At 34.6% G+C, this 72,089-nt stretch overlaps 1 protein-coding gene across 1 annotated transcript; it reads left to right on the top strand.

The window, feature by feature from the left end:
* Positions 1–12,875: 12,875 nt before the first annotated feature.
* On the top strand, positions 12,876–51,373 carry LOC141680006 (uncharacterized). The gene is made up of 7 exons (XM_074486344.1): positions 12,876–12,965; positions 13,071–13,260; positions 48,046–49,041; positions 49,138–49,340; positions 49,646–49,935; positions 50,313–50,579; positions 50,719–51,373. Exons 1-7 carry the CDS (start codon positions 12,876–12,878, stop codon positions 51,371–51,373), a joined length of 2,691 nt encoding a protein of 896 aa, XP_074342445.1.
* Positions 51,374–72,089: the final 20,716 nt, after the last annotated feature.

Below are 72,089 nucleotides of genomic sequence, written 5' to 3'. Positions count from 1 at the left end.
CTGTAGCACGACAAACTCAATATTCTAAGTCAAGTCTAACCCAACATTTCGTACAATTGAATCAGTCTCCAACGGCCCACGGCTGTAGCACGTAACGACCTTTAGATTCTAATTCAATGTACACATCTCTATTTAATAGACAATATTTCTTATTTCGAAATCAAAGCCCTCGGCTGTAGCACGAAACGACAATGATTTAAAAATAAGAACCACTTTCTATCATGTTGGAAGGCTATGACCGACACAAGCCCGTTGTGTCATTGGCCAATTACTACTTGATATTATTTAATTTTAGAGGGATTATATTACGTTACAATCATAATCATATTATAAAGAGATTCTTCCTTTTAAATTAAATATTTCAAATCAATAATCGATAATCAGATGATTCCCAGATCGGGTGGAGCATTGTCAAGAGGCGTCACTTAATAACCCTTTCTTACAGATAGAAATCTGTTGTTGACAGAATCATCCTTTTCTCAATATTGAAAATTCATATTCAATTACGTGTTTCATAAACACAAGAATCTCATGATCGTATTCATAATATTTATATTAAGGTCATGAAACAATTTCACTATACTAGATTGTCTAACAAACGCCTTATGTTAATTAAGTTCACCTAAATCTATCATCGCATGATAAACTAAGCATATATCACATATATAAGCATGAATAAACATAAAGGTAGGCATGCTCAATCATGTAGCATATTACTCTAAGCATTATATATCTCTATGTATCACATGAGGCATTTAAAAGCAATTAAAACAGTCAAAAACAGCTTTAAAACACTACTGTTAGCTATAAATAGTCCGAAACAATTTCAGAAAATATCATATAATATACCATTAGATGCGTCTCGAAAAGACGAATCCAACGGCACCAAGCACGCCTCATTCTGACACTCCACGCGCCCTCACGCGCCCCGAGAAGGTAAACCACGCGCCGCCACGCGCACACGCGTTGTCAGGCGCGTGTCTGACTGTCTTCCACGCGCCCCAAGCGCCCCAAACCCTGAGCTGACGTCAGCATGACGTCATCTGATGACATCAGCACAGCTCTGACTGTTGACCCGCGCGTGTCTGACACGCGCCGCGCGTGACAAACGAGCGCGTGAGCCCCACGCGCGCACGTCAAACGCGCGGTCCTCCCCTGATTCCTGATAGTTGCCGCCGCCTTTGCTTTGCACAGAAAAACGTGTCGCCGTACATTTTCCGTGCCACCATCAATACACAGCAGGTGACTTTAAACATATATTTATATATACTAACAGATTATATATATATATATTTATTTAATTACGAATTTAATTAAAACAACTTCAAAAATTCATAATAATTAATCCATTCATCATAAAATTATGAAAAAAATACCCAGACGATCTAAAACACTTGTAGAACCCAGATCTACAATCAAAATAATTCTGAGAAACAATTTCTAATCAGTCATAATTAATCCATGATATAACTTGTAAAAATCATAATTAATTCATACAAGCACATAAAATTTTGAAATTTTTATCACGGATCTATATGCATACAACCTGGCTCTGATAGCATTGTAGGATTTTATCTATCACAGAAGTATGGTAAAACAATTTTTCATGATAGATTTTATCTATCACAGAAGTATGGTAAAACAATTTTTCATGATATAAAATCCATATAATACGCATACAGATTGTGAATTAAATTGAGGGATCGTTTCTAACCTTTAAAAGCGATCCAAGAACCACGAGCGGAGGTCCCTAGCAGCTGCTCCTCAACTGTGAAGCACTCCGCCGGTGTCCACCAAAAAATCGATGTAATGAAGGAGGAGCAGGTGGAGAGAATTAGGGTTTTGTAAATTTTTAGGTTGAGGCAAAAATAGGGTTTATAATAGTATATTTATAGGCAAAATTTTCAGCTGAAAATTTTCCCATAAAATATTATTATTATTAATCCTTTATTATTCTCACTAATAATTAAAACACCTTTTAATTATTAATTCTTTTTTATAAACACTTTAGAAATAATTCTCTCACTTGATTTAATTTCCAAAAATTAAATTCTTAATTAATAATATTAAGAACTTTTCTTAATTAATTTATAATCAATTAAATCTTTTTTAATCAATTATTAAATTTTCCAATTAATTATTTATTTCATAAATAAATAATTATCAGCCATTATTAATTAATTCATCCACCATTAAATCATTCTCTTTTATGGTGTGACCCTGTAGGTTCAATATTAAGTCGGTATTAGAAATAAATAATAATAAAATTATTTTATCATTATTTATATAAATTCTCTAATTCATTAAATATGATTAATTACTTAATCATATTTATTCTACATCGTGAGGGATACTTCTCAGCATATCGTGACTATCCGGATAATACGAATTCACTGCTTTGAATACCAAGAACCTATTCAGTGAGTAGTTACCGTACAATCAATTCCTTCTACCCTGCAATGTCACGATTAAATACAAGGCATGGAATTTGTGTCAAGCCTATCTTATTTAATCACTTGCTTTCCCATTCACTATGCTTAGTTCTATTTAATGTAAATTAGAAACTCCTTTCTAATTTCATTTACTCTGGCCAGAGATTCCTGAACTAGCATAAGTGGATCAGCATTGAACATTCTCTTCCTCCACTGGAAGGGGTAGATCCTTTATTGATCATACACTATCTTCGTGTACAAATTCCTATACCCAGTAGAGTCCTTATAATTGCCCATAGAGACTAAGAACTAAACCAAAGCATAGTTCAGTGTACACAAGATGACTATGATGACATCGAGTCTAAGGATACTTATACAACTATCACTATGTGAACAACTACTAACACGTGAGTGAACTCCATTAGTTGTTCAGCTGTGTGAGTCATGTTCAGTGAACTTATTCTATAATAATTACCTACATACTAGCTATAGTGTCACCACACAAATGTCTATGAGAATAGACATCCTTCATAATGAAGCAAGCATAGTATGTACCGATCTTTGTGGATTATTAATTAACAGTAAGTAATCCTACGACCAGGAACTATTTAAGTTTAGAGTTATCATCTTTTAGATCTCATTATTATGATCTCATCACAATCCATAAAAAGCTTTACTCTAAACTGTGGTATATCGTATTTAAACACTTAAAATAGATAGAGCCCGCAATAAAAACAAAACAAGTCTTTTATTAATATCAATGAAATCAAAACAAATTACATAAAAGTTATTCCTAAATCCTCATACATGATTGGACTTAGGACATATCTCTTTAATAATAGTCTCATATCGACTGTGGATTTGAGTGTTTTTAGTTTCTTCAGTTTTGGTGGACTTTATTGGAGTTTGTGCTTCTTCAGACATGATTGTTTGGATCTTTACTGTATGCGTGTTAACAGATAAGCTCTGATACCAATTGTTAGGTCACACAACATTGCAGAAGGGGGTTGAATACAGTGTTATTATAATCAAATCGATCTTGAACACAAATAACAGTAAACAGATATATTCAATATAATAAACTCTGTTATAATGTAACTATTCTCTCTCAGTGATGAACAAATATCACTAAGAGCTGCTAGGTTACAATGAATAATGTTTCTCGATAATGATAACACCTATAGTGTAAACCTATGTCTGTGTTTATATAGTACACAGTTACAAGATAACTTCTAATTGATATGGAATATAATTTTCTCTCTTAAAATATATCAATCAGATATCTTATTCAATTCTTCCAGTCTTCTAATTCTTTCCATACATATCTTCTTTTGTTTTAATATCGATCTTCTACTGTTAATCAGCTTCCTTCCTTAACTGAAAGTCCTCCCGTACTTAAGTTCTGACATGACCTTAAGTCCTGATATTATGTTCTGACTTCCAGTAAGTACTGATTCCAGTCAGTCCTGATATTTTCTGTTTGTTAAGATCTGGAAACTAAACATGAAATATATTAGACATGACATCTCAAATATATCTAACAAAGTAGCCTCCAAGCAACCTAAATTCAGAAGGAAAACTAATTCCTGCTTTCTAGGACTTCAAAGTCCAACCAAAGAAGGAGACTTGCCCACCAAGTCACCCAATTCTACCCTAATTCCTAGACTCTCGACGTCTATATAAAGGGTCTTACCCCTTCAACTTCAGGGGGACGTTTATTGGACAAGAGCTCCACACATCACAAAGCCGTGAATGCATCCTACAAGCCACGAGGCCAATACCTGGAACGGCATTTTAGACTTAGTCCTTGAAGGACATGAATATCACTGCGTCCTTAGTGAGCTCTCGCTGCCATAGCCCCGAGGGCAAGCATCACCAAGAAATATATTTTGGCTTGATCATTGGCATACGCCAAGGTACGTAGGAAACTTGTAAGGGCAGATTCAAGCCACGAAAACATAAGCGCAACCATTAAAGCTCGAAGTTTATCAAACCCCAACATTAAATACACACAATAAATAAATACAGATTTTTTACCCATGACATTTGGCGCCTTTTGTGGGAAAAAGATGACAACCATGAAAGCACGAAGAAGTACCGAGAAACCACCTGCTGAGATGCCCAATGTCGCATCCAACGTTAAGATTCCACCACAGTCAAACCTCAATGTCTGAAGGACTAATCTCTCAGGGATGAAGATCCCCATTACCCAACCATTGATTAAAAAATAATGGTCTCCAACTTTAGGGGATGCATAATTAAGAAAAGAGTGCCACCAAACTATAGATGATGTTCTCACTAATGAACATCCGAATTTCAGATGTTAATAATTGTGCTTCCCTCAAGGGTGAATGATCGCCCACCATATGGGATGTGAAACTCTAAGGAGGAACGCATAATCGAGTACATGAGGAATACGAACCTCGCTATTTGTAAAGGCCAAACCTCACTGAAGGGAGAAATTACAATTTTAATGATCCCCGTATTGAGGATAGTGATTATTCATATGAAGAGGAGATCGCCCCGAGATGGGTGCGGATGAATAAGGAACCTATTGTCAAAGGGCATTTTTAGCCCCGATGACGTGAAATGATGAATCCCCAAATAATAAAGAAGAGGATCCGTGCTCATAAAGTACACATCCGGGAACCCCAAAAAATCTTGAATCATAGAGAAATCATGATCTACCAGCCACAACTCAAGTTATTGCTTCCACCATATAGCAACATTCAATCATAAAATTAAGAAGCTAGTCCCGTAATTATGGGATTCCTTGTGACCCGAACGCTTATTCAAGGGACCGATACCCAATCTCAAGGAGTGGAAGACCAAAGGGTGAATCCCCAATCATATTTCAGAAGTTAACAAATTATGTTTTCATCTAGGAGGAGTGCTAACCTACCTGATTAAAGTAAACTTCAGAGTCGATCGCAATAGAAGTATGAATTCCGGTATTTGCAAGGGCTGATCCCCATTCATAAAAGAGTCTGAGATTTTTTTATCCCAATACCTCGGAAAGTCATAGTCCATCTGGTAAGGAGACCGAGCTAAGAAGGAGACGACCAAACACATAGCCCATTGTCAGAATACGTTCACAGTCTCGAAGGCACGAAGGGATGATTTCTCAAATCATTGCGAAAAATAATTTGAGCTCATGAGGAGCACATCAACAAGATTTAACAAGTTTGGAAATGCGTTAGGAAAAAACCCAATCTTAACCTGAAGGGAGGATTTAAGATCCCCAAATTTAAAAGATAGAATCCTCAAGTTTAAGGGTCGAATCCCCAATTTCAGATGGTTGTTAAGATCTTAGCTTTACCAATATTCTTCCTTCCCAAACCATGAATGATCCGGAATATGGATTTAAAGATTATAATCAAGAAGTGGAATTCGACATCAACCATGCAAAGGCTATACACCCCCTTATATTCAAGGATTGAAATACATCAATGACCAAATTTATGATTATTCCAGTCCCTATACGGAGGATGATAAAATCTGAATTAATAAGGTAGCAACTCCAAGAAGGTGACATCCAGGAAGTGACCAACCGAAGGAGGATGTCCCAAGCCTTGAGGGCCTCATGGACTGGAAGCTTATGATGAGGAAGAGAGAATTTTAATCTCATCAAACTCGTGATTTATGGAGTAAAAGAAACCTGAAAAGGGAGCAAAAAACTCGACTACGTGTAAAATTTGGAAAGCCTGGAGCCTTGTGGGTCGATTTCTCGGTGTAGTTCGTTCGAACAGCCTTTCATGAAGGAGGAAGATGGAAATTCCAGGGGTTAATCCCAAAGATTTGATGCCCCTTAAAGGTCTGAATGATCTAACGTATCTCTATACTAGAGAAACTATGAATACCTATATTTCAATGAAGCTGAAGGTACCCCTCTGGGTGCATGATGGATTCAGTAATCCGGATAGCCATGTAAGAAAGTTTTCAATCTCTCTACTACAACAGTTAATGCACAATTGATAAGGAGCATGACATTTTCTTAAACCCTGGTGGCATGACTTGATTATGGTGCGCATAGCCAATGCCCAAAAGCAGTTCCTGATAATAATCATAAGTTACTTCATAAGGTGGATTGAGTTACGTCATAAGGTGGATTGAGGCTAAGCATTTATCTATGATAACCACCAATCAAGTGACACAATTTCCGTGAGAAAGTGTGATACACGAATATGGACTTCCGTAAATCCCAGTGGTGGATGATGAACATCAGCTCAACAAGATGGATTTTAAAAAAATAAATACAAACAAACAATTATAACGAGAAGAGCCGTGATTCCTACTTCAGGCTAGTCCAAAATACAAGAACAAGCCAAGACAGCCATATATTCTACTTCACATACTACGGGTGAATGGTGCCACATACAAAGTAAATGCAGGAGTTACGTCATTCTTGTTAACCTACAAAGCTGAGGTCGGGATGCCTTTTGGAATCATTCCATCCCAAGGATTGAGGCCTTTGAGTCCGGAAAGAATGAAGAAGATATGACACATTCTCTAAATTGATTAAGCCAACACTGGGATTTCTAAGGATCAGAAATGAGTTTCTTATAATGCAGGAAGTAAAAGAATGATTTTATTGATAATGGGCATTACTCCCTAGAAAGATTAATGCACTCTGAGTTGGGAAGAAAGGAAAGATGAATCCCATATTTCGAAGGGCCACATCTAGTCAAGAACAGAATTCGGATGAGGCTCCTACAAGCTTGAAAACGTTTAAAGAAAAAAAGGTATTTAGACTTGACACACTTTAAACTTGAGTGTTTAATTAAATCGAGCATCCAAATAGGATAACACACTTAGTCATATGAACTAAGGGAAAAGAAGTTGGGGGCTCGTAGAGGCCACGTTCCATCCGGTTGAAGGCAAGGAGAAGGCACGTATCATCCACGCAAACGCTCGTAGAACCATGATTTTATCTGATTAAAAGATCAAGAATTGCAAGTGGCTAGAGGAGAATGCTATTATAAGTTAGAGCCCGGAATAAGCTTCGATTTGATATATTATAAGCTCAAATCGGGAAAGTTAGTAAAAAGTTAAGGCTGTTGAAAGGCTTACAGCACGTAATTGGAGATTCCTGATCCAAGGGATCAAGATTCCTAATCCAAATTGAGAATCGTTCGACCAGGGGTCAGAATCCCCGTCCAAGAGGTTAGGATTCCTGATCTAAATTGTGAATTGTTCAACCAGGGGTCAGGATTCCTGATCTAAATCGTGAATTGTTCAACTAGGGGTCAGAGTCCTGGTCTAAGGGGTCAGGATTCCTGATTTAAAGGTACGAAATTCGGGTTATAGGGGGTCAGAATCCTGGTCCAAGGGGTTTGGATTCCTGACCTAATTTGTTAAGTGTTCGACCACGATCCCAACTGAATTTCCTGGTCGAAAATCCCAAGACCAGGACAAATGAGTCCATAATTCGGTCAGAATCCCAGTCAAAAGGGGATTTCTGCAAAAAAAAAATATATTATAAAAAAAAATTATGAAATTTTATTCGAGATTTTTTAACCCGGTTTGGGCTATTATTCGAAAAATTTAATCCGAGTTAAATTTTATTCGAGATTTTTTGACCCGGTTTGGGCTATTATTCGGAAAATTTAATCCGAGTTAAATATTATTCGAGATTTTTTAACCCGGTTTGGGCTATTATTCGTAAAATTTAATCTGAGTTAAATTTTATTCGAGATTTTTTAACCCGGTTTGGGCTATTATTCGAAAATTTTAATCTGAGTAAGATTTCATTCTAGAATTTTTAAACCCGGTTTGGGCTATTATTCGGAAAATTTAATTCGAGTTAAATTTTATTCTAGATTTTTTTAAACCGGTGTGGGCTATTATTCGAAAAATATTTTATTCAAAAGGACCTTAAAATTTTTGTTATCCGGGTTAGACACTCCTGACATGGGGTTATCCGGGTTAGACACTCCTGACATGGGGCTCATATTATTTAATATATTGAATAAAATTATTATTATTATTTTTTAATAGTATTATTGTTTTAAAAAAAGATTAAAAGTAAAATTTCAAAAAAAAATAAAAAAAATCGGTTGACCAAAACCTGGTCGTGGGTCCTGACCGAATCAACCTGGTCGAAAAACCCCACGACCAGGTGAAATAAGAAGGTAATTCGACCAGGGGGTGTTAAGGTGGAAAAGTGCAACTTGGTACCCCAAGTTGCACTACCTTTATAAAACGCCCCCTGAAATTTCTAAAAATACGATTTTAATCCTAAAGTTTGAGAATTCATAAATTTGATCCTGAAATTTCAGAATTTAAAAATAAGTCCCCACAAATTTATAAAAAAAAATTCTAAAATACAATGAAATATTATGAAAAATACCCGGAGGTATTGAAAAATTCCTAAAATATTAGGAAAAATTACCAAAAATACTCGGAGGTATAAAATAAATTCCTAAAATATTAGGAAAAATCACGAAAAATACACGGAGGCATGAAAAATTCCTAAAATATTAGAAAAAATCACAAAAAATACTTGGAAGTGGTGAAATATTCCTAAAATATTAGGAAAAATATGAAAGATAAGAAACAATTCCTAAAATATTGGGAACAATTACAAAAAAATACCTAGAAGTGGTAAAAAATTCCTAAAATATTAGGAAAAAATATGAAAGGTATAATTTTTTTAAAAAAATATTAGGAAAAATCACGAAAAATACCCGGAGGTACAGAAAAATTCCTAAAATATTCAGAAAAATTATGGAAAATACCCAGATGTACAGAATAATTCCTAAAATATTAGGAAAAATACTTGGAGGTACGAAAAATTCTTGATAATTTTGGAAAAATACTTGTGAATACGAGATAATCCCCGAAAATTTAGGGAAAAATACCATAAAAATCCTAAAAATAGGAATAAGGTAAAAAAATGAGTATAGAAAATTATGAAAATTCCTGAAAATATCAAGAAGCCTCAGATAAGGTAAATCATTGTAAATGTGTAGGTCGCTCCACACTTTACGCTAAACACGATACGCCAGATAGGGTTATTGATAACTTAACTTCTACGAAATATCGAATGTGTTTCCCAGAAGTTGGGAGGCAATGATAGGGTATAAAAATAACCCTAATTGTGGAATTAATGTCGCATTAATTAGACATGATTTGGACAAAGGGAAAAGCCCAATTAATGAGGCCCAAAACCCTAATTATTTATTATTTTCGTAATTAATAAAGGGGTTGTTTAAACAACCCAATAAATTTGTTCAAATAAGTAACTACTTCTACAAGAAGTAGCCTCCAATAAACCTAAATTCACAGGGAAACTAATTCCTGCTTTTTAGGACTCTAAAGTCCAATCAAAGAAGGAGACTTGCCCACTAAGTCACCCAATTCTACCCTAATTCCTAGACTTTTGACGTCTATATGAAAGGTCTTACCCCTTCAACTTCAGAGGGACGTTTCTGGACAAGAGCTTCACACGTCACAAAGCCGTCAAGGCATCCTACAAGCCACGAGGCCAATATCTGGAATGACATTTTAGACTTAGTCCTTGAAGGACATGAATGTCACTACGTCCTTGGTGAGCTTTTGCTGTCGTATCCCCGAGGGCAAACATCACTAAGAACTACGTTTTGGCTTGTTCATGTAACGCAGATTCAAGCCACGAAATACAAGCATAATCATTAAAGCTCGAAGCTTATCAAACCCCAACATTAAATACACGCAATAAATAAATACAGATTTTTTACCCATAACAATTAGTTAGGTGTTAGGGGTTTTATTGTACATCTTATAAGCTTTGATTTGAGATATAGAACGTGTAATTTCGTGTACAAATTTGCATGAGCGATGTTTTGGCCGGAATTGAGTTCGACTGATCGGAGAACGTGATCTAGGGGTTATCCGATTGTTTGTAGCCTGAATCAGAAGGGTGATGTGATTTGCAATGGCTTGGGACCTAAAACAATGCCAAACGATTCATTTTTTTTTACCCTAAATGGGACTCACCGGAGTCCGTTGAAGTCGCCGGATTCTGGGTTTCATCCCAGATTCCGGTGGTGTTCTTCACCGTCCCAAATTGTGACCCGTTTGACTCATTTTTAAAACCCGGTTTTGATGCAATTAAACCCAAAATCCATTTCTGAAAACTGATTTTGGATTTTATTTTTTATTTTTATAAATTCTAAAAATCAATTTTATTTATTTAAATAAATTGATTAATTAATTTAATTAATTTATTTTATAAATAAATCTGAAATATTTTCGAAAATTCAAAATTATTTATTTATTTATTTATTATTTATTTAAACTTGATTATTTTTTTGTTAATTAATCAATTAATTTGGATAATTGTTTTTATTTAATTTTAATTCCAAACATTATGGAAAAAAGCATTTTTAATTCAGATTTTTCCTAAATAATTATTTAGAAATATATTTGAGGTTCAATTATTTTGAATAATTAATTATTTTGAATAATTATTGATTTATTCTTATTTATTGATTACTAATTGAACTGTTTATCCATTTTAAACGAAACGAAAGCCCTTAGACTCAGAAAAATGATCTGTTTCCAATAATTAGAAGTACGAGGCTAATAAATTCTAAAAATTAGGAAACGAGTCAGATATCGTTCGAGAATGCGAATACTGATTCGATTTTAATTCTAAAAATGTTTTAAGAACTAGAGTGAGTATCTGACTTCTGTGCTATGTGATTTATGTCGTTAGTCGAGTCTTAATTGCTAGATAATTATTATATGAGTCAGTTGTATATGTACAGTTAGACGATAAGAGCTACGTGAATTCAAATTAATATACGACTAAAGTATAAGTCAACTAAATGAGTATCTTTCCATGATAGATACGAATCCAATGAGGTAGATCAAGCCAGTGTTAGAGAATTACGATAAACTTGAGATATATCATGTATCAGGCTAGTTTTTCCCCTATTCTAAACCTAGAATAGTGAATTGCTTTATTTTATTCAAATTCCTGATTCAATGAATATTGATAGTTCCTATCCACAAACACTGATACACAACTACTGTTCTTTTGATCACACTTTCATTTGAATTCCTGACTGCTCTTGATATATTGAATACTCTATTCATATTCCAATAGACTATGCAATATCTTTTTCCTGGTGTATATCTTGATGTTGAAATAACATCAAAGCATGTCGATTATTTCGGATGCTTATCCGATGGACTGGATGGTTACGACTAGGACTAGGAACAAACTGGACCCTTGAATTAATTACGGAGGCCAGAAATGAGTGTGGTTACCTTGTTATGACGTGGGTCTATGTGAATGACATAGATTTATGCTGTATCTGACTGATCAACAGATTACAGTACTGTGATTGTTATGTCCAGTCTAGTTTATTGATAATCATCGATAACGGCCTACATTATCCTTTGTAGAGATGCATAGTTACACATATAATAAGATTACCGGTTTATTTAACTTTCTTTTAATATTGTATATATATTGTGAACTTGCTAAGCAATTATGGCTCACCCCTTTTGTGATTACTCACTTTATATTCAGTTAAGGCGGAGAATGAAACTCATTCATACCCGAGTGATAAAGAAGCGAGTCAAGAAGTAGGACCCTCTGGCACCAAGGGTGCTAATCCTAATTCAAGAAGAGAGATTTTAACTTCCTGAGCAGCTGTAGTGTAGATATATGTAGTAAGTGTTTGAATAAAAGGAATTTAGTTTTAAAATATGTTTAGATAGCTGGTTTGTAGTAAAGAGAACTTTGTAAGACTTTTAATTTGGGATTGTAATAAATGTAGTGTTTGTTCGTGTCTTCATACCTTAATCTTAAAGATCCTGGATAGAATATTGAAGGGGTTAGATATATGGTTGTATAATTATTGTACAGGTTTATATTATATTGGTAATTGGAAAGCAACCCCCAAGTCTAGACCCCGAATTTGGAGGGCGTTACATTTTGACATCAGAGCTGTAGGTTTTGGTCCCTGAACAAGAACACTAGGATTAAGATAGGATATGAAGATCACATAAGTTAGGAATATGATTGTTAAGGTTTTATTTGATTCTAGTATTAGAAAATTGTAAGTCCTAGGAATGCGAAGTTGACCCTTTTTCTTATATCTTGGTTATGTTAATAGATGGAGACTTCGTCTGAGAGGAGACGCTGGGAGATGGAAGTTGCGGGACCGTCAGCACCAGTAGTTCTACCAGTATCTGTAGTGCCTTTAGTGTAGTTATCACATGATCAGATACCACCAGAACAGGTATTTCCATCCCCAGTTCGGTTACCAGAGCCAGTGGATTTGTTTGACATATATGCAGTTCTTTGAGCCTTCATTGCCATCATCGCTACCACCACAGTACCAGTATCCTCAGGAGGTTGAGCCAGAGTTTTAGCATGTTTTAGCTCTAGTTCCTTTAGCCATGTTTGCCCCCACCCCATAGGTTTTCCAGATGGCACCAATAGACGGTATGGTAGATCATGAGATAGATCCACATATGGGTCTACAACAGGGTATTGCTGGGATTGACAGGGTACCATCCCGAGAGTCGATAGGAGAGGTCAGGCAGCCCCGCATAATACCATGTCATCAGTTTAGCAGTATGTAGGATTAGATACAGTACTGGAGAGCCTAGTGTCATGATATATTGGGATTGTTTGAGCAGAGAGAGACATGGCCATTGGTAGCACTTCAGTCAGACTACCTTCTGAGGGACAGACTTCAGCAGACATACTATAGAGCTTCTTACGAGCTGGGGGAGTTAATTCATGAGGGTAGAAATACATATGCAGAGTTCCACAGGGCTATCCGACTTATTCAGTCTGTTCTAGAGACACTCCGACAGGATGTGGATCGTATTCCACCAGGCTTCTGAGACAGGATAGTTAGACAGAGATCTTGTATGATATGTGATATATGTACATAGATGAAGATATAGCAGTACTGACACTAGATATGGTAGCTCACCATTTTAGCTTGTATCGACAGTAGTTTGTGTTAGAAGTTTGTAGCAAGCAGTCACACCTGATGTTGGTGTTGTTTTATAAATAAACTTTTTCAACCTCTTTTCTTTTATTTATTTATTTGAATTTCAGTCTTTACGTCATTTATATTTACTTTACTATTTTACAGTCTTTTTCATATTTTTAAATTATGTCTGATCTTTGAAAAGATAAATGAGTTATTTGAAAAAAAAGATATTATGTGGAACAAAGCTATTTATATATAAAAAAGGAGTCTTATTTGTTTACATTTTCTGCTCCAATATGAGCTAAATTGTTTCTTTAATTATTTTTAACTGTTTATTGAATTATTAAAAGAATTGTTTGTCTCAGAACAATGGCACCTAAGAGAAAGACTTGGACTGAGACTTTCAATGATAACACTGAGGAACAAAACAATAACCACCATATGGACCAGATGTTTCATCTGATGCAACAACAAATGTTCATGATACAGAAACAAATACAGCAACAACAGTTTCAACAACAGATGTTACAGCAGCCACCTCGTCCTGAGCCACAAGTACCACCAGCTGTGTTTGCCGTTACTTTTAAAAAAATTCAGTCGGTAAAGCCTCCAAAATTTGAAGGTACGACATATCCTACTAAGGCTAGATCATGGTTAAAAGAAATGAAAAAAGTGTTGTGCAAGTGAAAGTAGAAATGGACCAGAACCCTAATTTCGCTAGGTATTTTCTGAAGGGAGAGGATAACTACTGGTGGGAATCAAAGAAGGTATTAGAAGATGATGATGTCGTGACTTGAGATAGGTTTACTGAGCTGCTTCTGGAAATCTACTTTCTCGTTATATGAAGAATCAAATGACAATCAAGTTTTTGGAATTGAAACAGGGAAATATGCCAGTGACTGAATATGAAGCCAAGTTTACTGAGTTGGCTAGGTTTGTTCCAGAACAAGTGGACACTGAGGAAAAGCGAGCCAAGAGATTCCAGCAAGGACTAAAACCATGGATTCGCAGTGGAGTGACAGTATTTGAGCTGCCAATGTATACGGTCGTGGTTCAAAAGAACATGATTATTGAAGGGGAAAGTGAAATGTCCCAGAAGGAGAAGGGACAAGGAAATATTCAAAACCGTTTCAACAGGAAGTCGGGATTCCAAGCCCGGATAAGTGTGAACTTCAGGAAGCCAGATCAAGGCAATCCGAGGATGGGCAATTATTCCCAAGCTCCGAACCAGCAAAGGATTACAAGGCCACCATTGCCAGACTGCAAGACATATGGGCGAAAACATACAGGAGTTTGTAACAAGCCTAACATCACATGCTTCCGATGCAACCAGAAGGGACACTATTCTAGTGAGTGTCATGTTACTTATTTCAAATATGGAAGAAAATGACATTTTTCTAAGGATTGTAAAGGTGCAGTTATGGCAGCCAGTGTTCCGAGAATTATGGAACTACCTCCTCCACCACAATAAAATCATCCTAGGGCAAGAACTTTCAATATGATAATGAAGGACGCTGGGCAGAATCTGAGCATGATTGCAGGTACGCATTTTATGAACTCCGTAGACGTAAAAATATTGATTGATTCTGGAGCAACAAGATCTTTTATTTTTGAAGAATTTATCAATAAGTTATGTTGTGAAATTCAATAGTTGGGCGAGACATTAAGTATAAAGTTAGCGAATGATGACCAAGTTCCTGTAGATCATGTATGTCCAGAGTGTAACATCGTAATAGCGGGACATCACTTTTCTATTAACTTGGTACCTTTCAAGTTAGGAGAATTTGAAGTTATATTAGGAATGGATTGGTTAGCCAGTTATAATGCTCAAACTGACTGTGTGAATAAGAAAGTAAATTTCCAAATTGCGGGAAATGCAACGATAATATTTAGGGGTGAGAAACAGAAGAAAAGATTCCTTATGATTATGCCGACTAAATGATTGCTACGTCAAGGATGTAAAACTTATCTAGCATATTTACTGGATGTTAGCAAGGAAGGTCCGAGATTCAAAGACATTTCGGTTGTATGTGAGTATGCAGATGTATTTCTTGATGAACTTCCGAGCTTACCTCTGGATCGAGAAATCGAGTTTACCATTGATCTAACACCAGCAACCGAACCAGTCGAAAGCTCCATATCGAATGGAACCAGTTGAGATCAAAGAATTGGCAACACAATTACAAGATCTTTTGGATCGAGGGATTATAAGACATAGTGTATCCCCGTTGGTTACACCAATATTGTTTGTCAAGAAGAAGGACGATAGCATGCGACTATGTATCGATTATCGTGAGCAGAATAAGTTAACCATCAAGAATAAGTATCCTTTACCAAGGATCGTTGGTTTGTTTGATCAATTGAGAGGAGCGCCATGTTTTATAAGTTTGATTTGAGGTCGGGTTACCATTAATTGAAGATCAAGGCCGAAGATATTCCCAAAATTGCTTTTCGTACCAGATATGGATACTATGAGTTCCTCGTAATGGCATTCGGTTTGACCAATGCACTAGCAGCATTCATGGATTTAATGAACAGAGTTTTCAAGAAGTACCTGAACAAATTCGTGATTGTTTTTATTGACGACATCTTGATTTACTCAAAGACTGAAGAGGAACATGCAGAGCACCTAAGAACTACTTTGGAAATCTTAATAAGAGAACAGCTTTATGCAAAATTTTTGAAATGTGAATTCTGGTTAAGAGAAGTACAATTTCTGGGCGATGTAATTAGTATTGAAGGAATAAAAGTTGATCCAGCAAAGACTGAAGCTGTTTTGAACTGGGAAAGACTAAAGACACCTACAGAAGTTTCATGGGATTAGCTGGTTATTATCGAAGATTCGTCAAAGATTTTGCCAACATAGCTACGCCATTACCAAGTTGACTCGAAAGAATGAAAAGTTCGTATGGAATGAGAAATGTGAGGAAAATTTTCAAGAGTTGAAGAATCGACTGATAACTGCACATTTATTGGTATTACCAGATGATCAAGGAAATTTTGTTATTTACAGTGACCCTTCCTACCGAGGACTTGGGTGTGCATTAATGCATCACAGTAACGTGATTGCATGCGCTTTTAGATAATTAAAACCTCACAAACAGAAATATCCGACGCATGACTTGGAGTTAGGTGCAATCGTGTTAGCGCTAAAACTTTGGAGAAATTATCTCTATGTTGAGAAGTGTGAACTTTACACCGATCACAAAAGTTTGAAGTATATCTTCACGTAGAAGGAGCTCAACATGAGACAACGGTGATGACTACAATTAATCAAGGACTATGATTTGTCAATCAACTATCATCCGGGAAAGGAAAATGTAGTAGCAGATGCGCTCAACTGAAAAGAAAGATTGAATGTGCTAACTTCTTCAGAAGAGTTTATCAGAGAATTTAAGAAATTAGAGATTAAGGTTCGTATTCCAAGAAGCGTCCACTGAGATGAACTATACAATGACATTTCAGCCAGAGCTGTTGGAAGAGATTTGAATATGTCAAGAGGAGATAATGAGTCATGAAAGCGACGAATTAACAGGAGAGGAAATTACTAGCCAGAGGGACGACAAAGGAATTTTACGGTTTTTCTCGATAATCTGGGTACCTAACATAAAAGAATTAAAAGAACAAATATTATGATACGCTCATAACTCAAGATACACAATTCATCCAGGGAGCACAAAGATGTATAGAGATCTGAAAGAAAATTTTGGTGGCCAAATAAGAAAAAGGAAATAGCAGAATGGGTAAGTAAATATTATACATGCCAATGAGTTAAAGCAGAGCATCAATATTCAAGCGGATTACTACAACCCTTAGATATTCCAGAATGGAAATGGGAACATCTTGCGATAGATTTCGTAGTTGAACTTCCAAGAACCAGGGCAAATCATGATGCGATTTGGGTTATTATCGACAGACTAACGAATTCAACACATTTTCTTCCAATCAATGAAAGATTTTTGCTCGACAAGTTAGTGCACTTATATCTCAAAGATATTGTGATGCGACATGGAGTTCCTGTATCAATCATATCTAATCAAGATCCACGTTTCAATTCAAGATTCTGGAGATAATTTTAGGAATTCTTGGGCACTAAATTGAATATGAGCAACACATATCATCCCTAGACGGACGGGCAACGCGAAAGAACAATCTAGACAATTGAAGATATGCTACGAGTATGTGCATTAGATTTTGAAGGCAGTTGGGATGAACATTTACCGCTAGTGGAATTTTCTTACAACAACAACTATCATGCAAGCATTGGAATGCCTCCTTATGAAGACTTATATGGAAGAAATCGCGGATCTCCAGTGTATTGGGACGAAGTTGGTGAAAGTAAGATCCTAGGTTCAGAATTGATTCAACAAACTAAAGAAAAAGTGGAACTTATTCAGAAATGACTAGAAGCAGCACATAATCGACAATGAAAATATGTAGATCAGACCAGAAAATATATGGAATATAAAAAAGGAGAACCTGTGTTACAAAAGGTATCATCATGGAAAGGACTGGCCAGATTTGGCAAGAAGGGTAAACTAAAGCCGTGATACGTTGGCCCATTTGAGATATTAAAGAAAGTAGAAAAAGTTGCATATAAGTTAGCCCTACCGCCACATATACAGCATGTTCATAACGTGTTTCATGTGTCCATGCTCAAACGATATAATCTTGATTCGAAGCATGTGATAGAGTATGAGCCGATAGAGATTCAAGCTGATTTGTCTTATATAGAGCAGCCAATAAGAATTCTAGATCGGCATGAGAGAGTATTGAGAAATAAGTATGTACCATTAGTACGAGTTTTTTGGAGAAACACGATGGTTGAAGATTCAACCTGGGAACTTGAGAGTGAAATGTTAGAAAAGTATCCCCATTTATTTTCTTAGCGAGATTCTGAGGACAAAATCCTATAAAGGGGGGAAGGATGTAACGACTGAGAAATTACGACTGTTTTATATCATAATAAAGGTGTATTATGTGTTTTATTATATTATTAAGTTCGTTTGGTCGTAAAGTATCAACTGTTATGTGATGTATGTGTTTTGGGTAGTTTGAGATATTTTTCGGGTATTTATAGGGAATTTTATTGGGAGTTAAATACTTTATATCAAAATTTATACGGCCCAAACTTCTTTTTTATAGATTATATCTCATATAAAATAATTGGCCTTATTTTTCCTAGTATGGCTTATACCATATCAATATTATGAACATCCAGTTAATTTAGAAAATTTCTCGTTTCGCGAAAAATGACTTTTCCGGGCTCCAACGGGTGCTAATAAACCCACAAAAATTATATTTTTATTTTCATAGAGTTATGGGACTTTCAAATATTTCATTTCTTTGCATTTTTGAGTTATTCATAATTTTTGGAAAATTTTGGCATATATTTTATAATTATTTGATATTAAAAATTTAAAATTATTACCAAAAAATTATTAAGTAAGGGCCAATTAATTTATTAAGAGATATATTTAGGGCCTTAATTTTAATTAGGGGTATTATTTTACTACTAAAAATAGCCTAATTTTTATTAAGTAATTATAAATAAATCATTAAAAGTTCAGAAAAAATCAGACAATTTCTCTGTTTTCGGGTTAGGGTTTCGAATTCGGGTCAGAAATTTAAGCTGTGATTTTTATCGATACTGAACATCAATTTATATCATGTAAGTAATAAAAATAAAGCTCTTGATCTGTTCTTTCAGTTTATAACATCAATTTCATGTTTTAATTCGTAGATTTTTTATTTCGATTTCTAGGGTTCTTGAAGGAATTAGGGCTTTTTGATTCTAGGGTTATTAGACTGATTTGTTGATTGATATAGCTTTGTTTGAATGTGTACAGTCGATTTATGCTATCAATTTCATCAAACGATTCATGTTTATGTGAATTCGATTACTAGGGTTTTTACCCAATTTTTGATTAGTTCATTTTTTATTTAGAATAATCTGAGGTTAGTTATGTGTTAGGGGTTTTATTGTACAGGTTATGTTAGGTAATGAATTACACCCAGGGGGGTTCAATGTGTTTTTGGTGTTTTATGCTTTTCTTGAACTGTTTATGATTGTGAACAAAGTAAATCAAATCGTGTAGTGAAATGTATTACTGCAGAAACTAAACATGCAATAATAAAGAACACAGATCTTTCAAAATTATAAAATTTCTAGGTTCTTTGTTAATAAAGAGCTTAGCTTCTTCTTGAGAAAATTATAAGATTTCTATCTAAATTGTTACTTCTAACAAATGACCAGTGTGAACTTTATAATTCAGTTAACTGTTGGTTTACACAATGTACAATAAGACATGCTATTAAAATTTAGTAAACTGTCACTTGTCATTTCCATTTTAGGAAAAGTGTATATTCTATTTTTGGCTTAGCATATCTTAGCACCCTGTGTTAACCTTGATCTTCCTTTGTCAGTTAATCTTCACCATTGATCTTGCACATCCTTCAAGCTGCTTTTTGTAAACTAGTTTGAACCTGTCTTCCCTTGGATAACCACTGTCTAGTAAATCAATTCTAAATCTTTAGAATTGGCCAGCTTTGATGTTAAGAAACTTCCCATCTTTAGATATTCTGCTCCTTCCTTTTACTTTCAGTTCTTCTTATCTTTTTATGAACATTTCTATCTCCTCATCATACTTTCTCTTTCTTTCCTCATATTCAGCTTTATTCCTTTTTCTTCTTTCTTCTCTCATAATCAACCATTCAGCCAGAATTGATCTTCATGCTCTAGTAGCAGAATCCTTATCCTTTAGCAGGCTTATCACTCTCTTGATTTCTGTGGGAGAGAGTGAATCCATTAAAGTGTAGCCAAAGAAGGTGAAGGACCCATCTTCATAGAAAATTCTAAATTCCCTTAGAGATATAACCCAAACTCTGACTATTTCCTCATCAAGTTGTTAAAAATAATCTTCATCTAAGATGCACCAATTCAAAGGTAGAAATTCAGATTGCTTGAAACAATTCCAGATGGCCCTTTCAGTGACTTCCCCTTTATCTGTAGGCTTGGATTTCTTAGGCTTTCTCCCATCAGATTTGAGATTGACTTTTAGTGAAGGCTTGGCTAAAGGTAAGGTTGTGATTTTCTTGAGACTCATTTGGCTTGTGGTGATTGGAATTTTTAGGAAAGAGTTAGGTGTTTCTTTGTATAGAAATTTTGGTTTGGAGGTTAGAAGTGGTTTTTTTATTGAGGTTGTTGGTATAGAAGGTTTAGCTAGAGGTTGAGCTAGGGCTTTTTGGATTTTTAGGGTTTGCTGTGGTTCTGAGCCATCATGTCTCCTTTTACTTCTTCTCTCATTAGCTCTCTTCTTCTCATCATTTTTATTATCATCCTCCTTCTTCTTCTCTCCACCCTTGCTGCTAGATGGCTTAGTGGATTGACTTGGATTTGAGCCAGAAGGGTTTTGATCATCTTTCTTCTGCTCATCATCATCGAAATCATCCTTGTTGATTTGACTTTTGGGCAAGTTGGCTTCAGCATCACTCAGGTATCTCCCCAATAGCTTTATCATCTCTACATAATCAAAGTTCTAATTCTTCTTAGATTTTAAGCCAGATTCCATAATTATGATAAGCTTCTTGTTGGCCATGACACATTATTTAGGGATTTGGAAGTGTTTGAAGTGTTTGGTGTTTGGACAGATGTATGTTATTCCCTTGCTTGGCTGTAGGTATGCTTTAGGAAAAGCAACTACTTGTGCATTCTTCAATTCAGTTAGCAACAAGGTGTCTTCATGAGTCACAACTCAGACTTTGTTGATCAGAATGTCCAACTCAGATGCCCTCCTTGAGACAAGATATTTGAGGGACACCTGCATACATTTGTCTATCCCAGAGTCATTGCATTGATCACTATCTTCTTTTGTAGAAAATTGTCTTGATTTACCATGATCACCCTTATGAAATTTATTTTCTTGTACAGGGCCTTTTTGTATGTGAAGTGATTATTGTTGAGAGAAGCTTTTAGGGCCTTAAGCAATTCATCAAATTCTCTACTCAGACTAGGTCCTTCAGCAACCCTAATAAGTCTCTCCATGTAAAGATCTACTTCTTAATTTAAGCTCTTTTCAGCACCCTGGACTTGTTGAGATGATCTAGATTTTGCCATCCTAGCCTCCATCTCCCACTTAGTCTTGTTGGCAGGCATGAAGAGGGGAGCATGAATTTCAGGCCTTATCTGTTCTAAAAGTGATGGTAGTGGAATGTTAAGATTTCCCATGATGGCTCCCAAAGCAACAGAGTTTTGCATTTGAAGGTGCTTGTGAAAGTCCACCAGGGTCTTTATGTCTGTCTGTTGACTTTTGACTAAAGAAGTCAAATCCTAGACCTGAGTGTTGAGAGAATTATTGGAGTTTTCCAAAGAAGTCACTTGAGTCTTGAGTTCGTGGATGTCTTGAGAAGAAGAGCTTGTAGTGGAGATATTAGTAGATTGGCCAAAAGTAGCTTGCACAAATTTCTGAATTTCATCCATGACCAAAGGTGAAAGAGTGTATCTTGCAGTGTGCATTTGATCCAACTTCACCCCTGAGTCATTGGATTTAATGATATGATCTTTAACAACTTTGTGCAGGGCTACAAATGAATCTTTGAGCTGATTTACACTTTTATCAATCCCACTGAGATCATACCTAGACATTTGGTCTGAGAAGGTTTTAAATTGGTTTTTGATCTCAATTTGTGAAGGGATGATTTGGTCCATCTTTTCCATGACCATCTTCATTACTTTGTCTTGATGTCCATTCAATGTTATTTGTAGAGCTTTTCCAAAGTTGTGGAAAGCCTTGATTTGAGCCTTGTAGACCTCATTGATGGCATCATATACCTCCTGTAAAGTGAGGGATCTGGCATTACTTCCCAAGATTGTAATGTACTCCTCTCTGAATTTTGCTAGCATACCATCCATTTCAATTGTGAATTCTTCATCCAACCAAGCATCACAGTTGGCATCTTGACCATCTTCATCAAAAATCTTTGCTTGATTATCTTCCACATCAGCCTGGTAGGAGAATATGATAGCTTGGTAATCTTGGTTCGATATATTGGATATAAGTAGCTGCTGTGAGATTTGAGCCAGGCCTCCAAGTTGATCAACTCTAAGATCTTCAATAGTAGATGGTTGATTCTCAGTGTCTTAGAGCCATTGAGAGATGATGTGTGATTGAGAGGTTGAGGGATGTGAATCAAAACCACCTGTGACTGAAGTCAGAGTTTTACTCATAGATTGCTCTGTGGTTTTAACAAGATGTTGTTCCTCACATAAAGTGGGAACCTCCAATTGAATTGGATGGAATTTGACTGGGTTACTGTCATGTGCACCGGTCTTAAACCCTTGTGCTTCTTGCAAAGCACTGTCACTTGAAAGTGATAAACTTGCCTCTCCCATGGCAGGGTCATTGGCAATTATACTCCCAGTTGCAATTGTCAAGGCAATTTCAGCTAGGGTTTTGAGGGGAGTTGTCCCTTCATGAAGAACCTCCAATTGAATTGGAGAGGATTTAGATAGCTCCCCATCAGAAGTACTACCCTCAAACCTTATAGTCTGTGAAGACTGATTTGCACATAAAGGTGCATTTGTGATATACATGGGGTCTTCCGTAAAAACTGATGAATCCCCATGGTTTTGATGGTGTCATCAAGGTCTACCCCAACTAGTAGCATTTAACCATCTAAATGTGGTGTTTGGGTTGTGAGAAAGGCTTCTTGAACCAAGTCACTTGATTTAGTTTGCACTTGAGAATTAAATTCAAGTGTTTTTGGTAAATAAGAAATTTTAGATACTATAGATTGTTGCTCAGATGTGAGTGTTGGAAGCTCCCCCTGACTGGACGAGGGAGCTTCAAAAGATGTGCCCTCACTGTGTGTGCCATCCTTTTTCCTGCTACCATACACTTGAATTGCTTGAGGTGCAGGCTGTGTAGACTCTGTACAAGGTGCATTGGGGTGAATGCTCTTTTCAATAGACACACCCTGTTGAGAGGATGTATCTAGAATCTGTTTAGTCCCCATTTTTATAACTGCATCCTGTTGGGAGTATACAGAGGTGGCTTGAGTGGTCAGCTCAGATTTCTTACTCTTCTTTGATCTCTTGACCAGGGGTGACTCAGCTTCAGTTTGTTCCTCACCACTCTCTTGTAAAACTGTTAAGGTTACCCCCTTTCTCTTTTTTTTACTCACCTCATCCTTTTGAGAAGATGAGGTGGTTGGTTTCCTAGCTACTACAGGATTTGAAGAAATGTTTTCAGCTAGGGAAGGTCCATGTGGGTGTTCCCGTGTTTGTACTTCCACAGGTTCAGGGACCATGGATGTGCTAGGTTGTGCTTAGATCTCATGTCTGGCATTGGGTAAAGGTAAGTCCTAAATCTCTCCATCATAAATGGAGTGATTTTCAGACTTATATTTACCTTATTCTTTGTTGTAAGTGAGCCAAAAATTATTTTGGACACTTACTTACAATTGCCAATTTTAGTGCTATCAATACCATTTAACAAGTGTATGTATGTTACTATATTATTTAAAGTAGACATAATGAATCTAGGAAAGAATATTTCCTTACTTCTAGCAGATAGGGGCATTGTTAGCCTGGTTGCAAGTTCTTCCAGTATCAATAGACCAACATTTAAGTGTCTGTTGTGGGCAATTGAGTACACTAGCTTTTGCATCACACTTGAAATGTTGTCATATCCTGTCTTCCTGTATGTGAAGGTCCTCACCACAGTATCAAAGATAAAGGACCACTCTTTCCTTAGATTGGTCATGTTCAAACTTGACAGTTTAATTCTTCCACCATAATTGATGAAGTCCATAAACTCAGCCAGTTCATCAGGAGTTGGCACCTCCACCAGAATTTTCAGTTGGCAGCCCCAAAGCTCTATACACATCTTGTTCATTGAAGTTTATTTGTTGGCCTCCAATTGTGCAGGTCACCACCATAGAGAGAGAGTTGTCATTCATATCAGTCATCACTATTGCTGTAGTCCAGAATTCACGCAGAACATCCAAATACAGAACAGGGTTTGCAGTCAAAACTCATGCAAGATAAGATTCAGCCAAAAGTTTCATAAACCCCTTAAAACTGTCAGGAGCTTGGTTAACATCGGTAAAAGCGAGGTAGTTTGTTCGTTTCTCTGGAATAGTAGCTCTAACAATATTGAGTGTCATTGTTGATTGATTAGAGTGAATGGGTAAGAAATGTTTTTGAGAAATGAGTAAAAATGAGAGAGAAATCGGTTTTGGATTGAAAGCCTGGGTCACTTGAGTTCTCGAAAATGTAAGTATGTATACATATCGAGAAGTCTGGGTATTTATAGTAAAAGCTAATGACTTGTCGAGAAGTCAAAAATAGACGTTTGAAGTATACTTATCGAGAAGTCATTTTGAAATGAGAGACATCTCGATAAGTCATTTTATTTATTTTTGTAGAAAATAAATAAAGATTGACTTATTGATATGTAAAATAAATACCCAGTTTGTACAAATTGGACTAAAAAGTTTCTAATTTTTATTTGAACAAATTCAAAATAAAATCATAATATTTTTGCCAATAGTATTTTACCAGAATAATTTATTAGATTAAATTATTTCAGTTTTGAGTTATTGATAAGTCTAAAAATAATACTTGTAAAGAACTCTATAAGTTAACACTTGTAGAGAACTCAACAATGACTTATCGATAAGTCATAATAATGCTTGTCGAGGAGTCACTCGAGAAGTCAGTAAATTGACTTGTCGAGGACTCATTCGAGAAGTCTTAAAATCATTTGTCGATAAGTTAATTAGACTTATCGAGAACTCTGTTCTTTATATACTCCTAATCAATTTAATTCTGCCTTGTGATAATTTTACATATTAAGAATGTAAATTAACAATTGAGCGGTTTACTTAGAATTTGAAAAATTCCAAGTTGAATTTTCATTTTTGAAGAATAAATATGTAGAGATTTCTGAAATATTTATACTTCATATTTCAGTTAATTTCTAATAAAATCAAATTAATTTTGATTTACTGGAAATTAATCTGTTGCAACATATTAGCTGAGTTCTTGCCTTAGAATGAAGAATTTAGCATTCCAATTTCACCTATAAGTCTAGTGAAAGTAGCTTCATCCAAAGGTTTAGTAAAAAAGTCATCTAATTATTTTTCTGTTGGAACAAAAATAAGCTCAATGGTACCATTTGCAGCATGTTCTCTAATAAAATGGTATCTTACATCAATGTGCTTTGTCCTAGAATGATTAACTGGATTAGCCACAATAGATATAGCACTAGTATTGTCACACATAATAGGAAATTTGTGTAACACTAGGCCATAGTCCATTAGCTGATTTCTAATCCAAAGTACTTGAGCACAACAACTTCCTGCAGCTATGCATTCAACTTCACCTATGGAAGTTGACACAGATTGTTGTTTCTTGCTATGCCAGGATACAAGTCTTTGTCCAAGAAACTGACAACTCCCACTTGTACTCTTTCTGTCCACCCTGCATCCAGCAAAATCTGCATCTGTGTAACCAACAACTTCAAACCACTTTCCTTAGGGTACTATAATCCTAAGTTGGAGTCCCCTTCAAGTATCTGAAAATTCTTTTAACAGCCATCAAATGTGATTCTTTTGGATTGTCTTGGAATCATGTACAAAGACATGTTGCAAACATTATGTCTGGTCTACTTGCAGTCAAGTAAAGCAATGATCCAATCATTCGTCTATAGCTTGAAATATCTACACTTTTGTCTAATATGTCTTCATCCAACTTTGTTGCTGTAGACATAGGTGTAGAAGCAGGTGAATAATCAACCATGCCAAACTTCTTTAATAAATTCTTGACATGCTTAGTTTGGCTGATGAATATTCCATCATTTCTTTGACTAACTTGAAGTCCAAGAAAGTAACTTAATTACCCCATCATGCTCAATTCATATTCACTCTGCATAAGCTTAGAAAATCTTTGGCACAACTTTTCATTTGTATAGCCAAAGATAATGTGATCTACATAGATCTGGACTAGAATCATGTCATTACCATGGTTTTTTTAGAAGAAGTCTTATCTATGGTACCTCTAGTAAAACCATGTTTAAGCAAGAATTCTGACAATGTATCATACTAAGCTCTAGGTGCCTTCTTTAATCCATATAGAGCCTTGAGTAGTTTGTACACAAAATTTAGAAATTCTGGATCTTCAAAGCCAGGTGGCTGTTGCACATACACTTCTTCTTCTAACTCACCATTTAAGAAGGCACTTTTCACATCCATTTGATACACTTTGAAATTTGAGTGTGCAGCAAATGCTAAAAAAATTCTTATTGCTTGAAGTCTTGAAACTAGAACAAAAGTTTCATCATAATCAATTCCTTCTTCCTCTAAGTAGCCTTGTGTAACCAACTTTCTTTGTTTCTGGTAACCACACCATTTTCAGTCCATCTTATTCCTGAACACCCAATTTGTTCCAATTACACTTCTATTCTTTGGTGCAGGAACTAACTCCCAAACTTTGTTTCTTTCAAACTGATTGAGCTCCTCTTGCAGAGCAGATATCCATTCAGGGTCCATTAGAAGCTTCTTCAGTTTTCTTGGGCTCAACTTGAGCTAGAAAGCATGCATGTAGGCACTCATTAGCAGTTGCACTCCTAGTCCTTACACCAGCATTTGGATCACCAATTATTGCATTTGGGTTGTGACTTCTATCCCATTTTCTGATGTGAGTTTGTTGACTGGTACCTTCATCATTTTCTTCATTATTGTTATGATTTGTAGATTCTTCTTCTCTTTCCTAGTCCTTACACCAGCATTTGGATCACCAATTATTGCATTTGGGTTGTGACTTCTATCCCATTTTCTGATGTGAGTTTGTTGACCGGTACCTTCATCATTTTCTTCATTATTGGTATGATTTGTAGATTCTTCTTCTCTTTCTCCCCCTGTGTTTGTGCTATCAAAATCAGGTATTTGAGGTGAGCTTCCATTTCCATGATTCTCTTGTCCTGTAGATTCTTCATTTATTATTTATCATTCATTGTCTTCACCATCTTCATCAGAATCACTGTTGATGTTAAGATATTCAAATACAAGGGCTTCAGCTTCATTTTCATCAAGGCATTCCAAGCCTGGACATTTGTCATCATCAAAAGTCACATATATGCTTTCAATGATTTTATTTTGATCAATCACATAAACCTTGTAGGCAGTTCTCTTAAATGAATATTCCAGAAAAATTGCTTCAAAAACTTTTAAGTAAAATTTTCCCACATATTCAGAGTTGTCTTTTAGAATGTAACACTTGCTTCCAAACACATGAAGATGCTTTTCTGTAGGCTTCCTTTTAGACATGATTGAGTAGGGTGACTTGCCATGCATTTTGTTGATGAGATATCTGTTTTGAGTGTAGCATGCAGTGTTAACAGCTTCTTCCCAAAAACTAGTTGGCAAGTTGGCATCTTGCAGCATTGTCCTTGCAGCTTCTACTAATGTTCTATTCTTTCTCTCAACTACACCATTTTGTTGAGGTGTTCTAGCTATAAAAAATTCTTGGACAATGCCTTTTCCTTTACAGAATTCACTCAATGTTACATTTCTAAATTCTGTACCATTATCACTTCTCAATCTTTTCATAAAATTATGATCTTCAGCCTGTTTTTCTATCTTCTTTATGTGCTCAATAATGATGTGTGGATTTTCATCCTTAGAATGCATAAATTCTACCCAGGTGTATCTTGAGAAATCATCCACGATCATCACAAGAGCATATTTATTCCTTGAAATTGATAAGACATTTACTGGCCCAAACAAGTCCATGTGAATAAGTTGTAAAGGTGCACTTAGGGAATTCACACTTTTTGACTTGTGACTTGATCTTTTCATTTTTCCTTTATGGAAGGCCTCACAAACTTCAATTTGGCAAAACTCCAGCTTTGGCATGTCTCTCAACAACTCTTTCTTGACCATAGTGTTGCTTGCCTTGTAGTTTAGATGTGAGAGTCTCTTGTGCCATAGTTTGTTCTGCTATGTGGATGCCTTGGTGTAGAAGCAACAAATTCCACCCTCATTTGTTGAGTCCAAGTCTACAACAAACAAGTGTCCTTTCCTTGCTCCTTTCAAAGCAACTTCACCAGTTTTCTTGCTGATAAAAGTGCATTCTTCTTTATTGAATAAAACTTCAAAACCTTTGTCTACAAATTCGCTGACACTGAGAAGATTCACTTCAAGACCAGCTAACAGTGCTACATCATCAATGACAATATTTTCAGAAACAATCTTGCCATATCCCATTGTGAATCCTTTATTGTTGTCTCCAAAGGTCACCAAAGGGCCAGCCTTCTCCTCAAATTGTGATAGCAGGGCTTTATCACCTGTCATATGCCTGGAACATCCAATGTCAATGATCCCTATGACCTTCTTCATTTTTCCCTGCACACAATGAGTTTTAAGTGTTTTTAGCAACCCAAGCAGTGTTGGGTACTTTCTTTTTATTAACTGATCTAGCAGAAGTAGAGTGAGTTGTTTCAGAAAAAATAGAATCCAGTGACTATTGTGCATTTTCCCTATTTGCTGTAGACCCAATTATTGTTTTTTTGAGGTCTACTATCAACTTATGGCAGCTCTTCATTACTTTCAAATTGCAGAAAATGTAGTCAAACTTGTCACATAATTAGTAAGGATCATTTGCATTTGCTTCATTGTATTTGCAGGCTCCTTCAACTGGCTTACTAACATCCTTTTTACATAGGTGAGTTAGGTGATTTACAGAGCCACATTTCTCACATTTCTTTCTTGGAGTATCTATAACATAAGCAAAATTAATTCTTTTGTTTATCCCAATTTTCCCATTTCAATTTCTCTTCTTCTTTCTTGTGTCTTTAGTTTCGACTTCTTTGACAGGTGTCTTGGTGCTTTAATTGTCCATGACATTTTCTTCAGCTTTAGAAGATTGAGTTGCATTTGCAATTTTCTTCTCATTGTCCTCATCTGTAATTTCTTGCTTGATAATCAACTTTTCTTCACCGAAGTTTACTTCACATGCCTTGAACATAGGTGAACCAACCTTTTTCAGCATTGCTGGAATATTTTCATTTTATGTTGCTTTTGCTTTGTCACCTATATTTTTCTTCATACTGTTCAAGGTATCATAATCAAGACCAATAGCAATATTTGCACATGGTTTGTTTTTCTCATGGTATTGACCAACCAACTCAGATGCATTCCTGAAGGACTTCAACTTCACTTCATTTTTCTCTAGCTTTTCCCTTAACACAGCTTCAATCTCATTTTCACACTTGAGCTTGTTCTTCAGATAAACATTTTCTTGTTTTACAGCTTCAAGCTCTACTATCAACAATTCAATTTCTTGTTTCTTATTCTCAAGCTTCTCATTTATCTTTGTCAGTCTGCTCACTTCTTCATTAGTAGCCACCATACTTGTGTTAATGTGAAACATTTATGTGCTCGTCTTTTTAATAGTTTCCTTATATTGATTTACATTTAAATCAATGGTGGTAAAAGTTGGTACCTGTGTTTTTGATGAAGAGGACTCTCCTTGCTTCAAGGCCATTAGTGCATAATTTCCAACTTCCTCATCTTCATCATTGTCAGAGTCATCCCAACTTTTACCTTCTACAATATAGGCTTTGCATTGATGTTTCTTTAGAAGAGCTTTAAACTTTGCTTCCAATTCAAGATAAGCTTTGTCTTTCTTTGCTTTCTTGGGTTTCCTGCATTCTGTAGAAAAATGGCCCAACTCATCACAGTTGAAGCACCTTATCTTTGATCTGTCCACAGATCCAGTTTTATCACCATTTTTTCTATCAGATGTGTACTTCCCCTTTCCTTTCCAGCTGCTATCTTTGTTGAATGACTGCCCTTTACCCTTGAAGAACCTTGGCTTCTTAACTCTAATATTAGAGAACTTTCTTGCAAGATAGGCCATTGATTGATCTAGCTCATCAAGTTCATCCAGGGTGTAGAACTCATCTTCTTCCAGTTCTAGTATAACTTGTTCCTGTGAATCATTGATTCTTTTCTCACTTGTTGAGGCAACTAAAGTCTGTGATCTTGGCTCATCATTAGAGGTCTGGCTTTCATTGACAATTAGGGCACTTGAACCATCTACAATATGCCTGTTGAATATAGTGTTTATACAATCAAATCAATTTCAACACAAGTATGTAACAAAGAACAAGTATATTCAAATAAACTCTGTTACAATAGATCTGCTGTTCTCTCTCAGTGATGAACAATATCACTAAGAGCTTCTAGGTTACAATGTATAATCTTCTCGATAATTATAACACATATAGTGTCAACCCAAAGCTGTGTTTATATAGTACACAATTACAAGATATATTCTAATTGATATGGAATATAATTCTATCTCCTAAAATATATCAATTAAATATCTTTGACAAGTCTTCTAGTTCTTTAACTCTTCATGCATATCTTCTTTTGTTTTAGTCCAGATCTTCTCTTGTAAATCAGCTGCATTCCTTATCTGAAGTCTTCCCGCACTTAAGTCCTGATATATATCTTCTGACACCGTAAGTTCTGATATTAAGTTCTGACTTCAATAAGTCCTGATTTTAGTAAGTCCTGATATGTCCTGTTGTTGAGTTCTGAAAACTAAACACAAATCAGATTAGACATGACATCTCAAATATATCTAACAATCTCCCCCAACTTGTAAATTATATAAAATATACAAGTTAATAGATTTGATGATGTCAAAAACATTTAAGTACAAATACAATGAGAGTTTAAATAGACAATTAACTACAACTTACAGTCCTTGTAGCTTTTACCAATCTCACTGAGTCAATCTAAATCCAAAGTAATTCTTGACAAAGTTTGATATCATCTTTTCTTCTTTATTCCTCAAGACTTGAGATAGTGTAGCTTTAACTTGCTTCAATTCTTCATTCTGACTTCTAATCTGGTAGATTACAGTCCTTAGTGCTGAGATGTGATTTCTTTCTAAACCATCAACAAGTCTGATCACCCTGGGATGAAAAGAGTCTTCATTGTAGCACAGACATTTCTCTTTCAGAATCACTTCAAGTTTAGCAGAATCCTTCTTCATTGGAATTTCACTTCCATCATCTTCAACTATGTTTGGAATGAATTCTGTAACCCTTGAACCAGAAATTCTTGCTTTATCTCTTATGGTCTTAATAATGAAATTTGACCATCTCCTAGTAATCTCAGACTTTATCTCTAAAAGATAATGAAAGAATTGAAGTTCTTTCAGAGATTTGTTCAGCACATCTGATTCTGACATTTGATATGTTCTTCTATCTTCAAGAAATAGAATCATATTTTCTTTGACATTATGCTTATCATGAGCATCCAGTACCACTTAAACAGAGATAACCTTATCAAGGTGTTTCTGTGTAACATCTTTAAGAGGTTTGTCAGTCAATAAGAATGGATCTCTTGTAAGCACTTCAACTCCTATCATGATCTTGGCTTCATCAGAACCTAGTCCAGATCTGTCTCTTGCTTCTCTGGATTTCAATCCAACAGTCATGAAATCAGATAACAATTGGCTTTTCTTTGGATCTGATGGTTTGACATTCTTCCATAGCAGTTTCCTTTTCTCAGCAACTTTCATCTTGTCTAAATCAACTTGAGCACTATCAGAGGTTGATTTCTTGATAACTTGATCAGAATTTTCTGTTTCTTCTGTTGCTTGCTGTTCTTCATTCTGAACAACTTGAGCTTTGTCAGAGGTTGTCTTGGATTCTTCAGTTATCTTCCTTCTTTTCAGAATTTGAACATTTTCATCTTCAACAGCAGTATCATCATAAACTTGAACCATTTTGCACACAGGTTTCATCAGGATTTGAGGAATCTTTATCTCCAGTGGCTTTGTTGGTTCATCAACTTTTCCTTTCCCTTTATCTTTGGGATCAATCTGTGATCTTGTCTTGGGCTTTGAAGCCTTAGAATTTGACTTTTCCTTGATCACAATTCCTTTTTCCTTAGGCCTTGGAGGTTTCTTAGCATCAGAAGCTTTAGACTTTAGATTTGTCTTCTCAGCTGCAAATCTAGCTTCTTCCTCCTTGAGATTCTCTAAATCCATACCAGGATTATGCTTGAGAAATAGTCTTCTAGCAATCTTTCATCAAGTGTCTGAATTTTAGGATCTTTGTAGTAGACAGTAGTCTGCTTTCCTTTGAGCTTCAGAGTTTGCAAAAACTTCTGTGAGTCTTTACTTCCTCCTTGAATCATAACATCAGAACTTGATATCATATTTTGATTATCAGAACTTGCTACCAGAGCTTGAGAATTTATAGCATCAGAATTTGTCTTCTTTTAAGTAGAAGTAGAAGATTTTCTAACATCAGTAATTAGTTTCCATAAAGAAACTTTGCTGCTTTGCCCTTGACCTTGACCCTTGCTTGGGTTTCCCTGGTCATCACCTTTGTCATCCTTTTTCTTCAGTACTTAAGTATTAGAGCATTTGGACTTAACTACCTTCTCCCACTTTTTGGCATCATCTGGTAGTAGGAGTGAGAGAAGAAGTTCTACTGAAGATTGAATTTCATTAAGTTGAGCTTGTTGAGAAGCTTGATTCTGCGGGACCTCGGAAATTTGGGCTTGTTGTTGTTCTTGAATCTTCTCAATAGCTTCAACTTTCTTAGAATAGGTCTGATAAACCTCTTTTTGTCCAGCTTGATCTCCATATCCAGTTTATCAGATTTTTCCAAAAGTTTGTCAACTTTTTCATGAGTGATGGAGTGTTGACCTTGAAGAGACTTGATACTTAGAGTTGTGAGTTTGAGTTGTGTCTTGAAATTAGAGTTTGTCAGCAACTCATTAGCTTTTGCAATATGCTCTGTCAGAACTTTGGAGCTTGGAATGAAATTAGATTCATTCCACTTCTTGGTCCACTTCACTCCTCTGTGAGTTTCTTCCCAAGGAATAGGAGCAGCTTGTTCAACAAATTTTTCAATCAGTGCCTCCTTTCCAAGAATGGGAGCATTTACTGGAGCACTGTCTCCAGAACTTGCTATCATCTCATCATCTTCTGACAACAAAAAAGTGTGTGTAATAGAAGGAGATTCTGCAGTAACTTCATCTATATTCTGAGCATCATAATTTATCTCCAGAATTGGAGTTGTTGGTATCTCAGCCTGTAAGATAGGAGAATTAACAGTAGATGGCTGAGCTGCAGTAGGAGCTTCCAGATAGAGCACAGTTGGAATGATCAGCCTGTGAAGGTTAATTTCAGGACTTAATTCTGAATCTTCAACTGTTGTTGCTTTGACTGGAGAGACCGGAGGTGTGATCATTGTTTCCTGAACAGTGTCTTCAGCCTGAGTTGAAGGTGGAAAAGATTCAATTACTATTGGTTGTGAGATCAGAGATTCCTGATCCCTTTCCTCAGCTTCATCAGTATCCTCAGATGGAGGTTGTGCCAGATACCTTCCTGCTTTCTATTTTTTTGATCTCCTGGATGGTGTAGGAGTTGCTTGATTAACATCAGCACTTGAGGTTCTTTTTCTCTTCAACTTATCTGAACCCTCGGCTTCAGTTTCTTTCTGAGAAGTTTCCTTTTCAGCTGCTACTTCCTTTTCAAAAATGACATTTTCAGCTTCCAGTGTCACAGGTTCTGATGCTTGAACCTGGACTTGCTCCTCTTCATTATCAGATTCCTCCCTAAGAATCATCCTTCTTCTCCTTAGTGGAGATTTAGGAACTGATTTTGCTCTTTTAGGCCTGGAGGATGAAGTTCTGATGGTAGGTACTGATGGTTGGGGTTGAGATGAGTGAGCTGGCTGGAAATATGTTCAGATGGTAGGTTGAGTTGGTTGAGGTTGAGAAGTGGTAGGTGGTTGATTGGTTGTAGGAGCTGATGGAGGCTGGGATGGTTGTACATCAGGATATATAGCAGCATAGGTGGCTAGATCAGAATTTACTAAGACTTGTTTGACTGACTGTGGAATTTGGAGGGGTCTTAGTACAACCTTCTTATTATCAGTAGAAAATAAGTCAGTGAAGGCCCTTTTAGCAAGTTTAAAGGGTTCAATCAACTCACTAGCTAGTTAGGCCTTATCAGAACTACATAAACTGCAAATAAGTTGGCAAAATCTAGCAAAATATACAGTGTTTCTGTCCTCTTGCATCCTATCCCCAATAAATCCTAGCACAGCACTAGCATAATCAAAATGAGTTTGATTGATGAGAACATACCGGTTTGCTAACTTAGGATTGGGATTGCATCAAAATTAGAGCACTTGTTTGCAAAGGCCTTGGTGATGCAGTCAAAGAAGAAACTCCACTCCCTCCTGATGTGGGGTCTCTTCAATTTTCAAGCTTTTCCAAAGTCTTTTCATAGCCCAGATTGGCCATCATTTGTTGAAGGGCCGGCTCCTCAACTGTTGAACTGTAAACACAGTTTTCTTGCAGATGTAATGCTTGTCGAACAGTTGACAAAGTCACCACATGCTCATCATCCCCTATTGTAAATATTATACTTGGGGACCCATTTGCACCACCATCATCATACACACCACTCCTCCAGAACTCCAACACTTGAGTTTCTGAGATTGCTTCTGGTTGGGTCAAAGCATACCCAATCTCACTTTGAGATAGAAAATCTTGGATGAAGTGAAGTTCTGATGGAGCTTCATCCTTAGAAAGAATAGCCATGTAGTTGTTGGGAACAAACTTGGCTCCATTGAAAATGATGTCCTTTGGTGCCATTTCTGTAAGAAATAAGTGAGAAAATGTGTGTTTGCAAAGTGTTTGATAAAATGCATGTGAAAGATAAAGCTTCAGAGAATATTAGAAAGAGAGAGAGAGAGAATAATAGAGATAAGAAAAGAATTAGAAAGTAGGTAAAAGATTGTAAATCTTTTAACTCCCATATAAATACTCTCTCCACTCAACAGTTCTTTTTGGAAGTGAAACAGACACTTTACACATGTCAGCCAGTAAATAGTTAAAGCAGTAGTTAGTGGGCACGAGAAATAAGCAGTAATTATTGTGCACATGCAGTTGTCAAGGCAAACACATTTTCCATTAACCAAATGATTATGACTGTTTTTATCCCATTTAAATATATTCTGATAAAATATGACCATTACTATAAATATTAAAACTAAGCCATGTAATTAAATAATGCCACGTAAGCATCAGAATTTGCATCAGAACTTGACTATTATTAGAACTTAACAGTCATCATAATATGGCTTCTGTACTCAAACGGTGAATGTTTGTTTCTGTGATTCTTCATTCACATACTGACTTGTTTCTTCAGAGTTTAATCACCAGAACTTCCATCAGAACTTGTTCTCAGAATTTATGCAAATAATACTTAACTGTTGATCAAAAACAACTTAATCATCACAGTAATTTTTATCATTCACATGGAGTAAGAGTGTGTGCATTTGCAAATGTTCAGATAAAGATTAAAGTCTGATAAATTCAGCATATCTTAGAAATAAGGCATAACTAAGAAAAGTGCTTAAAATCTGTCTTCAATTTTGAAGTCTACTGTAGAATAAACTTATGCAAGAGTCCACCTCAACTGTTTGTGCTCATTTTATGCATCTTTTGACATTCTTTTTCAGTGGCTTCTCATTGTAAGTGAGTCACAACTGCTATCAGAATTTATGCTATGATCAGTGTATTTCTCCAGTAATCAGAAAATATGAAAAGTCACCAAGAAAAATTTATTTGCTTTTCTAATGCATATTACTTAATACTAGCAATGCACTTAGGTCTTCCCTTTCACGTATTTACTCTAGATCTTAAAGGAGTACCTGAATTCAATTTTCTTTTCTTTTCTTTTTTTTTCCTCAGATAAGTGAGGCTTATCAAGCATGTAGCTCATCCTCAAGATTTACTGACATCAGAATTTGATAGATAAGAAGCAAGAATCTAGTTTGTGACTTAGTAATAAGATACACAAAGTAAATTTGACTAAATTCAAAATCAGAATTTGCTTGTGTTAATGAAATTCCACATAAACAACTAATTCAAACATGGGATTTCTAGTATATTAAAGACTACTAGGTCAGCATCTAACACAATAATCCTTATTGGATTGAATAGTCACAGAACATTCAAAACACTATCAGAGTATATAGAATCACATCAGATAATAATCAATATTTAATATATTACAATTTAAGCACAGATTACACAGTTATAAGACAATCTGTTAACACTGATCATAAAGTCTGATGCATGAGAACAAAAACTAAGCAGATTTTGAGAAAGAACCTGAAACCATTCCAAGTTTATTTACCAGTCTTGTAAAAGTAGCTTCACATAGTGGTTTTGTGAAGATATCTGCTAGTTGTTGATCTATTGGAACAAAATGCAATTCCACTGTACCTTCCATCACATGTTCTGTTATGAAATGGTACCTTATGCTGATGTGCTTTGTCATTGAGTGTTGAACTGGATTACCTGTCATAGCAATAACACTTTGATTATCACAATAAATAGGTATTTTAAAAAATTCTAACCCATAGTCTAGTAACTGATTCTTCATCCAAAGAATCTGTGCACAACAGCTTCCTGCAGCAATATATTCTGCTTCTGTAGTTAATGTGGAAATTGATTTCTGTTTTTTGCTAAACCAAGAAACCAATCTGCCTCCAAGAAATTGGCAGCTTCCACTAGTGCTTTTCCTGTCTATTTTGCATCCTGCAAAATCTGCATCTAAGTAACCTATTAGCTTAAAATCTGATTCTCTAGGATACCACAATCCTAGATTAGCTGTACCCTTGAGGTACTTGAAAATTCTTTTCACAGCTATTAGATGAGGTTCTCTTGGATCAGCCTGAAATCTTGCACAAAGACATGTAGCATACATGATATTAGGTCTACTTGCAGTTAAATAGAATAAAGAGCCAATCATACCTCTGTAGTTAGTAATATCTACTAATGCTCCAGTATTTTTATCTAACTTGGTTGCAATGGCCATGGGACTGGATGCAATTGAACAGTCTTGCATTCCAAATTTCTTCAGTAAATTTCTGGTGTACTTGGATTGATTTATGAAAGTACCTTCTTCATTTTGCTTGACTTGAAGTCCTAGAAAATAGCTAAGTTCTCCCATTATACTCATTTGATATCTTGACTGTATTAGTTTTGCAAACCTTTCACAGAGTTTGGTATTTGTAGAACCAAAGATGATATCATCAACATATATCTGTACCAAAAGTAAGTCCTTTCCATGGTTGAGGTAGAATAGTGTTTTATCAATTGTGCCTCTATTAAATCCACTTTCCAGAAGGAATTGAGCTAAAGTCTCATATCATGCTGTTGGAGCTTGCTTAAGGCCATAAAGTGCTTTATCAAGTCTGTAGACATGATTAGGAAATTTTGGATCTACAAATCCTGGAGGTTGTTCAACATATACCTCTTCTTCCAATTCTCCATTGAGAAAAACACTTTTCACATCCATTTGAAAGACTTTAAACTTCTTGTGAGCAACATAAGCCAAAAAGATTCTTATGGCTTCCAATCTAGCAACAGGATCAAATGTTTCATCATAATCAATACCCTCCTGTTGAGAGTAACCTTTAGCAACTAACCTTGCTTTATTTCTTGTAATTATGCCATCACTGTCAGTTTTGTTTCTGAACACCCATTTTGTGCCAACAATTGATCTGTTCTTTGGTCTTGGCACTAGGGTCCAGACTTTATTTCTTTCAAATTCATTTAACTCTTCCTACATTGCTTGCACCCAATCAGCATCTTGAAGAGCTTCTTCCACTTTCTTTGGTTCAATCTGAGATAGAAAGGAATGATAGAGATATTCCTTTGATGTTGTTGTTCTAGTTTTGACACCTCCTTCAGGATCTCCAATTATTAAGTCAGGTGTATGTGATTTGGTCCACTTTCTTGCAGATGGATGTTGATTTCTAGAACTAGATCCTCCCCCATGATTCATGCTGTCTCCATTAGCATTTTCTGATGCTCCCCCTGTACTTATGCTCTCTGAGAGTTCAGAATTTGAGTTTGATCCTTCAGGATTTGAAGAATCAGAGCTTCCAGAATGATCAGAATTTGGCTCATCAGAACTTGAAGAGCCATTGACGGGTTATGATGCTTCTTGAGAATCTTGAGTTGTGGTATAATCTTCGGCTTGCTCCCCCTGAACAGGTGCATTTTCCCTTGGAGTAGTTACCACAGTTTCAATGACATCAGAATTTAACCCGTTAGAACTTATAGGATCAGAATTTAAGCCATCAGAATTTACAGAATCAGAATTTAAATCTTTATTTTCAAATCTCAGCTGATCATGATCATTGAAATCTTCAAGTCCAGTAATCTTTTTATCATTAAAAGATACAATGATAGATTCCATGACAACCCTTGTTCTTAAATTGTAGACTCTGAAGGCTTTTGTGGAAAGTGGATATCCAACAAAAATTCCTTCATCAGCTTTTAGATCAAATTTTGACAGCTGTTCAGGATGAGTCTTAAGAACAAAACACTTACATCCAAATATATCAAAGTATTTCAGATTTGGCTTCTTTTTCTTCACCGTCTCATATGGTGTTTTTCCATGCTTGTTTATGAGTGTAGCATTCTGTGTAAAATAAGCAGTCTGTATAGCTTCAGCCCAAAAGTAGTTTGGCAGCTTTGCTTCATCAAGCATAGTTCGTGCAGCTTCAATGAGAGTCATGTTCTTTCTTTCTACAACTCCATTTTGCTATGGAGTTCCAGGTGCAGAAAATTCTTGCTTAATTCCATGCTCTTTGCAGAACTCTTCCATGATTGAATTCTTGAACTCAGTGCCATTATCACTTCTTATTATTTTAACAGAATCTTTGACCAACTTATCCAGCTGTCTGACATGATCAGTTAAAGTAGATGCAGTTTCATTCTTCTTGTGCAAGAAATACACCCAAGTGTATCTTGTGAACTCATCCACTATAACCATAGCATATTTCTTCTTTGCAATGGACATGACATTGACTGGACCAAATAGATCAACATGCAGTAAGTTATAAGGCTCAAGAATTGAGGATTCAGTTTTGCTCTTGAATGAATATTTTCTTTATTTTTCCTTTTTACATGAATCACAAAGGCCATCAGGAGCAAATACTGATTTTGGCAGTCCTCTCACAAGATCTTTCTTTACTAGCTCATTTATATTATTGAAATTTAAATGAGAGAGTCTCTTGTGCCAATTCCAGCTTTCTTCTATTGATACTCTACTCAATAGACATATTGCAGAACCATAAGAGTTTATTGAAAGTCTAGCTTCATAAATGTTACCATGCCTGTAACCTTTCAGAACTACTTTGCCTGTAAAATTACTTACAACTTCACAATGTTCTCCAAAGAAATCCACATGATAATCTCTGCCACAGATTTGACTCACACTTAGCATATTGTGTTTAAGTCCTGAGACAAGAGCTACTGTTTCAATGATGACATTCCCAAGATTGATATTGCCATATCCCAGAGTTTTTCCCATGTTGCCATCTCCATAAGAAACTCATGGGCTAGCTTTCTCCACAAAGTCTGATAGAAGGGCTTTATTTCCAGTCATATGTCCTGAACACCTATTGTCCAGAACTAGGATGTTTTTCATGTTGCCCTACAATCACAAAGACCACTATTGGTTAGTTTTAAGGACCCAGGCTTGCTCGGATCCTTTGGCCTTTTTAAGTTTGTTAGCATTTGCAGTGGATTTAATTTCAGAGTTTATGCTAACATGCTGTTTATCTGACTTTATATTAGACTTTGTATCAGATTTTACACTAGAAGGAAATAGACTAACTTTCTTCAAAGAAGGTTTTATTTGTTAATAATCATATAACAAACTATGATATTCCTTACAAGTATAAATGGAATGCCATAAACTACCATAATGAAAACATGGATTTTGTGGTTTAAACCTAACTGACTGACTCTTAACTCCTGATTTAGGAGGTAAAGAGTTTATATCTTTATTTTTCCTGCAAAAAGAAGCAAGATGATTAGAGTTTCCACAGTTATAACATTTCTTTCTAGGAGCATTAGGAACAGGCATATAATTGTTGCTTTTATTCACACCTTCCTTTCCATTCCTATTTTTCCTAACTTCCTTTACCTTGTTCACATTTCTAATCTCTTTTAGCTTATGCTTAAGCTGCTTCTTTGTCATTAAGCCTATGTTTACTTCAGCTGGTTTATCCTGTTTTAATTTGTTAGAAGTTGACTTTTCTTTTACTTCTGTCTTAGAATCTTTCATCTTTTCAAAATCAAACATTACAGTTTTTGCTACAAATTTAACAGGATTTACCTTTGGCTTAGCAGTCTGTTTAACAATAATTGGCTCAATTTGCACATTTCCTTTCTCACTTTTATCATCTCCATAACCTAAGCCCTTTTTCCAGTTTCAACTACTTAGTAAATTCTGAGTTGTTCTGCCAGAGTTAGTCCAAGTTCTGATAATCTCTCTTTCCTTTTCTAAATCAATTTTTAGAGATTCATTCATTTTTAGCACTTCATCTCTAACATACAGAGCCTCATCTCTTTCTTTCTTAGTTTGATGAAGAAAAACTAACTCCTTTTCTAAATAGTCATTTCTGTTTCTAAGAGCAAGACTTTCAGATGTTAATCTTTCACATGTTAAAGTCTGATCTCTAAAACTAATGAACATTGTTTTAAGATATAATCTCAACTCAGTAATATCATCAGTATGAAAAGCAAAAGTTGTTTGAGGTACCTTCAATTCAACAGTGTCAGTACTGCTCTCAGCATTTGCCATAAGGCATAGTTCTTCTCATCTTCAGAATCTGAAGTGTCTGTCCAGCTTTTCTTCTTTGTGACAAGTGCCTTGCCTTATCACTTTTTCCTTTCTTGCAGTCAGGAGATATGTGGCCTCTTTCACCACAACTGTAGCATTTGACATTTGAGTTGTCTCCCCTGTCAGACTTTATTCCTTTGCCTTCAGACTTTCTGAACTCTTTCTTATCAGAACTTCCACCTTTCCTGGAAAACTTCTTTCCCTTTCTGAATTTCATGTAGGCTATCTTTGTGATACCCTTCACCATAAGAGCACACAGTTGCATCATCTCTGCATCAACATCAACTTCAGATAAACTTTCAGTTTCTGAATCATCATCATCAGAATTTGATGACTCTAAATCAGACTTTATGATGAGAGTCTTTCCTTTGCCCCTTTTTGAGGCAACCACTTTAGGAGATTCCTCATTAGCTTTAAGAGCAACTATCCTTGATTTTCTTCTATGCCTCTTGCTCCTTTGATCCATCTCAAGTTCATGAGTCTTGAGCATACCATAAATTTCATCAAGAGTAGTTTCAGTAAGATCATAGTTATCTCTTATGGTAGTAAACTTCAAATCCCAATTTTCAGAAAGAGCTAAAATGAATTTTAAATTTGAATCTTCAAGATCATATTCCTTGTCCACCAGTGACAGATCATTCAAGAGTTTGGAAAACCTGTCATATAAATCAGTTAATGACTCATCAGCTTTTGAGTCAAAGTGCTCATACTCTTGAGTGAGTATAGTCCTCCTGTTCTTTTTGATTACATCAGTTCCCTGACATCTTGTCTCCAAAGCATCCCATATCTCCTTTGCAGTCTTGCATCCAATTACCCTGTTTGACATGACATTATCAATGGCACTATGCAGCAAATGCCTTACCCTTGCATCCTTGGCAATAGATGAGATATCTTTAGGTATGTATTCACCTCTCTCCTTTGGTATGGTCTTTGTTGGTTGATCAGCAACTGCAACAGAGAGCTTGGTAGGCTTATATGGTCCTTCATTAATTCTGTCAAGGTATTCTGGATCTGTAGCTTCCAGAAACATAGCCATCTTCACTTTCCATATGGGATACTCAGAAGGTCTCAGTATGGGAACCCTAATAGTCTCATATCGACTGTGGGTTTCAGTGTTTTGAGTTTCTTGAGTTTTGGTGGGCTTAGTTGGAGTTTGTGTTTCTTCAGACGTGATTGTTATTTGGATCTTTACTGTATGTGTGTTAACTGGAAAAGCTCTGATACCATTTGTTAGGTCACACAACACTATAGAAGGGGTTAAATATAGTGTTTATACAGACAAATTGATTTTAACACAAGTATGTTACAAAGAACAAGTACATTCAAATAAACTCTGTTATAATAGAATTGTTGTTCTCTCTCAATGATGAACAATATCACTGAGAGCTGCTAGGTTACAATGTATAATCTTCTCGATAATAATAACACATATAGTGTAAATCCTAAGTTGTGTTTATATAGTACACAATTACAAGATATATTCTAATTGATATGGAATATAATTCTGTCTCCTAAAATATATCAATTAGATATCTTCTACAAGTCTTCGGGTACTTTAACTCTTCATGCATATCTTCTTTTGTTTTGGTCTATATCTTCTCTTGTAAATCAACCGCATTCCTTATCTGAAGTCTTCCCGCACTTAAGTCCTGATATATATCTTCTGACGCCTTAAGTTCTGATATTAAGTTCTGACTTTAGTAAGTTCTGATTTCAGTAAGTCCTGATGTGTCCTGTTGTTAAGTTCTGAAAACTAAACACAAATCAGATTAGACATGACATCTCAAATATATCTAACAATGCCCTTGAGCAGATCTTAATGATTTCCTTTGAATCATTTCTAGTTCATATGTTTTCAAAATTCCATACAGGACTTCCAGAGTTATTCTGCTCAAGTCTCTCCCTTCCCTAATTGCTAAGATTTTCTGTTCCAAATGATGATGGAGAGTAAGCAAAAATTTCAAGTTCACTTCTTCAGCTTCATAATACTTGTCATGAAGCTGCAAGTCATTAATCAGCTTATTGAACCTTTTAACCACATCAGTAATACTTTGTTTTGGCTTGGCCATAAAACCCTCATATTGTGAAATCAGTATCCTTCTTTGATTAGATCTAACCTCCTCAGTTCCCTCACAGAGTATTTCAATCTTTTCCCATATACGCTTGGTAGTGTCACAGTTGACAATGTTGTTGTACATTACATTGTCAAGTGACTCTATCAATATCAACTGCAAGCTACTATCCAGGGAAACTTTCTCTTTTTCAGGCTCAGTGTACTCAGAAGGGTCTTTTGGAGCATAATGAGCTGGAATGACAATATCACTATCTGTTGATTCCTCAACTCTAACCATAGGAGTGAATGGCCCATTTTTGAGAATCTGAATATACAGTGGATTGGCCATCCTGATAAACATCAACATTTTATTTTTCCAAAGAGTATAGTTAGCTTTGTCAAAGGTAGGGATTTTGATGCTACTGATTATCTGTGTATTCATTCTTCCAAGTTCTTGAATCTGTTTACTTTCAGATTTTGCTCTGATACCCACTTGTTAGGTAATGAATTACACACAGGGGGGGGTGAATGTGTTTTTGGTGTTTTATGCTTTTCTTGAACTGTTTATGGTTGTGAACAAAGTAAATCAAATCTTGTAGTGAAATGTGTTACTGCAGAAACTAAACATGCAATAATAAAGAACATAGATCTTTCAAAACTCACTTACTTTTATATAAAAATTTAGAATGTTTTGCTACAAAATTTCTAGGCTCTTTGTTAATAAAGAGCTTAGCTTCTTCTTGAGAAAATTACAAGATTTCTATCTAAAATGTTACTTCTAACAAAGGACCAGTGTTAATTTTATAATTCAGTTAACTGTTGGTTTACACAGTGTACAATAAGACATGCTATTAAGCTTTAGTAAACTGTCACTTGTCATTTCCATTTTAGGAAAAGTGTATCTTCTATTTCTGGCTTATCATATCTTAGCACCCTGTGTTAAATTTGATCTTCCTTTGTCAGTTAATCTTCACCATTGATCTTGCACATCCTTCAAGCTGCTTTTTGTAGACTTGTCAATCCAGCTGGTTCGATTGTTTGTTGATTGTAGATCTTGGATATTGAACTGGTCTGCAATTTGTACTTTGAGATTTTACCTCGAGATCTCCAGTTAGGCATATAGAGATCTTGACATCTCGATAAGTATATTGACTTATCGAGATCTCTAATACTCCATAGTAAATTTGACTTGTAGAGGTCACTGAGTTCTCTATAAGAGAATTTGGCTTGTCGAGATCTCTCAGCTTCATGTCTTGACTTTGACTTGTCGATAACTCAGAGTTCTCTAGTGAATGTTGACTTATCGATATCTCTGAGTTCTCTAGTGGAATTTTGACTTATCGATAACTCAGTGTTCTCTAATGAATGTTGACTTGTCGATAACTCTAAGTTCTTTAGTGAAGAAATGGCTTGTCGATATCTCCAATCTTCGTATCTTCAATTGGATTGTCGATATCTTTCTGAGTTCTCTAGTAGCTTTCCTGACTTCTCGATAAGTTATTTGGAGTTCTCAAGTGACTTCTATATAACACTAAATCTATGACTTGTAGAGATCTTGACTTAGAGTATTTTTATCCAAACAGATTTATTCAACTCCAAGCTTCTTCAAAATTCTTCTGAGGCATGATCTTCTTGATCTTCTTCCAGATAGAATCCTTAGGCTTGATATTGTTTAAACAAAAAGACTCCAGTCTGCTATTTTACATTTTTACAGACTTTAAAAGTTACAAGTACAAGCAAACTAAGATAACAATACAACTTAGTTAGGGTTGTCAATTTGACTTAGTCTTGTTAAGGTACAGGCATATCTTGCACGATTGGTTATAAGCATTGATTTGAGATATAGAACGTGTAATTTCTTGTACAAATCTGCAAGAACGATGTTTTGGCCGTAGTTGAGTTCGATTGATCGGAGAACGTGATCTAGGGGTTATTCCGGTTGTTTGTGGCCTGAATCAGAAGGCTGAATTGATTTGCAATGGTTTGGGACCAAAAACGATGCCAACAATATGTTTTTGACCCCTAACAGGACTCACCGGAGTCCAATGAAGTCGCTAGATTCTGGGTTTCATCCCAGATTTCGGTGGTGTTCTTCACCGACCCGGATTGTGACCCGTTTGACCCGTTTCTAAAACCCGGTTTTGATCCAATTAAACTCAAAATCCATTTCTAAAAATTGTTTTTGTATTTTTTTTTATTTTTTTCATAAATTCTAAAAATCAGTTTTATTTATTTAATAAATTGATTAATTTAATTTAATTAATTAATTGATTTATTTTATAAATAAATTTGAAATATTTTCCAAAATTTGAAATTCTTTATTTATTTATTTATTTAAGTATTTATTATTTAGTTAAACTTGATTAATTATTTTGATAATAATTTAATTAATTTGGATAATTTGTTTTAAATTCATTTTAATTCCAAAAATTATAGAAAAATTATTTTTAATTCAGATTTTTTATAAATAATTATTTAGAATTATATTTGAGGATCAATTATTTTGAATAATTAATTATTTTGAATAATAATTGATTTATTCTTATTTACTGATTAGTAATTGAACCGTTTATTTGTTTTAAACAAAACGAAAGCCCTTACACTCAGAAAAATGATCTATTACCAATAAAAATAGTTTTAAATCTTAATTTCTTTCAAAAACGAGTCGGCTTTCGATATTTATTTATTTATAGATCCTAATAATTAGAAGTACGAGTCTAATAAATTCTAAAAATTAGAAAACGAGTAAGATATCGTTCGATAATGAGAATACTGGCTCGATTTTAATTCTAAAAGTATTTTAAGATCTAGAGTAACTATCTGACTTATGTACTATATGATTTATGTGGTCACTCGAGTCTTAATTGCTAGATAATTATTATACGAGTCAGTTATAAATGTATAGTTAGATGAGAAGAGCTACGTGGATTCGGATTAATATACGATTAAAGTATAAGTCAACTAAATGAGTATCTTTCCTAGATAGATACGAATCCAGCAAGGCAGATAAAGCCAGTGTTAGAGAATTGCGATAAACTTGAGATAAGTAATGTATCAAGAAAGTTTTTCCACTATTCTAAACCCAGAATATTGAATTGCTTTATTTTATTCATATTCCTGATTCAGTGAATATTGATAGTTCCTATCCACAAACACTGATACACAATTATTGTTCTTTTGATCAAACTTTCATTTTGATTCCTGACTACTCATGATATATTGAATACTTTATTCATATTCTAATAGATTATGCAATATCTATATCCTGATGTATATCTTGATGTTGAGATAACATCAAAGCATGCCGATTATTCCGGATGCTTATCCGATGGACTGGATGGTTACGAGTAGGGCCAGGAACAAACTAGACCCTTGAATTAATTATGGAGGCCATGAATGAGCCTGGGTACCTTGTTATGGCGTGGGTCTATGTGAATAGCATAGATCCATGTTGTATCTGACTGATCAGCAGATTACAGTACTGTGATTATTGTGTTCAGTCTAGTTTATTGATAATCATCGATAACTGCCTACATTATCACTTGCAGAGATATATAGTTACACATACAATCAAATCACTACGCCATAGGTTGGATTACGCAACCGTTCACACTAGAGTTGCAAACAAAAGTATAATAATAGCCTTCTAAACCCATGTCTATCGCAACCCCTATTTTTTGATGTTGCGGTATAGTCAAAATGTGTTACCAAAATGACATAGATGATTAAAGATGATTTTTTAATTTAACTAATTAATAATTAACATAGAAATAATATAATAATTGAAATATATTTTTAATTTATTTTAAAAAGTTAATAATATTAGTTACGTGATTTATAAAACTTAATAAATCATTATATATATGTATATTATATATCATTTTAAAACATTTATATATTATTTTTAATAATCTCGTAATTAAATATTTGAAATAATATTTATTAAAAAAGAGCAATTAATAATTCAAATTTGAGAAAAACCAAGTTGGGTTGGGCTGTATTTTTATGAATAGTGAAATGGGGCTGGGCTGATGGTGAAATGGGTTGGGTTGTGATTAAAATTGTGGGCGGGAGTTCAATTTTTGGACAAGCGGGGAGTTGAAATTTGTTATAGGCGGTTTTCAGACAAATTTCATAAAACAGAAACAGAAATTTCACAAATTTCACTCAGCAAAATTGCACTCTCTCACAAATCGCACTCTCTCACAAATCTCGCACTCTCTCACAAATCTCAAAAATCTTACAATTGGAGTTCATCTCTGGCTTCAATTGGAGTTCGATATTATGGCGTGGATTTGGGCTTTGTCGGGGTTTGATTACTAGGGTTCCAGTTTGGGGATTCTACAATTGGAGTTAAAGTTTGGGGGTTTCGATCGATTTGAACTAATGCATTTATTTCATCAGGTATTATTCATAAATCGAGCTTTTATTTTTATTTCAAATTAGGGTTTCGAGTTGTGTTTATTGAATCAGAAGTGTGTGTATGTTTATCTGTATGTTATGTGTATTGAAGTATGCATACTCCTCTCGCGCTCTCTCTCTCTCTCTCTCTCTCTCTCTTCCCTTCCCCTCTCTCTACATAAATGTCTGCATTTATATTAGTTTGCGTGTATAAATAGTAAATACTCTTGTAAATGTATGTATTTATATTAGTTTGCGTGTATGAATATTATTTATATTAGTGAGCTCCGAGGCTACATTTTTAGTAAATACTCTTGTAATAATCACACAATCATATTTTATCTTTATACAACCTGGCGACCTTTAATAACCTGCAATCTGCAAAATATAACTTGGTAAATGTCTTGAAGTATTGCACGTTATTGATGCACATTATTGAATATCGATATTAAAAAACTGTAGTGTTGGAAGGCTGGATTGAACTTCCAAAGTTCAGCGAAGGATATATCAGAGGGATAAGGTCTTTTTTGCGGAATGCATTTTCTAGATACTCTGTAGGTGATGAAATCACATGCCCCTATAAAAATTATGATAATCACAGGTGGCATCGTGAAGATGTGAATTTTGATCATCTCATCTACAGTGGTCCATCTCCGCTATTAGTGAACTGGATTTGTGAGATTTCCAATACAGAAAATGTAAATATGGAGTTTGATGAGGGGGTATATTTCGGAGATAATTTAGGTGAAATGTTGCACCGTACGCACAACTGTCAAGACAAGGGTAGGGGTTCTGGTAAATCAAATGAAATAGCTAGGAATTTTTATCGCCTTATTAAAGATGGAAAACAGCCTCTGTATCAAGGTTTCATAAAATTCTCACGACTAGGTTTTATCATTAGGATTTATACCTTGAAATGTGTACACGAGATTACCGAGTCTGCATTCACTGATTTATTAGAGTTGATTAAAGAGGCCTTTCCAGAAGCACACATCCCTCTTTCATTTAAGGCCGTGAAAAATGTCATTAAAGACTTAGGCCTAGATTACCAAAAAATACACGCGTCTCCCAATAATTGCATGTTGTTTTGGGGAGAAAATGAGAAGGAAGAAGTCTGCAAAGCTTGCAATGCCTCTAGGTGGATTGTAGTGGAAAATAAAGATACAAGTGACGACATTCTGGAGCAGTTGATGCACAAAGTTCCGGCAAAAGTAATGCGTTACTTTCCACTTAAGCGGAGGCTCCAAAGGCTGTTTATGTGCAAGGAATATGCAGAACTTATGACTTGGAATTCCTCGCGACAGAAAAAAGATGGCAAACTGAGGCATCCAGCAGATGCTGAGTCGTGGAAGACGATGGATGCCAAATTCCCTCATTTTGCGGAAGACGATAGAAATGTCAGATTAGGTCTAGCATCTGATGGGTTCAGTCCGTATCGTACAATGAGTACAACTCATAGTACGTGGCCGATTGTGTTAGTAAATTATAATCTCCCACCTTGGTTATGCATGAAGCCGTAAAACTTGATACTCTCAACGATTATCTCCGGTCCAGAATCTCCAAAAAACAGTATTGATGTTTTTATGCAGCCCCTTATCGCTGAGTTGAAATATTTATGGGATAAAGGCATAGAAACTTATGATGCTTTAGCTGGAGAAAATTTTAATCTACGTGCAAGTATTTTATGGACCATTAGTGATTTTTCGGGGTACGCAATGCTATCCGGTTGGAGCACAAAGGGCTATTTGGGCTGTCCGGTATGCCACTACTAGACTTCTTCTTCGTATTTAAAACATAGTAAGAAAGTGTGCTACATGAGCCATAGGAAATTTTTAGAGCCGAACCACAAGTGGAGGTTTCATAAAAAGAGGTTCAATGGTGAAATTGAAATGGGAATAGGTCCGTCAATTTTATCGGGGCTAGAGGTTGAAGAATTATTAACCGTTTTTCAGAACCAGTTCGGGGCTGTTAAACACAAGAAAAAGGGCAGGAAGAAGAATGGGGAAAAAACTGATTCTCCTTTTAAAAAAATCATTTTTTTTATTTACCATATTGGAGTCAGAACTTGCATCGACATAACCTTGATGTTATGCACATAGAAAAAAACCTATGTGATAGCATACTTGGTACTTTGCTAAATATGGGTGGGAAATCGAAAGACCATTTAAATGCTCGGTTTGATCTTCAAGAAATGGGAATCAGGAAGGACCTACATCCGGTTTTAACAAATGATGGGAAAGAGTACGAGATAAGGGCTGCTATATTTGATATGAGGAATAAGGAAAAAGAAACTTTTTATGCAGTGTTGGAGAATGCTAAATTGCCATATAGTTCTGCATCTAATATTAGACGGTATGTACATACGAAGGAGAGAAAAATTACGGGGTATAAATGCCATGATACACATTTCATTCTTCACTACTTATTGCAATTTGCTGTAAAGAGAACACTGAAACCTGAGGTTGCGTTGCCTATGATAAGATTAAGTGCCTTTTTAAGAAGCCTTTGGGCCAAAGTTATCGATTTGACCGACTTAAAGAGACTGCAACAGGAAATTGTAGAAATCTTGTGTAGTTTTGAGATAATATTTATACAAGCTTTCTTCGACATAATGGTGCACCTACCATACATTTATGCAAGGAAATTGAGTATGGTGGACCAGCGCATCTCCGGTGCATGTGGTCCATTGAACGATATCTAGGTAAGTTAAAAATGTATGTATGAAACAGGAGTAGACCAGAGGCTTCCATTGCTGAAGGTTATCTCGCAGAAGAATGCATAATTTTCTGTTCAAGATTCTTAAATAATGATGGAGCTGGGAAAATAGGCAAGTATTCTGCTAAATCTGAAATATGTCCACAAAATGTGGAATATCCAATCGGTTCAAGAAGGAATAAAGATGGGAAAGCCATTACTCTAAAGGATTCGCAATGGATGGAATGTCATCGCTATGTTCTTTTCAACTGTGCTAACAAGGAAGTAGAAAGCTTACTTGAGTAAGTTTTTTAAGTTCTTTTTTTCCAATTAGTATTAAAGAATTAGGATCTTTCCGTTATGATATTATTAACTAGGTCATTATTGTAGGGAACATCAAGCTGTAATTGAAGGCCAAGCTATACCTAAAAGATTTTAAAGGGAGAAAGTTCATACTGATGATTTTTATAAGTGGCTGCAAGAACAAGTTGGAAAAAAGGAAGTTGTTTCGCCAGAATTACAAATTCTTTCAATGGGCCCTAATCGAGTAGATAAAAAATTTAGTGGATATGTCATTAATGGATTCAGATTTCATACTAAGTTTAGAGATGCTAGGTGTACAACACAAAACAGTGGTGTATTCCTAAGTGCCTTGACAGCCAGCTTTGCGAGTTCGAAAGATGAGAGTCCACTGGTTAGTGAAGTCCATTACTATGGAAGAATTGAAGAAATACTGGAAATTGATTATTGGGGAGAAATTTCAGTGGTTTTGTTTAAATGTTGTTGGTACCAAGAAGAGACAGACTTGTATGGCCTTATTCGTGTTAATTTTAGTAAATTATGCCAAAAATCCGATCCATATATTTTGGCATCACAAGTACAGCAAGTCTACTACTTACAAGATCCTGTTGATAAATCATACCACAATGTCATCAAGAAACTTCCAAGAGACTGGTATGAGGTTGAAAGCCCAGATGCAAATGAAAGCCCGAAGACTGTTTGTGCAGGCGTTGAAGTTAGTGATGTTCATTGGTGTAGAGATGATGCCCCAATAATAGAGATCCTAGTTACCGAAGAAGAAGAAAATGCTTCTTAGAATTAGAATCCATAATATTTAATTATCATGCTAGTATTTAGCTTATTTCTTTGTAACGTCATGATTTGATCTTTGAACCTTCTTTTTATGCTTAAATTGTAATCACAGTACTTATGATTCGGTGTTTTTGATTTAAGTGGTTGTTTTCTTATAAGTGTCTGTTTAAGTTGCAATTTTCCATTAGTTAATTAGTGCCTGTGTAAGTTGCATTTTAGATAAAAATGGGTATTTTTGTCGAATTTTTATTTCAGTTAATTAGTTGCAATTTTCCATTAGTTAATTAGTGCCTGTGTAAGTTGCATTTTAGATAAAAATGGGTATTTTTGTCGAATTTTAATTTCAGTTAATTAGTTGCATTTTTCCATTAGTTAATTAGTGGTTGTTTAAGTTGCATTTTAGATAAAAATGGGTATTTTGTTGAATTTTAATTTCAGTTAATTAGTTATATTTTTCCATTAGTTAATTAGTGGTTGTTTAAGCGTTTGTTTTCTTATAAGTGGCAGAATATTAATATCACTGGACTTGCGTATCTAATATTTTGTATGATTTTTTTTCAAGATGGAAGATGATTCATTCCATGTCAGGATTTACCACAAGGGTCAATTTCAGAATAATAGCTATGATGGAGGGGACCTGGCTATTTTTAAGTATGTTGAGCGTGATAGGTGGTCTTACATGGTACTAATGGAGTATGTTAAGGATGACCTTGGATACTCGGAAATCGGAGGAATATATACAAACAAAGAAGGGTAGAAATTATGTGGCAATGATTCAGACCTTAATGAATATGATAAAGGAGTAGAAAACCTGGGCTACCTGGATTTATATATTGACAAAGTGGTCGATCATAAGATCCAGCCTTTGAAATAGATGCAGCCACATGTGGTGATGCGACCTAGGCCAAATCTATTTGCAGGTATTGTAATTTCCATTTGCTCAATTTTCACTGCTCGAATCCACCATAGATATCACTTGCTTTTAGTTTTGATGACTACTTTATTACAGCTAAAAATGCAGGGAAATGGATGTTTGTGACCACTCACCAACTCCAACTGCAACAAAAAAAAGAAACAAGCTGATGTGCGCACTAGTCCTTGGAAGTCAGCACGACTTAACAATCCACAAGATCTCAACAGTCCTCGTAGGTCTACACGGCTAATGAACAGCCCAAAAAAGTCAACACGATTGAATAATCAAGAGGTTAACAGTCATCCAAAATCAGCTGGTCAAGAGGTTCATGATGCAACTGCCAAAATTACAAGTGTGAAGAGGAAATTGGATTTAAAAAATCTACAGAATGAAGATGAAAAAATGGGGGAAAATGAAATTGAAGTAAGACTTCATTATTTTCAGTTTTTTTGCTAAAGTAGAGTATATTGACAGATAATTCTAAAATTTGAATCATATTTTATCTGCAGGACCTACCTCCACCCCCCCTTACAGAGTATGAAAAAGCGCGAGCCATTAATATCACAAAAAATAATATGAGGTTAAAGCAGTTAGGCTTGCCTAAACTAGTGGAAGGTGTTAGAGCTGAGATGAAAGGAAAAGGTTCAGGAAAAGACGCTATTCAAGAGGAAGGCTCTGAATATGATCTTGGGGATCCTGGAGCAGAGGAAAGTAAAGATGCTGAAAATTGAGAGAAAAAAAGAAAGGTGTGTCATGTCTACTACTGGTTCATTTTAATTGGATATTAATTATGCCTGCAAATTTAATTTTATTTCATTATTGTTTTTTACAATACAGAGAAGTAAAAAAGAGCTGAATAGGAATCCTCTTGGTGGTAGACCAATAACCCGTTCACGGGTGAATGGTACAACTGCCACAGAAAAAGATGCATCAACCGAGGCACCATATGCTTCAGTTCCGGTGGAGCCTGTTACACAAATCGAGTTTCCACGAATTGAGGGGGTAGGAACAATGGCGGCTTATGTAGATATGCGGAAGCGTCAAGAGAAACAAAATGTTGAGAAAACTATAGAAATTGGTAGTGGAAGTGGAACCGCAAATGAGCGAGTTGATGCAAATGATGCATTTCCTGATCTTGGAGAAGAATCCGAACAAGGTTAGCATCTTTAGTTTCGCATTTATCGTTCTTTCTAGTGTGTACTTGAATTATGTATGAAATGATTTGGTATTAATTGTCTATCTTTCATACGTATACTTGACAATTACAGTTGAAGTTCCTAAAAAGAAAAGAGTGCCAACAATTATGAATAAATTTCATACAAGGCCCTTTGACAAAAGAATTGTCCTCGACATGAATAAGGAATTTCAACCTATATCTGACAGTGACAAAGTTTTGTCTGAATTTGGTCAATTTCTTGGGACATTGAAGAAGTGTGTGCCACTTACCTATAAATCTTGGAAAGATGTTCCTGAAAATTTAAAGACCATTTTGCTGAATTATGTCAATGTATTCTAAACTGCAATTTTTTTAATTTCCTTGTTTATATTAAAATGTTGATCATAGTAGGAATTTGCAAGTGTAAAATGTTGGTCATAGTAGGAAAATTGTATTTAATTGATTTTTCTCAATTTCCTTGCTTCTGAACTGAAATTTAAATAATTAATTTATGATTTGTATGTAAGCAACAATACATATTTCCTGATGAGTTGGAAGCCTGGGTGTTGAAGTCAATCAATGCTGATTGGAAGGGGTACAAGTGTCGTACCAAGATGAAACATTTTACTGCTTATGGCATCGATGAGGAGAGGTTAGCAAACAGGCCTGCTGAAATTCCCCTCGAGGAATTCAAACTGTTGTTGCAGTATTGGGGAGATCAAGAAATTCAGGTATACCTTTATATAGCCCAATATCGTCTATTCTGTGTATTCAGTTACACTAAAATATTTTCGTCATTTTTTCTGTAGACCATGGCCCAGAAAAATGCTAAGAATCGGCATACATATGTGGACACACACACTGCTGGTACTAAATTATTTTCACAACTTCGACATAAGATGGTATGTTCTTGACCATTCTCAAAGGAAAATTTGAATTATTTTTACTTGCCTTCTTTATTATTCTGACAAGAGATATTTGATTTAATGACATATATTGGATCATTATGTGATGAAAAAGATAGTGTCGAAATTTTAGTATACAATATTCATTTCTAAATTTCTTTATCTAAAGAAATTTAAATAAAGGGTTTTTAGATAAATGTTTTTTTATTTCATTTCTTTCTTTAAAAAGTCAATATTGGTTTGAGTAATTTTAATGGATTTAAATTTGTATCTGTCAAGGATTCAGACGCAACAGTTTTTGTTAAGACTCGAAAAAGAAAAGTCGGTCGCAAGTATAAAACTGATGGCAGAGTAACTAACTTCATAATTGTAAGTATTCTTAATTTTGTTTATCACCTGCTAGACTTAATTATGGATTACAAATATTTACATTGACTTGTTTCTGTCTTTATTTGGTAGGAAAAAATTGAAAATGTCTTGGGAAGTGATTTATCAGGACGAACTGATGGTGTGAATGAGCTTCTGTTGGATGTAAAAGGACATGGTCCTTCTTGGCTTGTAGGGAGATCTGTCAAGCCTGTCAAGGTTCTAGCCCGACGAAGTCGTAAATCAATGACTTGACAGAAAAGTTTCGGGAAGAAGTTACTGCAGAAATGGAAGAAAAGATGAAGCAACAAAAAGAAGAAGTTGACGCAAAGATGAACAAGATGCAGGAGAACTTCAACTGGGCGCTGAGAAAACTAGGTAAAGCAAACCCTAGCCTCAATGTCAATATGGCAGAGCTATGCGCCACAATTTCAAGTGACCATTATGATGGCACTCCTGTTACCATGGTCACTCCTATTACTAGAGGTGGTTCTACCTAGTCAGAAGCGTTCTAGCAACATTCTCGTTACTTTATTTTTCTCAGTACTACTATGTTTAGATTTTGAATTGTAACTTTAACTTGTTTAAACTTTCGCTTTTGTTTTATGGTTGGTAGACAATTAATGGTATAAGGATGGTAGTATGATGATGGTGAAGGTTGTGGTAGTATGGGGAAACTGATGGTAGTATGGTGAAGGTAGTGGTAGTATGGTGATGGTTGGTGGACTGATGTTTGTGGTTTGTGGATTGTGGATTGTGTTGGTTTAAGACAATGGTCTTATTTATGGGCATGTTAATTTACAAACAGTTCCTAGCATTTTTTTTATAAAAGCGTTGCAATAGGTCTTTATAGTGTTGCTTATAATCACTAACAAATGTTTCTAAAAACACTAAAAAGTGTTGCAAAAACACTAAAAAGCGTTGCAAAAAACACTAAAAAGCGTCGCAAAAAACATAAAAAAGGGTTGCAAAAAGGTTGCATCGATACCCCACATGTGGGCCCCATTGTGGGGCCCACAAATATTGTACTGATAGCCCAAACCCAATTGTAACACTTTTCAAGACCTATTGCAACCCCATTGGTGTTGCAATAGCACGTTTCTGTAACGGATAAACAATTGTTGCAATAGGGTGTCACCGAGGTTGCAAAAAACTTTATGGCAACGCCTAAAATTGCAACCTCGAAAAAGAGTCGCCATAGCCTTTTTTGGCCTTTAGCAACGCTTTTTTGGCCTTTAGTTACGGTTTCTTGGGGTTGCGGAATCTAATCTATGGCGTAGTGAATTACCGATTCATTTAACTTTCTTTTTATACTGTATATATATTATGAACTTGCTGAACAATTATCGCTTACCCCTTTTGTGATTACTCACTTTATTTTCAGTTAAGGCAGAGAATGAAACCCATTCATACCCGAGTGGTAAAGAAGCGAGTCAAGAAACGGGACCCTCTGGCACCAAGGGTGCTAATCCCAATTTAAGAAGAGATTTTTGAACTTCCTGAGCAGGTGTAGTGTAGATAGATGTAGTAAGTGTCTAAATAAAAGGAATTCGGTTTTAAAACATGTTTAGATAGTTGGTTCGTAATAAAGAGAACTTTGTAAGACTTTTAATTTTGGATTGTAATAAATGTGGTGTTTGTTCTTGTCTTCATACCTTAACCTTAAAGATCCTGGATAGAGTATTGAAGGGGTTAGATATATGGTTGTATAATTATTTTACAGGTTTATATTATGTTGGTAAATTGCAAGTAACCCCCAAGTCTAGACCCCGAATTTGGAGGGTGTTACAAGTATTCTTCTCCATGATCTGATCGTAGAACTTTTATACTTTCTCCTGTTTGCTATTCCACTTCAGCTTTGTATTCTTTGAACTTTTCAAAAGAATTAGATTTGTTCTTCAAAAAGTACACATATCCATATCTACTGAAATTATCTGTAAATATAATGAAGTAGTAAAAGCCATATATTGTCATCGTACGTATTGGACCACATACATCACTATGTGTAAGTCCTAATCGTTCAATGGTCCTTTTATCTTGTCTGGTGAAAGGAGCTTTAGCCATTTTACCAATGATACAAGATTTGCATTCTTCGTATGATTCAAAATCAAAATTATCCAAGTAACCATCTTGATGTAATTTGTAAATACGTTTCTCATTTATGTGACCTAAACGACAATGACATAGGTATGTTTGATTTGAATTTATCGTCTTAATACGTTTATTATCATTATTTATATTATAGACACTAGTATCTAAATCAAGAACATATAAACCATTAAATAAATGTGCAACCCCTTAGGTCACATTATTCATGAAAAGGAACAACTATTGTTCTGAATCAAAAATGAAAAACCTTTCTTGTCCGAACAAGAAACCGAAATAATGTTTCTGCGAATTACAAGTACGTTAAAATAGTTATCTAGTTCTAAAACAAGCCCAGTGGGCAACGATAAATGATAAGTCCCTACAACTAAAGCAACAACCTTTGCTCCATTGACAATACGTAGGTCGACTTCTCCCTTCGTCAATGTCCTACTTCCCTGCAGCTCCTACATATTTATACAAATGTGAGAACTACATCCAGTATCTAATACCCATAAAGTAGAAGTAGAAAATTGACTTCTATAACATAAATACCTGAATCAGAAGCGGCATAAGTCATCTTTTTCTTCAAATCCTCCATATAAGTATGACAGTTCCTCTTCCAATGACCTGGTTTCTTGCAATAATGACAATCACCAACCTTTTGAACACCACCTTTAGGCTTTAAACCCTTGGTCGGATCAAATTTCGGATTGGCATTATATTTAGATCCCATATTGCTTTTGCCTTTACATTTATCCTTTCCTTTGGCCTTCCCCTTATTCTCCATCAAGATGGGAGCAGGGGACGCCTTCTGAATGTTGGTCTCAATAGTTTTCAACATTTCCAACAATTAATGGGGTTCCTATCTATCTCATTCATATTTAATTCATCACAAATTGAGAATAGTTGTTGTTTAAATATTACAAAAGTAGATCAATCTGGTTCTCCATAGAAATCGGGGCACCCAATTTGGCAAGGTACTCAATATACCCTATCATCCTTAGAACATGTGGTCCAACCGGATCACGTTCTCCCTACTTACATGCGTTCAACAATTTGAAAGTATCAAACCTCTCCTGACGATCCTTTCCTTCAAACATACGTTTAAGGTGCTCAATGATATCATAAGAATCCATATTCTCATGTTGTTTCTGAAGTTCAGTACTCATGGTTTCTAACATGAGATATTGAACATCCATGTGATCATCGATATATTTCTGATAAACAGTATGTTGAGCATGAGATTGTCCTTCAGGGAGAGGTGCAGGGCGAGGAATATCTATCATATAGAGCTTGTACTCTTAATTGAGGACAATCCTCAAGTTCCTCTACCAGTGAAGGAAGTTTGAACCTGTCAGCTTGTCCTTCTCAAGGACTGGTCGCACAGAGAAGTTATTTTAATTGTTTGCCATTTGATATCTACAATATTTTAAAATTCATAAGATAAACTAGTCTACAGATGATTACTAAATTATGTTCAAGTAATTATTTATATATATTCAAAATATATATCTCCCACTATTTTTATTAAATTAATAGCCCTAACTATTAACTCAGAAATAATATCTTTTATATACTTTCTAGTGAGCGAAGATCCATATTTCATCATATCTTAGGTCATCTTTGGATTTTTTCCCAAAATAAGATTATTTAGGTAGAGAACATTTATCAATTATATCAACTATATAACTCTTGGATAGTTTAGTGGAACACATTTGTTCGTATTTATCCAATAAATCTCACAAAACTCTATGCCTCTAAGTTCACAATCCTATTGTGGTAACTTAGTTAAGTCTAACCTAAAGGTCTAAAAAGTATCATATACTTCAAGACGCCTTCCCACGATAGATGGGAGTACTTCGCTTTGGCGAACCCACTCCATATCGATCTAGGAGTTAACACATTAAAGTCATTAGAAGGCATCTGATCAACTTAATATTAATTTTGGGGTTTTATTAATTTTAAAATGATCATGATCCCATCATAAAGAGATTCCCAATTTTCCTTGAATAAAATACTTCAAATCAATACTCGTCAACGAGAATCTCATAATCATTTGTAAATTTTAAAATCTTGAGTCGTTACAGATTTTATCTTTCTTAAGCATGCATGGCATGGGTGTCGTATCTAATACAAACATAAATAATCTAATTAATCATGCATTATATATCCATACATCGCACCATATACATCACATATATGTAAAGTGCATAAATCAAATTGTGTCATGGTTATGGCCCAATCCTTTGTGATCTTCGAGCTAATAAAAAGATCAAGGTCAATCTATGGTAGTTAAAATACTATACTATTACATGTCTTCTTCTTCTTTCTTCATTGCTCCAACATCCCTTTTTGGACCGCCTTCTTCCTTGAAAGCCTCCATTAATTATTCCATAGAATAATAATAAAAAAAATATTCTAATACAATTACAAGAATAACTCGAGTTACATTTGAGATAAACGAATTACAAAGAATAAACGATATGCAAGTCATATTTAGAAATCAAAACCATAAATAGAAATCCATTAACTAAAAGGTCTTAAGGCCATAACCATACACCATGTTATCACATGACACATAACAAAATACTTGTAATCTTAACATGGTATCACATATCATATTACAGATTATATAAATTAAACATAGCATATTTACCAAAATTTAGAAAATTAAAATCAGTTTTCTGAAAATTAAAAATCGTTGTTTCAAGGCCTATAACGACATTCAATGGCTTACATATGCAAAGCTGACTTTTTAAGTCTTGCTCAATGACCCACTAGTCAAAATGCAGATGTTGGAATGGAGGAGAAACTACTGATGGCAGCTGAAGGCCCTTGCTAAGACAATGAATTTGGTGACTTTTTGCAAGGACTGAGAGTCTCAGTGAATCTAAACCATCACACTTACAAGAAAGATGTGAACAACAATGTGAACTTCTTGAGAGTGGTACTAGTCACCAGAAAGATGTATGCAAGTCTCACTAGCATTTCTCAATTCAAGGAGAGCATTAGAACTGGAAATCTTTATAAAACAGTCAAAGTGATGATCCATTAGGACACTCAATTGCTTAGGGAACTCAAAGCAGGTCAAGACGATGCTTTTCCTGAGGCATGTCTTAAACCTAGCAAGGGAGTGGCCTACATCTGTCCAGCTACCAAGTAGTGCAGTCAATTTCTAATCCCAAAGCACTGTGTGATAAAGAATAAAAAGACCATGATGATTATTGAAAAAGAGTTGAAGATTAAGAAGATCAACTCTGATGAGGACCTTGAGATGATCACTATTCTCTCGAGATATGTGAACAATGATGATGCCCTCCTACCAAAAACTGATATAAACACAAAAGATGCTGATCAGGATGATGATAAACAAAATAAAGGTGAACCTAAATCTTTTGGCTCAAATCCTAGTCAATCTAACAAAGGTAATGGTAGTCAGAATGAGGCTTCTAAGAAAGGGGATGACAAGAAAGGAAAAGATGGAGGAGAAAAGAAGAAGAGTGGAAGAGAAGGTAAAGATTCAAAGAAAACACCAATAAGCCAAGCATCTAAAACTCTACAATCCTCAACCTAAATCCCTAGACAAACACAAACTTAAAAAAGTGAAAATGTATTTTAAAGGTGGCACATTTAACTTGCTCAACAAAGAAGTGATTGAAAATTACTCAACAGTAGAGTTTGAAAGAGTGATTAGTTTGATGACTGGTAATGATGCATTTACAAAAATGAGGAAGGTTGAACTGGCTAGAAGATTGAGAGAAAGAGATGAAAGGCATATAAGGGAGAAGGATGAGAACTGAAGATATCGACAAGTCAATATACTTGTTGAGAACTGAAGATATTGAAAAATCATAATACTTGTAGAGAAGTGGAGATATCGATAAGTCATTCTACATATCAATATGTGACTTATTTATACTGTAAAATAGGTCTCGATAACAACCACAAAATTCATAATATAGACAACTCGAAGATCCAAGATTATCAGTCAACAACCCATTCTATCATTGAATTGGAAAGTTTACAAATGCATCTCGAATAATGCAAGATCAAGGGCCAAGATTAAATGGATAAAGGAGGATCACAGACCTGGAAGATTACATGCAGATATGCTGCACTCAAAATGGAACCAGACAAATAGACTTTAGAATATGTGTCGGTCCATTTTAGTGTAATCTTTGTAAGTTGTGCATTTTGTTCTATAAAACATGTCACAGGTCCTTTGTTTAGATGTAACAAAAATATATCTAGAAATATTGTATTCTCTCAAGAGAAATAGCTGAGTTCTTATTTGCAGCACAATAAATTTGATTTAAATATAAATCAAGTGAGTTTTGATAAATTGTTTGTGTCTTTTACATTAAGTTATTTATCACTACAAATTTATATCTAGTTGTATAAGTTCCAAAGTCTAAACACAATCTGATTTTTAAGACAGTAAAATTTCAACCCCCCTGTGTTGCACTTCATACCTAACATTAACCTGAATTTTTGGATTTTTTTAGCGGCTAACAATAACATCAGAATTCTCTACAAAAATTTAACAAATAAATATTAAAAAGCGGAAATTACATAGTTTATAATAGATAACCATTGAATAAATATATTAAATTATTTGACAACAAATGTAACGTCCGATTACGTTATGTTCGTCCAATCTATTTCTTAATAATTTTTTCACAATACTAATTCGACCCTTTTTTGTAAAAAAACATTCACAATTCTCAGTTTTCTAATTCTCCATAAACACCCTACATATTAATAATTAGGTTGAGATTCTGAAATATAAGATATCGTAAAGAAAAAAGATATTATCACTGATTAAATATTTAACAATCGTTTTATAAATTTAAATTGCAAAAAAAATATAAAATTAGAATTAAAAAGGTGTATATTTCATAACAGATTTTTATAAAATATATTAGACTGAACCCTAAGTTATACCGATCAGTTTGCTAAATAAAATGCAAAATACGTGGACAATCTGTTAACATTTTTTTAACTATATTATATATGAATTATTTTTCAAAAAAATTTGGTATTAAAAAAAATGTGTGTGTGTGTTTGTGTATGTGTGTGTATTACAATCAATTTACTGAATATTAATTTTATTTATAAATTTATTAATTAGGCAATTAAATAAAAAATATAATTTTTCATAAAAATATAGAATATAATAAATTTGATTTAAAATGAGTAAAAACTTAGATCTTCAACAATATATAATAATTCGCTTAAACCAATGTACGATGAACTCAATATATATAACTATGTATATGAGTCCATCCCACCCCGATGTTGTGACAGATAAATGAGAGCCAAGTCATAAATTTAAAAAATAATATTAATATTTATCAAACTGTTAATAAAAATATATATAAATATTACCTGAGGGGAACCAATGAATGTCTTGTACATAGTTAAACAAAGTGAAACAACAACAAGAATGAATATTAGGGGTGCCTGCGGGTCGAGTTGGGCGGATTAAATATAAAATTCTAAGTCAACTCATTTAATTCGATTTTAATAATTTTTAACCCAATTAAAGTCGGTTTAAATTTTTTCGGGTTGGGTAAGTTAGAATTTGAGTTCGATTGGGTCGTTTAGAATAAAAAATTTATTACTTCTGTGTAAAACAATATTAATATAAAAGAAAACATGTTTGATGAAATTTCTTAAGTACATCTTTTTACCGTGGTACCTATTATGCTCAACGAGAGTACTTTTGATCAAGTTTCATATGAATACTATATATAGTATTAGTTAAATTTTGTATGCCAACTTGACTAAATAAAAACATTTAGATGCATCTTTCAAGCAAAAAGTTACCTTACTAAAGAGACCAAATTCTTTATGCTAACGAATGAGGGTATCGTAAAAATATATTTTTCATAGAAAAATTTTGTTTTATAAACATGGAGGAATGAATGAAAAAATAAATAAAAATATAGGGATAAAATAAATTTGATGGGTACATAATTTCAATTTTTATTCTAAAAAATCAAAAAAAAAAGATATCTTTTAACTTAGTTAGACCGACACAAACAAACTATAGATATTCATTTTTTATACTTCTTTCCATTTATTATTGGGCACAAAAAAAATTTGCTTGGTCCTTCAAAAATCTCAGGGTCGGCCTCCAAGTGCAGGTACATGTCACATTGAGATGAACGGGTTACACACAAGACCCTAAGCCAACTTATTTAATTTGGTTTTATTGATTTTTAACATATTAAAATAGGGTTTGAATTTTTACCAATTCGGTTATGGTCGATTCAGATCACATAGGGTTGGTTAGGTAGGTTATTATATAAAATTATGAAATTTTTGAAGATGTCTCGAGATTCATTCAATTTTATAATTTAAAAATATAAATATTAAAATCACATGAATTTATGTGTGCGAATGTTAAACATGATGATTAAATAACAAATTTATGTGTACTCTATTATTTAATTGAATAAAACTTATTTAATGTCATTTAAATCTAAAATGATTTTTTATCAAATTTAAAATTATTATTTATCTTTTATAGTTTAGAATTTTTTTCAAATTATATGAAATCTATACTATACTATAATAACCGGAATGGGGTATAATTTGTAGTTTAGTTATTCCTCATTTTGGTTATCCCTTTCAATCACGACCGTCGGATCTTCTTCATCAAATAATCAGAGTCGTTAGATCTAAATACTAAAAAATTACACTCCACAAATTCTCAAGTTCGAATCACGTCAACAACAAATATTTATATTATTATTTATAAAGATATATATAAGTTCAGGTTCGAATTTCCGTTAACAACAAATATTATATTATTATTAATAAAAATAAATATAAGTTTTTAGGTTTGAATCTCACCAGAAATAAATAATTACATTATTATTTATGAAAGAAATCTCCAATCATATACTATTTGAACTAAACTTGAAATAATACATAATGAAATTTGTAATTATATAATTATTATTTAATATCTAATTATTTATATAAATTTTTATTAAAATTATATATAAAAAAACATTAACCAAAATCGTGCATCGCACGGGGTGTAAGATAGTAAAATATAACAACAAAAAATTACTTCATGAGAACCATATGTGATGTTACCAAATTATTACTACATTCGTCTCTCTCAATTATTTACATTTTTAGAATAGTTGTCTGTCATGCATTTTTAGGTGTATATAAAGTATAGTTGTATAATTTATTTTTATGTTTTTATGATGTTAAATAAAAGTTGAAAGTTAGAAATTTTATTCTGAAAATGATTTTTTCTTAAATAATTATTTATATGCACCTTACTCTCCAAAATGTAAAGAATTGAGCGCAACGGAGTGAGAGAGTATATAATATAAGATAAAGCAAAAAAAAAGAATTCCCCATTTTTTAATATAAATTTATATATATATATTTATTTATTTATTTATTCGAAAAATTATTTTCATATATAAATATATAAATAGGACAGATGACACGACAATTAAAAAGCACTTTGCTGCAGAATATAAATAAATATATAACTAGTGAAGGGCATTATATAAATCTTATGTACGCATACCTATACCTGGCTACAAATGCATGAAAGTGGATGCATTCGATTTTATTATGGCGTGGATTCCTCGGAATTGAAACAAAGAAACATTTATACTATATTATTATTATAAGTAAGACATATTATATTTAGTTGGTCGATTACTCGGTACAGTTATTTGGTACGATAAATACCAATCATCAGATCTAAAAATCGATAGATAAGAACCGTTAGATATAATAACAAAATAATATTATATTAATATGTAAACTGTTCTCATAAGTTCAGGGTTCGAATATCGTCAACAACATATTATATTTAAATTTTTATATTTTTTATTTTTAACAATTTGTACAGATTTGGTTCAAATCCGGTGAACAACATATTATATATTATATTATTTATTTTCAGCTAAGTCTCAAATTATTATAAAACATATATTGTTATACTATGCTATTATAAGCAGAACACCCTCTATTTAGTTGATCGGTTACTAGGTACAGTTGTTTGGTACGGTAAATAACAACCGTTAAATCTAAAAACACATAGATGAGAACCGTTAGATATAATAATAAAATAATGTTATATTAATATTTAAACTGCTCTCATAAGTTCAGGATTCGAATCCTGTCAACAACGTATTATATTTAAACTTTTATATTTTTTATTTTTAACAATTTCTACAGGTTTAAGGTTCGATTCCGGTGAACAACAGATTATATATTATATTATTTATTTTCAGTTAAGTCTCAAATTATTATAAAACATATATTGTTATAACGTATTATATTCTTCAATTTATTTTTCAACTATTAAAAATTATATTATTAAATATATTATCAAAAATTATCGAGTGTTAAAAGCAATACGTGCATCGTACGGGTTATAAACTAGTAATATATTATATATGGTGTACCATATAATCTATTTTATGGGAACCCCGATGAAGAGGGGGGACTTTGTAACACTATTTAGTATTGGGTGATAATCTATGTAGGGCTCTCTTAGATAGAGATCCGTAGAAAACCATTATTTAAAAAATGTAAATATATAATTTATTTCATTTTCATCATATATAGTTGTTAGGTCCCAATATGTTTGTAGAAGGGGGGTTGAATACAAATTTTACCATTTAATCGAATTTAATACGGAATAAAAAAGTGAAACAAAATTCAAGTTAAATAAAACTATTATTAAACTTGAAAGGTGTTACAACAACGGTATCGTTTACAAGGAATTAATCTCAAATAAATTATCACAAATCTAGAATAAATTCGACATGAACTTTTTCTATTTTTGCAATAAAAAGATCAAATGCTAGAAGTAATTTGAGATTAATTTCTAGGGATTTTGATCCGTTAGATAATTACACAAGAACAAGAGAATGATTTCTAGTGGTTTAGATTTAACTTTAATGACTAGAAATAAATGAACTGAAATGCAGTTGAGAGTTAAACTTTGTTTGCGGCTGCTGCTTCTCTGTGTCCTTTAGTTGGTTGAACTATAATGAATGTTGTAGGTTTTAATGAATGTCTGCTGCAGTTGTCTTTTAATCAATCAACAGAAATCAAATGAACTGGCGAGACAATCGGTGAGACAATCTGTTGAGCTAGCAAGACAATCGGCTGAACCACCATGACTTTCGGTCAGACAAAATATTGAACTAGCAAGACTATCAAACTGAACTGGCAATACAATTCTTCTCCCTGCTAGAACTTTCGGTGAGACAATTAAAATGACCTGGCAGGACAATCGGTATGACAATCTGGATTGTCATGCCAGTTCAAGTTTAATTGTCTTATTGAATTAAAACTGATTTTAATTCAATTACACTTCTGAAAATCAATAATATTAATTCGAAATTAATTAATCAATTAATTCAATTAATCAATAAATAATCTTTGCAGATATAATTTATTTTATTAATTAAATTATATGACTTAATTAATTAATAGAGAATAAATACTACTCTTGAACTGCAACCATTCTTCTGAAAATTATGAATCAATTCCATCATTTCAATGTTGACACTCGATGTACTGTCTGGTTCATGAGTGACTAACTTCCGTCATGTCTTGACTTTAATAACTTGATTTTCTTCAAATTAAATCTCTGTAATTATCTGATACCCTGACAAGATCTCTAACACTTGATTAAATCCACAATCTTGATTTATATCACTGAGGCTTGATCAATTTCTTGAACTTCTTCCAGTGAATTAATTCCTCAAGTCTGTAGATGAACAATGTTTCTTAATCCTTTGACAAATGTTACTTTGAGAGATCTCTTTGATGATAGAACCACTATTTACTTGTTACATTCTTATTTGAGTTGAGTTAAATCCTTGAATAAACAAATAGGCTATGACATATGCCTTTCAATCTCCCCCTATTTGTTTGTTAGACAATAACAACAAATACCTAGAGGATAACTCAACTAACAAATAAGAAAAAGATATAAAAAGAAATGCAAAGTAAATAGCAGAAACATTCTGGATTAAATTTAACATTTTCCAGATTCCAAAAGAATTTTACAAGTGAATACAAGATAGATGTTCCTCTAGACTGAACATATGAATACATTTGTCTATCTTGATTCATTAAGCTCTAAGCATATTACATTAAGTTTTGAGCTATTTGAATTCAGTTGTCTTCACTTCTGAATTCACCTTCTTCCAAATCTTGTAGCAGCTCATTGTCATAGACACGATTCCTTTCTGAAGAGAAACTTACTGGTCTAACTGGTTGAACCCTAACTGACTTTAGCTTATTCTTAAACTGATTGTACCTTTTGATGTTCTTTTCACAATAAGCTTGAATCAGATCAGCAGCTCGAGTTTTCAACTCAGATGAGTATCCAACAGTTCTTAAATGATGTTCCATCCAGACAAGATGCTTAGCAGAGTAGTCTTTAAGAGATTGTGAATCGAGATGGAAGATTTGAAGACAGTCAGACTTAAAGAATCTTACTTGAAAGGGTAAGTTGACCACTTGAGGACTAGCCCTATTAGCAAACTCTTTTAGCCTTTCACGAAGGGCTTCATTCAATTCTGAGCTTCTTTTGACTTTGTTGAGAAGAATCCAAATCTCAGATAACGAACTATTCTCAAACAGGTGAAGTGATACCTTGAAAGATCCTTCACTCTGACAATATACAAAGATGCTCATTTCATTTAATATTTTGTCAAAAGCAGCTGAGATCCTTGAGATTTCAGTCTTGATAGCATTCATGTACACGTCATTGTTTGGATTAGAAATTTCCGGCCTGTCGAGAAGATGTAGAAACTCCCTATCATTGTTCGTGCTCAGCTGAGGTATATCAAGAACTCTCCTTGCTTCATCCCATTTTACACCAATCTTCAGATTGACATCTCTTCTTCTTTCTTCATCTTTAATGTCATGAAGACGTTGCTTTTCAAGAGTTTCTGTTCTTTGGATTTCTTTCTTCATGTCAATGATCTGAGTTATCTTTTTAAGTTCAACTTCTTTTCTCATCAACTCTGACTGCTGCTTCTGGAACTCTTTCTCAAAAACAAGATCCACTGGAGCTTCCACTTCCCAGTCTTCAAAATTACTTTCCTCTTCAGCTTCAAAGATATCAGCTTTATCTTCCAGGACTGTTTCAGTGGGAACATCAAGAATATCGAAGTCATCTGGCTCTCCACTATAGTAGACATCATCAGCCTTCCTTGTCCCTCCAGCAGAAGAATCTTTTCCTTTTCCTTTTCCACTTCTCCCTTGCTTCTCCCCGTTAGTTGAGGAATCCTCTACAGATTTCCCTTTAGACCCTTCATGACCTCCATTACCTGCAGAGCCCGAGCCTGCACCAGACGGCCCTTCAAAGAAGGTCATTTGCTCTTCAGTAGGACAGTGAGAATTTTTTATCATGAAATACAAGTGCTTCATCCCTTCATTGAGATGTTCCATGCCCTTTTCTATCTTCAAGAATCTGGAAGAGTCCAGTGAATGGTTCATTTCAACCAGGTCTTCAAGAGAATTCATTCTAGTATGAAGAGAACAGAAGTTTGCAATATCTTCGGCTGATAAAGTTGGAGATTCCTGAATGGAGTTAAGCTTTGGTATCACAATGGTCTTCAAATCTGAGATATCATTCATGATGAATGCCAGCTGATTGTTGACAGAGGTGGAAGAAGAAGATCGTTCAACCACTTGTCCTTTGAATGTTTGAGCCTCAGCCTGACTTTTAGCAAGTTGTTCTTTCAGAGTAGCAATATGAGCTAACAGGTTTTCAGTGTTTGTGTATGTGTGTGCATTCACCTGAATATCTCTCATTTCTGGTTCACTCAACTCACGTGCTTGTGTTTCTCTCAGTATAATTGCTCGTGAGGAGCCATCCTATTGCTGATCTTCTGTACCTGCAATTGAAATCACCCTAGCCTCTTCAAGAGAGGTCAGTGGTGGTGCAATGGGAATTCGCGAGTCCCGATCCTCAGTCAAATCTATCTTTTCATGTGAAATAGATGTCTGAATTGCTTCAGGGATATATTGACCGAGTTGCCCTCCACTTTCTCCAGATAAATCTGCGAGTGAAGAATCCCGTGAGGGAGCCAGAGGTGTTGGTTCTGGGGGGGAGAAAATGACTCTATTAGAGGTGGCTGAGAGTCAGATTTTCCCTCTAAAGCATGTGACTGCTCTTCTTCCGTAACTATGGCAGACACTGTAACTGACTCAATGTGCACTCCTCTCTCTGTGTCCTGAGTGTCATCTATTGGTATGTATGCTTCCATTGTGAGTAATGAAAGTGTGCTTGACTCAGTACAAGAAGCCATGACCCTATGGCGAATTTCAATAGATTCATCATATTGAGAGAATGTCTCTAGTAACTGTTCAGTGGCCATTTCAAAGTCCATATCCTGTTGGGAGGACAAGGATGGGCTTTCAGATGCCACAGTAAATGTTCTTCTCTTCTCGGGAGGAGGCAGAGCTGAGGGTTCATCCACATATAAAAACACACTACTTCGTACTAACCTTCTCGGTAACATTTTTGACAGTGGGGGAGAGTTTGAGATAGGTTGTGACTCTGTGTTTGGCTCTATGACCTGGGATTGAAGTTGTGGTTCTACAGCTTCATGGTCAGCCCTATCAACCACTGGGGGTCTTACATCAGAAGTAGGAATAGGTTGAGAGTGAGGAACTATTACCTGCAGTGGAAGAGCATCTGATGTTTGTGCCTGGGTGGCTTGAACCACTGGAGGTTGAGTTTGTTGTTCATGACCGGGAAGATTAAAAATTGGTAAAGGAATGAAGGTGGTCATGAAAGCAGATACAAGTACCGGAACTTGCATGAATTTAAAGGTTGTGTTTTGGCGTGTGTAGATCTTTTTGCTTACTGGAGGGGGTTCAGCTACTGATGAGTTAGTAAAAAGAGCCTTATGCTCAGGTGTGAGAAGATGATCTTCTATAAGCATAAGAAATCGAGTGTAGTAGCAAGAAACCCTACGATTCATAGAATGATCACGCTTAGCTGCAGTGAGACGTCTCAGAAGAATGGGTAAAAGTAATTTGCCAAAATTGATCCTTTGATTAAAAACAACCGCAAGACCAATATACTGCAGAATGGAAGTGATGTTGTGAAAATTGGATTTAGTGCAGTTGGCAAATATTTTGGAAAGTGTATCGAAGAAAATATCCCATTCAGAGACCAAATTTGATTTAGAAAGCTTAATCAAATTAATCACCCCTGGATAGTTAATAGCAAGAAAAAAATTTGAAATCTCATTATCAGAGGGTAAATTACAGAAATTGTCCTTTGGAAAATTTAAAGCTCTATTGATGACTGTTTCATCAACTACATACTGTGTGTTTGCCACGGTGAATGAAAAAGAGTTAGAATCAGCGGCCATAGTAGAAGTTGTGCAAATCAGTCTAAGCAAGTCGACATTTAATAGAACATTTAATTTAATAGCAGAGCTAACAATCGAATGATCATTTAAAAATCTAATCCACGGCTTAAATTTTTCAACATTACAATTTTCCGGATTAAAATAACCAACATAATTATGCGAGACAATTTGGAAATTGAGAGCCATTAAAAATTCAATAAAACACACACTTTCAGAATTTTAAGAATTAAATTAAGAGAATTCGAATTAAAAAATAATTAATAATTCGAATTAATTCAATTATATCCAAAAAATTTAGAAAAAAATGTGTCTTGTTGATTTTTATCCCACAAACACACTAGTAATTTCAGATAAAGCAACCACACAACACAATACCCGATTTAAGTCCAAAAGATGAATTGGGTTTTTGAATATAAAAACAAAGTTAAAAAAACACCCAATTGCAATTGACAGGACTGATTAAAATTTTAAGAAAAAACGGGAAGCACTTCTGTATGTATACACACGTATGTGTATATAACATGAGTGAAGTTTTGTTATGCTGAGTAAAAACTCGACCAAGGAAGAAGTCGCGGCGATGGTGGTTTTGATTGGAAGAAAAAAGAGAAGGTCTATTCGAAAACCAGAGAGAGAGAGAGATTTGGTTAATGGATTATGAGTATGACAATCCGATAGTCATACCGATTATCATACCAGTACAAACTAAAAGGAATTATAAACGAATAAACTGGAAAGACAATCGATAGTCATACCGATTGTCATTCTAGTACAAAATGAAAATAGAAAAATATAAAATATAAGTTTTATAACCGGCAAGACAATTGATTGTCATACCGATTATCTTGCCAGTATAAAACTATACTGAATATTAAAATCAACAAAGTTAAACTGGAATGACTTTCAGCAAGACAATTTCAATAGTCTTGTCGATTGTCATTGCAGTTAAAAAAACATAAACAATATTTACAATTACAGTAAATACAAATAAAATCTTATATTAATATAGTAAAACTACAGAAAATATTTACAAAATTTAAATATTCAGAAATAACTATATTTTAGTCCAAAAATAGATTTCTTTTGAATTTTAGCAAATAAAATTCATAGAAAAATATTTTTAGAGAAAATAAAATATCCTGAGATATTAAAATTAATAGGTTGAATAAATAAATAAGATAGGATAATAAAATTACATAGAAAAAACAATAAATATGGTATAAATGATAAAATAAATTTGCGAATGAATTTTTCATATGATAAATTCATTCGTAAATTCATTCAAGAACAGATCTCAGATATTAACTAGTTTAATCACTAAAAATTCAACATACCCAATTTACCAACTAATCTGGTAAATGTGAATTCATCAAGAGATTTAGTGAAAATATCTGCTATTTGTTCTTCTATTGGAACAAAAAATAGTTCAACGGTACCATTCATGACATGCTCTCTTATGAAATGATACCTGATGTCGATGTGCTTGGTCCTCGTGTGTTGCACAGGGTTGTTGGTGATGGCTATTGCACTTGTATTGTCACATAGAATATATTTTGTTCAATATAGAGCCATAGTCCCGTAGCTAGTTCCTAATCCACAAGATCTGAGCACAGCAACTTCCAGCAGTAATATATTCAGCCTCGGCCGTTGAGTTGGAAACTGTTTGCTGTTTCTTGCTGTACCATGAGACTAGTCTGCTACCTAGGAATTGACAACTCCTTGAGGTGCTTTTCCTATCAACAACACTTCCTGCGTAATCTGAATCTGTATATCCAACAAGGTTAAAACCAGATTCTTTAGGGTACCAAATACCTAGATTTGGTGTTCCCTTAAGATATCTCAAGATTCGTTTAACAGCAACGAGATGAATATCTCTAGGATCCGCTTGGAACCTTGCA

This window comes from Apium graveolens, chromosome 8 (assembly GCF_009905375.1).
Source record: "Apium graveolens cultivar Ventura chromosome 8, ASM990537v1, whole genome shotgun sequence".
Lineage (NCBI taxonomy): Eukaryota > Viridiplantae > Streptophyta > Magnoliopsida > Apiales > Apiaceae > Apium > Apium graveolens.
Note: the sequence above shows the minus strand (reverse complement) of the source record. Positions and strands in the feature narration are given on the sequence as shown.

Coding starts and splice junctions, on each gene's coding strand:
- LOC141680006 (XM_074486344.1), top strand. CDS start 12,876: ATGGTAGATCATGAGATAGATCCACATATGGGTCTACAACAGGGTATT. Junction 12,966..13,070: donor CCCGAGAGTCGATAGGAGAG/GTCAGGCAGCCC, acceptor TTGTTTGAGCAG/AGAGAGACATGGCCATTGGT. Junction 49,042..49,137: donor TACAATGAGTACAACTCATA/GTACGTGGCCGA, acceptor TCTCCGGTCCAG/AATCTCCAAAAAACAGTATT.